General features: G+C 36.1%; 6 protein-coding genes, 2 long non-coding RNA genes and 1 pseudogene across 15 annotated transcripts in view; 4 read left to right on the top strand and 5 right to left on the bottom strand.

Annotated features, from left to right (window-relative positions):
* Positions 1 to 6,114, bottom strand: part of LOC105160081 (phosphate transporter PHO1 homolog 10) — a 6,797-nt gene extending 683 nt beyond the window's left edge. Inside the window, exons 1-13 of one of the 4 annotated variants that reach the window (XM_088879320.1) lie at positions 5,859 to 6,114; positions 4,506 to 5,143; positions 3,905 to 3,979; positions 3,487 to 3,799; positions 3,352 to 3,400; positions 3,147 to 3,218; positions 1,965 to 2,094; positions 1,758 to 1,878; positions 1,342 to 1,600; positions 1,156 to 1,260; positions 1,027 to 1,071; positions 796 to 945; positions 43 to 321 (exon numbers count right to left, since the gene is read on the bottom strand). In XM_088879320.1, the coding sequence (XP_088735446.1) occupies positions 43 to 321; positions 796 to 945; positions 1,027 to 1,071; positions 1,156 to 1,260; positions 1,342 to 1,600; positions 1,758 to 1,878; positions 1,965 to 2,094; positions 3,147 to 3,218; positions 3,352 to 3,400; positions 3,487 to 3,799; positions 3,905 to 3,979; positions 4,506 to 5,067 (2,160 nt within the window). In that variant the 5' untranslated portion in view covers positions 5,068 to 5,143; positions 5,859 to 6,114. The remainder of the gene's footprint in view (positions 1 to 42; positions 322 to 795; positions 946 to 1,026; positions 1,072 to 1,155; positions 1,261 to 1,341; positions 1,601 to 1,757; positions 1,879 to 1,964; positions 2,095 to 3,146; positions 3,219 to 3,351; positions 3,401 to 3,486; positions 3,800 to 3,904; positions 3,980 to 4,505; positions 5,144 to 5,858) is intronic. The other 3 variants (XM_088879321.1, XM_088879319.1, XM_088879322.1) reach the window with 3 other exon arrangements.
* Positions 6,115 to 6,824: 710 nt separating this feature from the next.
* LOC105159989 (uncharacterized) lies at positions 6,825 to 9,024 on the bottom strand. The gene is made up of 3 exons (XM_011077223.3): positions 8,599 to 9,024; positions 7,368 to 7,441; positions 6,825 to 7,182 (listed from the first exon to the last, which is right to left on the bottom strand). Exons 1-3 carry the CDS (start codon positions 8,848 to 8,850, stop codon positions 7,107 to 7,109), a joined length of 402 nt encoding a protein of 133 aa, XP_011075525.1. The 5' UTR covers positions 8,851 to 9,024; the 3' UTR covers positions 6,825 to 7,106.
* Positions 9,025 to 23,211: 14,187 nt separating this feature from the next.
* On the top strand, positions 23,212 to 35,418 carry LOC148788248 (uncharacterized). Of its 3 annotated transcripts, none has more exons than XM_088880169.1 (5): positions 23,212 to 23,572; positions 24,089 to 24,152; positions 25,468 to 26,906; positions 31,239 to 31,302; positions 32,180 to 32,464. In XM_088880169.1, exons 3-4 carry the CDS (start codon positions 25,469 to 25,471, stop codon positions 31,262 to 31,264), a joined length of 1,464 nt encoding a protein of 487 aa, XP_088736295.1. In that variant the 5' UTR covers positions 23,212 to 23,572; positions 24,089 to 24,152; position 25,468; the 3' UTR covers positions 31,265 to 31,302; positions 32,180 to 32,464. The 3 variants fall into 3 exon arrangements, 2 of the variants coding, with proteins under 2 accessions (XP_088736295.1, XP_088736296.1); XR_016065390.1 differs by lacking the exons at positions 23,212 to 23,572; positions 24,089 to 24,152; positions 25,468 to 26,906 and adding exons at positions 30,613 to 30,722; positions 34,360 to 34,586; positions 34,698 to 35,418 and having other exon boundaries at positions 32,180 to 34,243; XM_088880170.1 differs by lacking the exons at positions 23,212 to 23,572; positions 24,089 to 24,152 and adding an exon at positions 24,159 to 25,085.
* Positions 35,419 to 35,422: 4 nt separating this feature from the next.
* Positions 35,423 to 36,745, top strand: LOC148788247 (uncharacterized; annotated as a pseudogene). The gene is made up of 4 exons (XR_016065175.1): positions 35,423 to 35,455; positions 35,523 to 35,533; positions 35,644 to 35,938; positions 36,034 to 36,745. The product of XR_016065175.1 is annotated as an uncharacterized LOC148788247 (transcript).
* A 3,323-nt stretch (positions 36,746 to 40,068) lies between these two features.
* Positions 40,069 to 43,372, bottom strand: LOC148788246 (uncharacterized). Its single transcript, XR_016065217.1, has 2 exons — positions 43,221 to 43,372; positions 40,069 to 43,124 (listed from the first exon to the last, which is right to left on the bottom strand). It is a non-coding gene; the product is annotated as an uncharacterized LOC148788246 (long non-coding RNA).
* A 1,547-nt stretch (positions 43,373 to 44,919) lies between these two features.
* LOC105160080 (F-box protein At5g49610) lies at positions 44,920 to 46,642 on the top strand. The gene is made up of 2 exons (XM_020693143.2): positions 44,920 to 45,453; positions 45,541 to 46,642. Exons 1-2 carry the CDS (start codon positions 45,243 to 45,245, stop codon positions 46,467 to 46,469), a joined length of 1,140 nt encoding a protein of 379 aa, XP_020548802.1. The 5' UTR covers positions 44,920 to 45,242; the 3' UTR covers positions 46,470 to 46,642.
* Positions 46,643 to 46,789: 147 nt separating this feature from the next.
* Positions 46,790 to 48,764, top strand: LOC105159987 (Arabinanase/levansucrase/invertase). Its single transcript, XM_011077222.3, has one exon. It carries the CDS (start codon positions 46,992 to 46,994, stop codon positions 48,378 to 48,380), a length of 1,389 nt encoding a protein of 462 aa, XP_011075524.1. The 5' UTR covers positions 46,790 to 46,991; the 3' UTR covers positions 48,381 to 48,764.
* A 227-nt stretch (positions 48,765 to 48,991) lies between these two features.
* Positions 48,992 to 53,584, bottom strand: LOC105160079 (transcription factor MYB16-like). 2 transcript variants are annotated; one of them, XM_011077343.3, is made up of 3 exons: positions 53,396 to 53,584; positions 53,202 to 53,331; positions 48,992 to 50,186 (listed from the first exon to the last, which is right to left on the bottom strand). In XM_011077343.3, exons 1-3 carry the CDS (start codon positions 53,526 to 53,528, stop codon positions 49,388 to 49,390), a joined length of 1,062 nt encoding a protein of 353 aa, XP_011075645.1. In that variant the 5' UTR covers positions 53,529 to 53,584; the 3' UTR covers positions 48,992 to 49,387. The 2 variants fall into 2 exon arrangements, with proteins under 2 accessions (XP_011075645.1, XP_088735901.1); XM_088879775.1 differs by having other exon boundaries at positions 53,202 to 53,323; positions 53,396 to 53,574.
* Positions 53,585 to 61,760: 8,176 nt separating this feature from the next.
* On the bottom strand, positions 61,761 to 65,832 carry LOC105159985 (uncharacterized). Its single transcript, XR_847652.3, has 5 exons — positions 65,014 to 65,832; positions 63,596 to 63,669; positions 62,793 to 62,894; positions 62,280 to 62,693; positions 61,761 to 61,947 (listed from the first exon to the last, which is right to left on the bottom strand). It is a non-coding gene; the product is annotated as an uncharacterized LOC105159985 (long non-coding RNA).
* Positions 65,833 to 71,101: the final 5,269 nt, after the last annotated feature.

Genomic DNA, 71,101 nt, shown 5'->3' with positions numbered 1-71,101 from the left:
GTAGAATGACTAAGACCTCAAAATTAATAAATTAGTAATTACCATGGCTGTAAAGTACACACTTTTGTGAGTAATGAGAAGTTTATCTCTTAGAAACAGGTTTTCTGACTTTCTTTGAAGAAGCCCCCAGTCAACAACAATATCCCAGTATGTATTTGCTATAGCGGCAATGGCTGAGCTCACCAAAGCGAACAGTTTCCAGGCTACTTTCTTTCTCAGTTCAAAAGCCGTTCTAATGACCACAGCAATAATTGTCAAGAAATATCTCAAACCATTGTACCCGTGAGCAAAGTCTCTCTCTTCAAACAACCGACGGATGCACTACAACAATTGATGAATTATGTTTCAGTGTTACTCACATGTACATGTCAAATTAGAATTAATGTGCCCTGGAAGGATTTGGATAACATTAAATTTGTCGGAATAGAAAAAATTAACATAAAGAACATGAATTACCAGATTTAGCTTATGAAAGAAACGGGTCAATAGAGGACAGGGGATGGTGTTGAAAATTAGTAGTAAGACATCTCTGACATACAAAAAACATGAAGGATATATAAAACTACATAAATATGAAATGACCTAGCATAAATGAGGTCTTTAAACTAGAAGAGAGCTGCTAATGTTCAAGATTAATTATCAGCAATCTAGAGTGCAAAAGCTGAGCTTCATCAAAAGCGTCGAAGACGCAGATAACATCGTTCTATCCATTTCATGCAGTTACCTGCACTTAGAAGCAACGGAAACTAATCTTACGAAACAAAAATCTAGAAAAAGAAAGCAACAATGACGAACCTGTAGAAAGCGAAACCAGTATGGTATAACTCCAACAATAAAATAGAACACGTTATAAAGATCATGATTGCTGCATCTGTTCAATCTTTGAGATAATCTTCCCCAGCCATAGAAGCAAATGTAATATTCAAGGCTCCTTATAGCTTGTACCTGAAGTCAAACAAAACTACTTACAAACATAACTATGAAGTAGAAATAACACCCCCAACAAATGCCAGTATAACATGAAACCTGGCTGGTGAACTGGTCTGCCAAGAAAAAGTCGGGGAGTCTAACCTACAGAAAAGGGATTAGTTTATCAGGAACTAAGTCACCAATATAAATTTCTCCTATGCTATTAGATGGCAATGTTAAGTTTACCTTGTAAAGAGGAGCACAAAGACAACGAAAGACGCACTTAATAAAGAAGAAACGACTTGAACGATAGATGATATTGAAGGGGCAAAATGTAATAGCAATAACAACCTGCATGAAAGAAGATAATTAGGAAAGAAATGGAGTAGATGACACAGCAGACAGTTGATACTACTAGTTTTCATATCTCACAATGACTAAGCCCAAAGGGAGTAGTTCTATATAAGTTTCATAATGTTGACTTGTCGAGTCCATCTTTATGTGGAAGTGTATTAGGAAAGCAGCAAGAACAATCATTGCAAGACCACTGCCCAGGAGAAAGACTTCTCTGTGGCCCAACTCAGTTCCCTGCTTGAATCCAAATATGAACCGGTAGTTGATTTTGTAATGCCTCCAAAAGTATATGTTTGCAGCATACACAAGCATGTGAAGGACTACGTACGTAAATAAGCTGCAAAAAGTCCAAATTTGATATCAGTACAATATAAGGTAGAAAAAGATAAAGTGCAATTGGTAAACATTACATTTCAGCAGAACTTAGATTATAAAAATTCAATTAAGTCCTGATGTATGATTGGATGAAAAGGAGTTCAAATCAATATCTTTACCTATAGAGTGGAAATACCGTGCGCATGTACAAGGCTCCTCTGCTTTTGGGCATTAATTTTCTATCTTCAACAAGTAGAACAACAGCTACTAACAGAGCAACTGAGCAACCACAAAAGAAACCTAGAGATCGCACAAGAATTAGAAGAATTGAACATATTGAATAACTTGTAAGTTAAATGCATGATATAATTGGTGGTGTCACTCACCTGAGAAGAAAGTTACGCGATGCTTTTCTATTTTCTGTTTTGGCCTCAGTAGTTTCATGCCTTCCCGACGGTTAGAACGCAAAAAATTCTTGATGAAGACCACCTCTACCTTTTCCATGAGACTGTTCACCTGTTACAGGAAGAGAACTCTATACTATCACCAAAGGTTGTTTAATACAGCATGGGATAGTGGAGCAATTTTCTAAGGGATTTCTAGTTTCCAAGGCGTACAGCGTTAGGACTTCCAATTGAACTTGAAGAAAAACATCATGGTCTTGCACCTTGTACAAAAAACTGCAAGACTACCAGACCAGATGGTCCAGTGAGTTGCACCTAAGCTATGGCTGAGAAATAATATTTTTCAACATCAAAGTTCTCATTCATATGGAGGAATTAGAGAATGAACCTGATCAATAGCAAAATGCTAGAAGTAGTTACCCCAAATTTAGGCCTTGTAACATGCTTATGAATCCTTAGAATAATTATATGCTGAGGTCGCTCATGGTAGGCCCTCACTCCTTACTGGATTTACATATCAGTTGCTACCACTACTGTGTGCTCAAAATTACAAGTAATGTAGCATTTACCAGATCTCTAAAGCTGGCAAAATAATCCAAATCTCTAACTTGGACAAATTTAGTTCTTGTGATGTAATACAATGTCTAATTCTTCTTTGAAATGGAATGAACTATCTATATAATATTCCTCTAAAAAGTCTTCTTGTCATTCAAGGATAAAACCATTAATGAACAAAGGGCAATGGAAAGCTTTCAATTCAAAAAAACCTTTTCTGTTATGGTTCTAGCCAACAGAATTCTATTGGTCAAATTGTAGCCTTACAATAAGAATTTGACATACTATCAACACAGAGAAAGATTAAGCCAAGGGCACTTTGCACTTTCAGATATGCCAATATACACTTGTTCTTTTGGACTAAAGCCGGAAGTCTTGTAGGTACTGATATGAATTGCTTACATTTAAGTTGGCTAATGAGAATGTTTTCTTATATGTTAGATGAAAAGGATACAGCATATGTTTATGTTATTATTGCTTTACACCATATACGGGTCATAAGTATGCTTATCTAACGTGTTATTTGAGATCAGAACAACTAAAACCAAAAAGTTCTCTAATCAGCGATTACCTCTGCCAAGGTTGAAGATTAACAGAAAGCAGACATACCATATCACAGCTTCCAATATAAGAGTTGTCCACAATTTTCATGTATGATCTTGCAACGCTCCTAGATGTTATCTGCACTCAAACTATGAGTAAATAGAACACTAGCAAATAATCAAGTCTAGACAGGCATGACAATTTTGTTTCTTTGTATTTTCTCACAAATACAAGAATTCTAGAGAATAATTTAGATCAAAGTTCATGATACCTTATCATATTTCTTCAGGATTTTTGAAAAGGCCAAGAGATTCATGAAGCTGTTGTTCATTCATAAAATGGTATCAGTAAGCAGACACAGAAAATTCAATGAGGAACAATAGTACGTTTGGGCATACTCGTTTACCTGTAATGTTTCAGATGGCAAAGCTTTTGATGTAACTGGATGAATGCAACCTTCAATCTTTCTTCAACTTCTTTCAGTTCTTCTTTGTTGCAACTCAACTCCTTCTCTTTGGAGTCTCCGAGAACTCCTTTAATAGTTGATATTGGATCATCAAATGTATTTGAAATCTTTACACGATCAAGGATTTCTAGATGAGATGATTTGCTCTCATTGGTAGTTTCTCCATCTATTGGAGCACCATTATAATTTTCGGTGCAAGGAATATTATTAGGATGACTATTAGAGTGCTGGTGTTGACAGCTCAAGTCTACTTCTGCACCAAATCAAACTATTACATGAATAAATATTCTTAAGTTATTGGACTGAGAAATGAACAAATTATACGGTGACAACTAGTTCAAGATCAGAACTGCATCACCACTAGAAGAGCCAGGTTCCTGCTGACTTTTGCTACTCATTTCAACACCAAGTTTCCTATCCATCACCCTGATCCCTGCACAATTAAGCTGGACTGTCTTACAACAGAATTATAAGACCATAAAGATCACTTTAGATAAATCACCTCAACAGGTCATGCTGGCTTAATTTGATTAAAAATCGTTGGGTTCTGTAATAGTTATTGGACTGCTTGTGGTTAACAAGTTCATGACATCCATGTATGAGATTCTTGTCAAATGGTTGCTGACACTTTCCAGAACAGAAACTGTGCTTGAGTACTCCTCCCAGATTTAGAAACCGTACTGCAATGAGTTATGTAGAAGGTCGAGAACTAGTGATACGCTTTTCATAAGGCAAACACTATCATGTATATATTGCCTATCTATGAATCTACGTGCTTGAGATTGTAAACAGATGTTGTACAAGTTATCCTAAATCACCCGAGTCCACTGTGCACGAATTCGCTTATATAGAAGCAAGTTGAATGTAAAAGTAAGTACTTTAACACTTTCAAGTACGCTACTAAGAATAGGAGGAAAATAACTCAAAATAATGAGTTCTTTGCTATTTGTATCACCCACCAACAGTCTTTGATCTGGCGGGAGGTATAATCTTTGAGGGTGCCAAATTGCTAATATCCATGGAAAGACATTTCAGAGAACTGGATCCATCAAAATTTGGATTATTCACCTTGATTCTTAATACAACCAAAACCTCCATTTGTTTTTTGAGCAAAGCGGCTTCCTCAATTGCTTCGTCCACCTTATCCTTATAGAAGTTATTTGTCTTGTTGAGCTCATCAACAAGTGTCTTGAAAAAAATACTCTCATTCTCTTCTCCATCTCCTGAGGACACAAGTAACTTGGTGTTGTAAAACTTTCTGGAGTTCCCTTCTTGGACTGTATCAACAGCTATTACTTGATTCTCAATATCCCCCTCTTTCTCAAGATTGCTAGCATGTCCACTTGAAGCACCAAAGTCCATGAACAGCGATAATCTCTTTTGAGAAGCCCTGGGTCGATTTGGCTTGTTTTCTTTGGAATTACGAATCTCTTGTAATATTCGTTTGAGTCCATTATAGTCAACATAAGCCTCTGTCCACTCAGGCACCTTTTGTTTCTCAAGTTCTTTCCCGAATTTCATATTTCCATCTCTTCAGAAACTACTTTCAATTAGCTTCTACACTTTCTTGATCCTTCCTCTGATTAAACTGCTTCTGCTAGAATCAAAGAGCAATAGCTAGTTAAGAAATGGATAGCCAGAACAGGCAAGAGCTTCAAGGAACTTGAAACTCTAGAAATCTATGAAGTGAATTATAAAATATAGATTCCTCTGTATGATGCATGTGTGTATTACCACAGTAAGTTTAGAAAAATCTACAAGAAAAAGGTACTTGGACTAACAGGCAAGTTGTTTGGAGACACGTAAATATCGAACAAATGCATGTATTTGGCTGACTACTTTGTGCAATGAGTTGGACCAGTGAGATTTATTAAGGGAAAGACCCGAAACAAGAAAAGACATGTATTTCCCAATTGTTCAAGAAACAAAAATCCTCAAACAAATCTTCCTCCTGCAGTGTTACATCTCTGGGCTGAGGCCTAAATCGCACTATTAACTTAAAAGCGTCTCCAGTAATTCGTGGGAAATAAGCTGCTAAAGAACCATTTCTCTCCGCTGGACGCTATTGTAATTAGTTTCCAGATTCAAGGAACCTCATTAAATCCCCGAGCTACTGGAATTAATAAAAACACAACGCAAAACCGATGAACAATTCAATTAAACAAAGTTTTATGCTGCACATAGAACACCAGAATCCACTACACAATCAATCAACATTGCTAGAAAAAAGAAAAAATCCGATTAAATCACATTTCTCTTCCACAAAATGGTACAGGAATTCAATATCACAAAAGACGATAATTTTGAAGTACCTTGGAATTATCAAGAAATAGGATAAAGTTCAGTCAGACTTCAGAGGTGGAAAGTGTTTGACAAAATATGAAATAGTATGAAAAATAGAGACGTTCTTCTTCTTCGCCGGAAATACATACACTGCATGACGGCACTTCAGTTGCTACTGAGAAAGGGAAGGGTTGCCTGCGGAAAGGATCACCCAAAGTATCCTACATTATACGGTTCTCGAGATTCATGAAACAGCTTGATTGGTTGCATGGATTGCTTACAGTGGATGAGAGAGCAGGAAATAAGTGCCTACTGATAATTCAGATTTCAGAGTTCGTTGGCACTTTGTGTCCCACCATTTGTTTACACGTGTCACGACCTCAGCTCACTAACGCTCATTTCGGTGCCACGTAAGAAACGGTCTTGAAGAGTTGGAGATTGATGAGAATTTTACTTAAACCTTTTCCATTGGGTTTAAGTTCAGTTCTGTTTGAGTTTATAAAAAGAAAAACTAAATAATTTTTGTATTCTTTATAGTCATCCAAAATTTATTCATTTAATTAATTGTGATCAATTATTTTATTTATGTATTTATTTAAATAAATATAATAAAGATCTAATTATACATAGTATTTATTTTCTCATCCAAACATTGGAATCTAGGCAAACTTGAAAAAAGTTTACACCATTATTTTCAGGAAATAATAATGATAATTTGATCATTTGAGAAAGAAATATTCCAAAAAAATCAAATATTATTTTTATGAGATTCAAGGAAAATAAAGTAGGAATCATATATTTAGCACTTATGTCTGTTATGTTCCCAAAGAACATATATTCAAAATTTGACCGAATATAATCAATTACATCCGTCTTTAGACTACTTCAATCCAACCAGACCTGATTTGGGCTCAAATTTCCCGCAAAAATATTGTCATCCCAAATTGAAGCATCAGCTTAAAAGTTCAAGAAAAGTTTCAGTACCACAGAAAATATAACTTCAAAAAATCAGTAATCAATGGCGAAAAAGATTACCAGAACCATTATTCCACAGGCAACCTGAACCTAAATAACATCTTAAAAAGAACGCCTTTTAAACGCCTACTGTAGAAGTAGAATGCCCAGGTGAGGCATTAGGCATCGATCCATAAAAAAGACGAAAAATTCGGAAGAAAATATGCTCAATAAGTTCACTTTTCTGCATTACTCAACACCCTCTTGTTGAATTCCACTTGGATCATACAGTAACCAGCTGATAAGGAGCAGAACAATAGGTTTTAACCATTTCCTTCAGGATTTTGCTTGATCCCACTACAACAGAAGAAATGTGGTAGCTTGACTCGACCACAGACCCTGCCAAGATACAAAAGATTGTGAAGGTATGTCGTACTGATTGCAAAATGTGATATAGCCAGGGTGAGTATATAGTGGATTCAAATAGGGCTTGTAGTTTCTAAAATATACTAAAATAGTATTCAATAACCAAAAACTTCTTAGATATCCATATAACAACTCTGTAATGAAATGAAACACCTTACTTGCAACGAATGATTACTGGGACAGGTTTCAAAGCCTTTGGTCCATTTCTAATACCTCTCTTGTGTGGAGTAACCTGCAAGAAGCATTTCACTTTCAAATGAGATTTATAATATGTTAATAAAAACTTCTCGTGATGAACTCTTAGAATAGAATCAGACTATCTCAGAAAAGGCATATTAAAAACTTCACATATGCTCAACTGGATAAAAGAACTTGAACTCATTCCCTAATATGCCTCAGAATAGGTAGATTAGATACAGGCTGATACAAAGGTATCTTTTACAAGAAGGTGCCATATATTGAAGGGAAAGATCACATTGTACTATATTATGTCACCTATCACAATCTCCAGATACTGAATCAGAAGTGGGTAAGAACGGGGGTAGAGAGGAAAAGAAGCAAGAAAACTGACATTTCAATAAGACAACATGAACTGGTAATGAAGCACAGTGTTGTGCTTGGCAAGTTTCAGCTATTTCTGATCTAGAATCATACAACTGAACATTCCACTTCAGCAGTGACGGTGCTGCTCTGTTATCTCAAATGCTAAGCCAAAGGAAAGAATGTGAAGCAAAAAATCTACAGGACTAGTTCCAACAGCTTATAGCTACATACTCTCAATCAACACTATCAGGTAAAACAAATCTACATAGGAATCTTACCAAAACAAAATAAGTACAAATCCCCCATTAAAGCCATCAGGTCATGTAACACTGGAAAAACCTTGTACTTGCAAAATTTCTCGTATACATGTATGGCGGACATAATTTCCATGGAAGGGCATACCCAGAACTTAAGTTAGTTGTCTCTCTTCCATATCCATATTCCAGAGTAAGTAAGAGAAGGGAAATAAAAGAAAGCTAGGGAGCCACAACCACTGCAATATGCTATAGGAAAACATTTATTAAAGAATGATAAAAAAATCAACAATTGGAGGTACTATACCAAATGCAAATATCAACAACTTCATTTTCCTTAAATCCAAGGAAAGAGACAGAATGCTATAGAAAATCCGTTCAATCAAGCAACCAACGAATGCGATGCATCAATAAACAAATATTCCCCTAAACCCTTAACCCTAAAACCCTCACGAAGCGAAATACAGGAAAGCGGGATCAAAACACCGAAAAATATCAAGACAGTGATCCACGAAAGAACTAAAATCTCAACATGTATCTAATGATTAAAATGTCCAGCAAAAACTAACAAAATCGTATTAAAGAAACTCACCTTCTTTTTGGGAACAGCCATGAGCTCCATAGCTCCACCTAAGAATGGTAAATTCGGAAAATTAGCTCCCGTGTCTTTGTAGTCATGATTCTCCGGCAAAACCAACGGCGGTAATGCGGTGTTGATCTGATGGTTGATGGCGGTTTCCAGCGGCGCCGGTTGAGCCAATGCGTGAGCCAGCCGCCGGATCCCGCCTAAAGTGCACTCCGCTTTGCCAGCACCGCTTTTCAGCATCGAAACCCGTAACGCCATGTCGGCTTCCGCACAGTGTAGTGCTCAATGTGTGAAAAAACAGCCGGCGATTTTACAGAAAGAGAGAGCAGTATACGCGAGCCAGGCAGTAGTCGTTCGACGACGCCGTTTCCACTTCTTCCTAGTTCCTACAGTTAATTGTAGAAAACAAAGGAAAAACGGATAAGAAAGAGAATTGGGAAAACCCGCTCTGAGTCACTTATTGACAATTTTTCATCTTATTTTAAATAAATTAAAGAATTAAGATTCTTTTACCTCATTATGTCGATTCAATTTAGTTAATTATTGGAATAAAAAATTTAATTGAATAATGAAAAATAAAAAAATTATAAGCATTTAGATGGAGCCGTTCAGTTAGATGTGGAGTCCATTTATATATATGAAAATCAAAATCCACAAAAGTTCCTATAAATATTTTTTGAGAAATAAAAACCTAAAAATAAAAATTAGAAGAGTCATTATAATTATATTCAGAAAAATTCCAACTCAAATTGAATCGTTTGCGTTATGGCGTTGGTTTCTTCGAATGCTTTCCAAATATTTGTTGCCGTGTGAGGATGACAAAGTATGTTAGATTTCAGACAGGCATGCTGGTTTGATCAATGTTATAAATTGTGTTCCCGCGTTCAAATTTCCTCGCGGAGTACATCGATTTTGTTTACGGCATGTTTGTTCAAATTTTAACACCAAATTCAAGACCATCCAGTTGAAGGATGTGTGCTAGAGAGCAGGGGCAGAAGTCAGTCCTCGAAAGTTTGATAGAATAATGGAAGAAATCAAATCATTGAACGAGGAAGCATACAACTGGCAGGAGAGAATTGACAAGACTCAATGGACGTTGTCGCATGATGGTGGTTGGAGAACGGGTATCCTAACTACAAACATGTCAGAGTACATAAATGGAGTGATAAAAGGTGCGAGACGCTTACCAATAATGGCTATTGTGCAATAACATTTTCCCGCTCAGTGCAGTATTTCATGCAGCGCTCTACATGGTGTAATCGTATGATCAATGCAAATCAACAATGGGCTGATTTTGCTTTCAAGTTGTTTGAGGGCCGACAAGTTGTGGCAGTACGTCACATTGTTCAGAAATTTGACTACAATCAACAATCTGCCTCAGTGCTAACACTGAGCTTGACCGGGCAGGGCTCCCATACTTATGTCGTCAAATTGAAGCATCATATGTGTTCTTGTGGCAAGTGGGGTACACATGGAATTCCATGTTCACATGCCATTCAGGCATGTCGACATTTTGGGGTTAATGCGTCAAATTTTATTCCTCAATATTACAGTGTACAATCATACAAGAAAACATATCAGGGGAGGTTTGAGTCTGTATACGGTGAAGAATATTGGGATCCGGTGGATTTTGAACTTATGCACAATCCCACAGTGCGAGCTCGTCGAGGCCCGGGTAGACAAGTATATACTCGAATACCGAACGAAATGGATAGACCACAAGTACGTGCTCGCCAACAATATCATGCTCGTCAAGCTCGGGAATGATTCTATCTTGATATATACATGGATTTATGAAGTTGTGTAACAAAATGAAGTAACTCTACTTTTGTGAAAAATGAGAAAATATGTACGGATAAATCAAAGTTTTTACAACCGTATAATGCAATATTTTTACAACCATATGCATTATTCTTATCTTTTCCGTATGTAATACATAACTCTAATAATGCCCTCCAGTCCCACAATGTGGACGTCTTCTGTTTTTTCGAGGAGGATTATCATCTCTTTGGTCACTGGGTGTGTTCACATCGGTGCCTTCGAATGGAACCTGTGATGCAACATATTGTCTTCAAATTTGCGGGTTAACATTATGTGTAAACATATCATCAAATGATGGCATGTATGGAGCATAAGGAGTGTAAATAGTCGATGGACATGTTTTCGGGTAAAAACTCGATGGTCCAGCCTCAGCATGTACATTTGAACGGCCAACCTCTGTGAATGCGTTGCCACGAGCTGTGTCAACCAGTCCAACTTGAACACTTAGATACCGTGAACTGGAAAAGTTCATAATTTCACGTCCGATCATACGGGCTCGCGTTGGAGTTTCTCTTAATGACTATTGATTATCTCCGGAATTTTCACAGTCTATCACTAGCTACTCCATTCTATTATACTGGTAAACAAAATCAAATTAGCAGCGTAATCATCATGCTAAAATAAATGAACATTAAAAAAAATAAGGTGTTACCACATATTCCCAATCGCGGGTGTCAGTTGGTCGATAGCCCGACGTGTTTGTAGAAAATGTGTTATGTGAAATCTGGATCCCGAGTAATTTGGTGATACCAGTTCATATAGTCAGGAACGGTATCACGACCACCTTCAATAACGGGTCCTTCCACCACCAATGATTGCACATCGTTCCATTTCGCAACATAGTCTGAGTGAAACGTTGCTCAGTCCATGTCATGACGTCCCCGCCTGTCTATTGTGCGTAAATGCCGTTCACTAATCAATAGGTTTGGGGGGATGTCTTGCACATAGCCAAATTGGCGGAGAACCCTCTCCGGGTGATGCATCTCCACCAGCGAATAATTGATCAATGGGCAGCGTATATTCCATGGTGTGCGCATTGCATAAAACGGCAATGCCCCAAGCTCGAGTCCATTATCATCATATGGATTCCAAATAAACTACAATACCATATAATGCCAATCAATATATACTTGGAACAAATGCCTCAAAAATACACTAAACGTAAAAAATCAATCGCAACGGTATACCTCATTTAATTGCATACGATCCAACACGTTCCTTATTATACGTAGAGCATTGTGCGCTGTATGAGTACGAGATATATGATACGACCACCTAAAATCAAGAATGCACATGGCACATATACGTACCTCCTGTAATACAGCCTCAAATGAGCTATCTTCATCACATGTATTTTGTAGTAAATATTCATATAACACTGTTAGTTTTATTCTTGACCATCTAAAAGCATCTTCATTGGCATAAAACCCAATCATTAATGACAATAATTTTGACATCGCTGAGTACTATACCTTGTATCTACCTTGGTAATAAGATTACCTTCCACTGGGAGTGCCCAGATGATGGCGATATCCTGCAGTATTACAGTTGCTTCGCCAACCGATAAATGAAAAGTATGCGTCTCGGGGCGCCATCTCTCTACCAATGCAGTAATTAAGTGGGTGTCAATTTCAATATGCCCACATTGTAAAGCATCAAAAAACCCCATATTCTGGAGTACTTGCAACATACGAGTGTGACATGGAACTAGTTGAAGGACACGAAAAAAAGCTATGTCACCGCGTCGTACGGATAAAGTTGTATTCAGATTTCCAGACACATCTTCTGACCGATGATTTAACTGCCCATACAAAATACTTGTATCAATAGGGCCAAAATTAGCCATACTCACTTCAAATGTTTTTAAACAAAAAGGTGTAAATGTTGTGCAAGAACAAAAACAAGAAAAATTGGCTGAGAAGAAGAACAGAATGAGAATGCGGAGGGAAAATGTTTAAGTTGTGCTGTGAGCACTTCCATTGCAGCTCACACTTAAATAGTGTGAGCTGCAATGTCATGGGCCACACTTGTTAAAGTGTGGCCAAAATAAATGCTGAGCCACCGCACTGTCTAAGCGCGGTGGCTCAGCACCTGATCACTGCAGCCTGCATTTTTGCAGGCTGCAGCTTTGACCACTTTTTTTTTTGTTTTCTGTGAATCAGATAGCGGTTCATCAACTGTTTTATTTTTTTAATTAAAATACATTATTTTTTTTCTAAAAAAAATCTATGTCGCCGCGGTTAATGACTGCGGTGACATAGAAAAAAAAAATTAATATAAATTGTGGAACCGCGGTGCCACTTACTTTTTTAAAAGTGTCCAAATCACTTCAAATCTTTAATTTTCTTTTTTTTTCCTGCATTTTTAAAAAATTTCTCCTCCAAAATATCCTCCTTGAGTTAACCAAGGTTTAACCAAGGCTTTGGGCTTGCGTTCAACGGATCGGGCTCAATTAATTAAAATTAAGTCAAGACCATGTCTAATGAACTTTTAATTAATCTAATTTAATTACAAGCCCAACATTATACTCCTCATCTTTTAATCTAATTAAAGATCCAAGGCCATGCTCTCTCTTTCAATTTATAAATCCAATTTATAAATTGACCAAGCCTAATAAAGTTAATCTAATTAATTTTAATGGCTAACTTAAAATTATAATTAATCTAATTAATTAAATTTCAAGTCATCTATCCAATAATTGGTCCAAATAAATGATCCAATCATTTATCCTCTCCAAGAATTAATTTAATTCAATTAAATTAATCCAACTCTTCTAGAATTAATTTTATCTAGTTATAGTGGTAAAGTGTGACTCTTTAGGTTTACCCTCACCTAGACTTGGGTGTGTGTCACTAACATAATTAATTAATTCTTTTTAATTATCTCATAATCAGAAATAGTCTGTTACCATTAGCATCTAGCAACAGTCCATGACACTAGAGACTACGTGAATAACGACGTTAATATTGAGGCTCTAAATCCATACAAGTACGGTCCAACTGTCCACTGTCTCCTGGCCTTAGTCTAAGGCATAGAATTAGACGCTAATTCCCATCCTTGACTAGGCAACTATGCTTGATACTCCAGATGTGTTTACTCTTCTGATCCGATCTTGGAGATCTATCCCTAATCGATCAATCCCTTTGACCAAAAACTTTTAGAGTCTAAATCATCTCAGAGCGCATGCTGTCAGGGACAGATTCTGTCTTGAAATTCACCATCCTAGCAACGTACTCTGACTGCACTAGATAATGCTTATGATGACCATGCCTCACAACACAGTCACCACTCGGCATATCCAAGACACATTCTTTGTATGCACGTGACTGCCATATTCCTCATTGAGGACTATTCTCGTACTATCGGAATCGAGAATCTCAATCATGCCAGCCAAGCCTTAAAAGGCTTTCATATGACGATTCCCCCGAGTCAGTTCAGTTAGTCAACTACTCTGTCAACTAACCCACTAAAACTACTCAGATGACCTACGTCTCCTGCCGACGAAACACTGCTGCAATACTTAGTACAAGTCTCTACAGAACCCTCAATAAGTTATCCAGAGTGCCTCGACTTAGAACATTTCATAACGACCCTCAGAAGTTGGTTTCATACCTGTCAAACCTACACACAGTCCAACTCCATGGGTTTAACCTTTCGGTTTGTGGGCATTTTGTTGTGACATTGAAACCCCGTAATATCAGTGGTAAGCACAACGAAACATACTACCAACTTGATGAATTCTTACCGTATTCATCAATTTAATATTATTTAATAAAGATTGACGAATGGCAAATAATCACTCCAATTGACTTTTTGGTCACCCATTCCAACACTTTCTCTCTCAAGTAGAATCGCTCGACCCGACCCGCTCTGATGACCCTAGACCGTAGATCATCTAACAACTTATGATTTGAGATGACACCACGTGGACCGGAAGGTGGGGCACATTTAGCCCTATAAATATCCTCATTTCATGGTATTTATGGTAAAAGAAATTTATTACTCGCTACTTCATTTACTGCTTGAGATCACCATTACCATCTCGAATTTAAACTGACTTAAACATCAGAGGGTCATAATCGGGGACCATCCCGGCTAGCCTAACGTGCTTTCCTTTTTTCAAGGAACACCAAGCATCCGGGATAGTCACCACGGGTTGCGGATCATCACCTCATGGGAGATCGTGTATCCGACACGAATCATATGTCTATTTTCTTTACTTATTTACTCTCTTCATTAGAAATTTTTACATTTTACTCATATTTTATTATTGATTTAAGTTTAGTTATATATTTTTCTACATTTATGTTGAATAAAGGAAGCTCTCTCTTTTTCATCTCGTGTTAAAGGCAACAAAGACCGGAACTTTTTCCCTTCTTGCCAACCATGGGATTGTCAAGCCAATACGATACCAATGCTTTTTTTCTAATAAAAATCATCAACCAAGGAATGAGCAAGACTGCTTTGCATCTCCTAAATGAGCTTTGCGACCAGGCGGTAGGGGTGGGCGAAGGGGTCGGGTTTTTCGGGTCTCGACCCGACCCGATCGAGTAAAGACTAATCGGATCGGGTATCTCGGGTTTTTTTACGATTTCGGGTAACCCGAAACACGACTATTCCCAATCGGGTTCGGGTTCGGATATTAAAAATCTCCACCCGAACAACCCGATCGGGTATCCGATTAAGAAAAGGGCAAATAAGGGTACAGGAGGACGGGTATTTGGTATTCAACTTCCAAGTAAAAAATTCCTTCTTCTAGTTGTTGCTGCCCGTTGCTGCGCCGTTGTTGCTGCTGTTGCTGCGCCGTTTTTGCCGCTGTTGCTGCGCAGTTGTTGCTGCGCTGTTGTTGCTGCACCGACCAGACGAACTCTCCTTCTTCGCTGCAGCCGCGCCACCCACCAGACGCCGACGACGTCTTTGTCTCCCTCTTCGCCGACAACATTCGTATTTTTGCCAATTTTTAGCATTTTTCTGGGTAATTATTCAACTATTGGAGTTGTTTTGTTGATGTAATCATGTAATAGTTATGTATTTTTGTTGAAATTAGATTTTTGGTTAGTTTTGATTTGTTTTACATTTTGATTTTGAAGATAAATTTGTATGCATACTTAGTGTTTGTTGAAATGTCACATTGACTCATTTGTTTGAAATATGTTGTCTATTTTTAATATGTTACAATCTCATACCTATCGGTTCCCTCATCATGGAGCTTCACCAATCTAAAAGAACATTTGATTGGTGTAGAAATAATATATCTCGAAGCATATCATCTAAACTGAACATGTCCAAAGAATACAATCCATTACCGAAAATACTTTATCCTACATAAGTCAAAGACATCTTGGCCCAGTTCTTCGACAATTACTCCACCAGCATAAAGCATCTTCTGTTTAATAGATTATTATACAAGTGGGTAATTTCTTTCATGAGGGACCTCTTTTAGCTTTCTATTTTCTTTTAGTTTCTCTTTTCTTATTTGAAGTGGCTGCTTATTTGGGTGAATGTAGCATATTAGCTTTCACCTTGGAGATTCGTAACCAAAAGAGAGGACTGTGATGATCCAGACCTTTGTAAACATAAGAAGAATGAAAGGTTTCATTTGTTGTGTGTTGCTAGTGCTGTCTTCTAGACACATATAGCATATCATATCTTAAATTCATCATTTGATCCTTCACTTCTTTCTGTACTTTTCAACATTTCCTTAGATGTTATCCTTTCAAGAGCAAAATGCTCCAGGACGAATACAGCCCAATAAAATGTGATGATCAGGATAGTACTTAGTCCAATAAAATTGAGAATGCAGAAATCCTATTCTATAACCTGAAATGTATACGTCGATTGTTGTATGCCATGTAAAGTATAAGTTATTTAATCTTTGGAAACTCAAGAAAGCAATATGTGTACATACTTATAGGAATTTGATACTATATAACTAAGACAATAAAGGGATCATTAATTGTGACTAAGATAATAAATTATGACAAGATCATTAATAGCATATTAACTAGTTATGAGAGAAGCAACTAGTTGACTTTTAGCATAATTTTAGCATATATTTCTATATTTGTTCATTGCAAGGTTATGAGAGAAGCAACTCTTAATGTACTTTTCTTGTTCTTATGCTTTGCAAATTGGAAACATTGGCTTCTCAATACATCTTTCATTAATATGGATGGAATTGGAAGTCAACCACAGTCTCAGTCTAACTCGTCACTAAATGCCTAAACCATAAATATGGATGGATTGGAAAATCAGGTTAGTGGTGATCATCTTGAGAGTGTTGAGCATTTTTTTTATGATAATATTGATAAGGAGTTGGAGGGAGAGGACGAGCAGGAAGATGTTTTAGGTGATTCTAAAAAAAGGAAAAAGAGAGTAGTGGCTTCTAGATCACCGTATTGGGATCATTTCATTAAATTTCATTGTGAAAAGGATAATATCCAAAAAGCTATGTGCAAATATTGTAGTAGAGAGATCAAAGCCGATCCAAAAGCACATGAAACTAGACCTTTGAAGAACCATTATGAATCTTGCAAGAAAAAACCCCAAGAAATCATCAGAAATCAAAATAGATTATCTTTCCAACCAACTCGCATTGGTGATAGAGATGCCCCTCTTGTTAATTGGAGATTTGATCAAGATAAAACTAGAGAAGCTTTTGTGGATGAACTTCCATTTAAGTTAGTCGAACATCCTGGATTTAGGCATTTTTTGTCTGTTGTATGCCCGATGTTTGCCATTCCATCAAGAAGAACAATAACAAAAGATATTTTCAATATATATTTGAGTGAAAGAGCAAGATTGAAGTCGTTTATTAAAGATCATGCTCAACGGGTTTGCATCACTACAGACACTTGGACATCTATTCAAAAAGTCAATTATATGTGTCTGACTGCTCACTTTATTGATGATGATTGGAACTTGCACAAAAGAATTTTGAACTTTTGTCCAATTATCGGGCATAAAAGTAAAGAAATAGGTAAAGGTGTTGAAAAATGCTTGCTTGATTGGGGTATTGACAGGGTTTTCTCTATCACTGTTGATAATGCGTCTTCCAATGATGGGGCTATCATTTACTTGAGAAAGAAGTTTGAAAATTGGGGGCAAAACATCTTAGGTGGTAGATATGTGCATATGAGGTGTATGGCACATATAGTTAATCTTGTTGTGCAGGATGGTTTAAGGGGTGAGCATGAAACTATCTCCCGTATTAGAGGGGCCATCAGGTATATTAGAAATTCTCCAGCTAGGTACAAGAAATTTCAAGAGTGTGTTGAATTTAAAAAATTGAAAACGAAAAAAATGTTATCTCTTGATGTACCTATTAGATGGAACTCCACCTACTTGATACTAGAGACGGCTATAAGCCTTAAGATCGCATTTGATGCTTATGAAGATGTGGATCTTGCCTATAAGACTGATCTTTCAAGACAACCGTTTGATGGGATACTGACTGATTATGATTGGGAGAGAGCAAAGGTATTGGTGAAATTTTTAAGATATTTTTACAGTCTCACTTTGCGCATTTCTGGTGCCTTGTATGTCACATCTAATCTTGTATTTCGTGAAATATGTGAAGTTGACTTGCTTCTCAGACATTGGTTAAGTAGTAATGATGTTGAATTAAATGAAATAGCAAGAAAGATGAAGGAAAAGTAATATTGGGGATCAATTGAAAAGATGAATATGATTTTATATTATGTCGTGATCCTTGATCCCCATCATAAGTTGGAGTTCATTGAATTTAGCTTTGATAAATTATATGGTGGTACCAAAAAAAGCAATGTGATGAAAGAACAAGTGAGAGATAGACTTAATGAGCTCTTTAATGATTATAAGTTGAGATACGGTCATACTCTTCAAGGAACGCCAGGAAGCCCGGGATCATCATTTAGTTGTGTTTTTTCATCATCTTCCTCTTCAATAGGGACATCTATGCAATATACTGATTATGAGGCGACTCGTACATTCACCATAGAACAAGAGTTCAGTATGTACAAATCAGGTGGAAAAGGGGATCGCGTGAAATCAGAATTAGAGAGATATCTTGATGAGGATGTTGAAATGCATAGAGACAAATTTGTCATACTTAATTGGTGGAGAGCAAACACCCAAAGGTTTCCAATTCTTTCGAAAATGGTTCAGGATGTATTGGCAGTTCCAGTCTCAACTATTGCCTCAGAATCCGCATTTAGTACCGGTGGTCGTGTTCTTGACACTTTTAGGAGCTCTTTGTCTCCTAAAATAGTGCAAGCACTTATTTGTACTCAAGATTGGATACGAAAAGACTTCAAACCAATTACCATTGAGGAGGATTTGAGTGAACTTGAAGTAGTTGAGAAAGGTACTATTTATTTTTTTCCTTGTATTTTGATTATTGTTCAATTCTATGTATTCTACTTATATATTTTACTTGTCTAACTATTTTCTATTTTATTGTAGAGTTGACTAAGTTGGGGGTTGATTCAACAATTATTGACATTTAATGGTGCTAACTGCTACTTGTAAATTTTTGACAAGGTAATAGAATGGTAGAACCTCATTGTGCAATGTTACATTTTTAATTTGTTTGACTTTCTCTAATAGTTCTTCCACTTTGTATGTTTAATGCTTGACAGGTCGAGGACTCGAGGATGAAAATGTGATATGAGCTGATTGCTTTTTCAGTCTGTAGGCATTACGATTTAGGATGCTTAGCTTTATTGTTGTTACTGAAATGATTTTAAAAAATATCTGATAATTTATGGATGTGAATGAACTCTTTTTTTTGGGTATTTATGTAAAGCTTTAAGTATTTATGTCCATAAATTACATTTTAGACTTACATGGATTTACTTTAGTGAATGAAGTTTATTTTGAAAAATTTATTTTTTGAAGCTGACAAAACCCGAACCCGAGGGTACCCAAACCCGACGGGTACCCGATTAGTTGGGTATCCGACTTAGTCGGGTTCGGGTTCGGGTTTATTTTTTCCCAACCCGACATGTCGGGTACTTGACCCGAATTACCCGAACCCGAAAAACCCGACCCGACGCCCACCCCTACCAGGTGGTTTTTATAATAAAAGAGACATTTAGCGATAAACTTAGGCTTGTTTGGAGAGATCATCATAAATGATTCGAGTGTGTTGTTTACTGCACATAAAATACTACTTGTAAAGCTTAATTGCATTTATTGCCCCGTATATTAGGGGGTAGCACATCAAGGACTCTAGTTAAAGCAAGTAGCAAATAATATTCCAGAATTAATTTTCTTTTGGCAATTGAAGGACTCATGCAACCAGATTTTTCAAAATGGTCAGAATCTGCCTACTTGGACCCAAATTAGGGTTTCATTTTGGGGGTTTTGCTGACGTGGCTATGGTGTAAAAAGTAATTGTTGACGTGGAAAGTTAAGCAAAAAAATACAAAATAGAAAAAAAAAACCAAAATAAAAGAAAAAAAACCCAAATTAAAGAAAATGTATTATCACTTTCTCAAATCGACAGACCAAAAACCCTAATCCCCAATAGTCCCCATCCCTAATCTTTAATCACCGCACTTGAAGAAGACGATCAAGCCATTGAACGGGCGAATAGAGAGAACCAAAGGCGAGAAAGTTGAAGATGGTGGTTATAAGGAGTAAACGGCACCTGAACCTCCCAGCTCCGTATGTTTTACACTCATGATCTATGGTCCCTCTTTGTTTCTTTCCCCCATGGTAAATGTTATACGTTTTTTGTTGCTCCTCTTGGTTCCCTACCACATATGCATTTTAATGTTTCGAGGGAGGACATGTGGAGTATACATATATATTCTAATCTATAGTGTTTCAGTATGTGGCGTATGCATATATATATTTTAATCTACACTGTTTCAGTATGTGGAGCTGAGAGATTATTATTTTTTTATTTTTATTTTTTTCTATTTTGAGTATGTGGAGTTGGGAAAATATTCTAATCCGTAGTTATTTTTTTTTGCTTAGTCTATTTTTGACTTATTATGTGGAGTTGTTTATGTTTTCTGATTTAGTATTATTTTTTTCGTTAGTTTGTTATTTACAGATCCTGACAGTAGTTCAAGTACTGTCACATATTACTATGAGGGAAAATTTATCCCAACTAATTGTACTGCACCTTACTATACTGGTGGGAGATTGCTAAGTTTAACTATGTAGAGTGAATTCAACTATGTCTTGCAAACCTGAATTTGTTATGTGATAAATTAGGTTTCGTTGGTGATAAGAGAAATTACAAAAAAGTAAAAAATAGTTTTCAGCTCCTAACTACAGATTTACAATATTTAGATTTGGGGAGGGAGTACAGGCATGCCAGGGATGTTCCAGTATATATTGAAATGTTAGGTGAATTGGAGGAGGCTGTTAATGTAGATGAGGAGAGTGAGAGGGGTAGAAGGGAGGAGACTGTTAATCTAGATAAGGATGCAGACCTATTTGATTCTAACTATGATCTATCAACAGAGCTAGATGATGAAGATAGATTATTTGATGATTATATGGATGATAAAACCACTTCAGATATACTAATTTATGATAACAGAGAGCTAACTTATGGTCTAAGCGGGTCTAATGATGAGGGTGAAAGAAATATTATGGGTAGTGAATGTGACCTTGATGAAAACAAAGTAAGTGATGATGAGCATACTGAATCTAGCTACCTTATTTTTAATCATATTGAGATATTTGATCCAACATTCGTATTGAGGATGATGTTTAGCACAAAGGGTTAGCATAGAAAGGCTATTCAGTCTCATGCAATTAAGATAAGAAGACATATAATTTGCAAAAATGTGACCCAAACAGATACTATACTAAATGTGGTGATACGAAATATGATTGGAGGTTACATGCTCATAAAGTAAAAGATGAATGCACATTTCAAATTAGAGATTACAACCTTAAACACAAATGTTCCAAGACTTTCAATCTTAAAAATGTGAAGTCTAGTTGGTTGTGTGATACGTATCTTGACATATTCAAATCATATCCCAAGAGACGTGAAGGGTTTTAGGGTGGATTCTATAAATGAGATTAGGTGTCATATTTCCAAAGATCAAGCTTATAAGGCCAAAAGGAGAGCATTGAAAAAGCTTGAGGAAAGTCCTTAATACCAATACACAAGACTCTTGGGATTATGCAAATGAGATTAAAATAACCAATCCAGGTAGCACTATCATTATGGGGACTGAAGATGTGGGAGGAAAAAATAGGTTCAGTAGATTTTATGTATGTTTTGCAACCATCAAACTGGTTTCAAGGAGGGGTGTAGGAAGATAATTGGTGTAGATGGGTGCCACCTAAAGGAGCCTCATGGGGGAATTCTTTTAACTGCAGTAGCAGTGGACCCAAACAACAATCTTTACCCAATTTCATATGTTGTTGTAAACAGAAAATCAGAAAGGAAAACTTGAGAGTGGTTTCTCATATTGTTGAAAACTGATTTGGGTATTGAAGAACAGAGTGAATTTGTGTTTATATTTGACAAACAGAAAGGATTAATTAAAGCTTTCTAAGAAGTGTTGTCTACTGCTCCTCATACATTTTGTGTAAGGCATATTCACAGTAACTTCAAATCTATAGGTTTTAGAGGGTTGTCATTCAAGCATGCCTTATGGAGGGCTACAAAGGCATGTACCAAATGGGAGTTTAAGGCTAGAATGAGGGATATCCAAGCTCTTGATCAATCTGGATTTGATTGGTTTTCTGATAAACCTCCTGAACAGTGGAGTAGGTCACATTGTTAATCCTAATGAAAGTGTGATATGTTGTTGAACAACTGCTGTGACACCTTCAATATGATAATACTAGATGCTAAGGACAAGCCAATACTGACTATGCTAGAATGGATCAGGGAATTTATGGTGAGGAGGTTGTAGGAAAATAGAGACATGGCTGGAGCAAAGTGGAAAGGAAGAATCTGTTCAAGAATCAAAAAAATAATTGACAAACATATAGAGAAAGTTGGTGATTGTATTCCCATCAAAGCTGATAATTTCCGTTATCAGATATCATGCTTTGGGTAGTCAGTATGAAATAGACTTGTCAAATCATACTTGCACTTGTAGGAAGTGGGAACTTAGTTGAATCCCCTATAAGCATGCTATCTCAGCAATTTTCAATCAGAAAAGATGATCCTAAAGATTACATAGATGACTGTTATTTTGTAATTGCTTATAAGACGGTATATGCAAGTGCAATAAGGCCAATAGGTGGTGAGAACCAGTGGAATGAGACCTGTTTCATACCTCCATTGCCACCAAACTTTGGCAGAAGAAGTGGGAGACCTTCCAAGGCAAGAAGAAGAGATCCAGATGAGCCTATGATGAAGACTAAAAAAGGGAAAAGAGGCAATGCAATGAAGCTGAAAAGACAACAGACAATAGTTAAATACTCAAAATGTGGTAAAGAAAAGCACAATGCAAGGACATGTCCCACTAAAGATCAAACACAAGCAACTGAAGAAATTGAAAACTTGACCATTGAAGAACCAACTATAGATGTCTTTGGAGAGAATTATGGAGCTGATGAAGATTTACCAACAAAATCAAAGGTCAATGTAAGGAAGAGGGGGAGGATTTCAACACAACAATCCCAAAATAATGTGGTGAAGAAAGAACATAAAGTGGCCCGTCCCCATTTTTTTGGTATTTTTTGTTTACTGGTTAAGATTTTGTATTTTTTCTAGTTGTTTTTTCATAATTTGTTCTGATGTTTCTTAGGGGAAAGACAAAGGAAAAAAAGTGGTCACAAATGAGGCAAAATATGTGACGTCCGTAGAATTTTTCATGTAATCGGGAGACTAATTGGTAATTATTAAAAATTTAAATTTAATTAGTAAATAAAATTATAGATTGAATTTGGAATGTACTAACACTTGAACGGATTAAATTGAAGTTTATTATAATATTTGGTAGTAAATTATACTAATTAGGAAATTAGGAAGGACACAATGGTAATTATCAAAAGTATAATATATATATATAAAAAAAAAAAGGAAAAAAGAGGTGGGCAGTGGCATGTGCTGCCACCGCCTCACCAATTATTAAACATATATATATATATATATATATATATATAAGTATGTGAATTGAAAGGGAAATTACATATTAACACACACACCCACATTTACACACACCGACGCACACACATTCGGAAAACAGAGGTACGGATTTTAGAGTTTAATCTTTAATAATTTATATAACTATATTATTTAATTAGTCCGTTTATTAAATGTTGATTATATTGAGCGGTGAACTATTTAATCGGAGTATTTTATGATTTTGGCTATTTAAATTAGTGTCGTATTAAATATCACAATTGCTATAAAAATGATATAGTTGGGTAATTAAATATTAGATTTGTTAGATTTAATTATCCTTATAGTTAATTTATACAATTCCATCGGAATGATTAATCAAATATGTAATTCTATGTATTGTTGCTTAATTAAATTGTATAGCAACGGTAAATTGACAGAAAATTCATAGAAATACTTTGAAAGTTATATTTTAGAAATATTATGTTATTAATTAGGGAAAGGAGGTTTCAGTGGTAATATAATTTACGAATGTTATTAAAAATGATAGTTATAAATACATAAGGGGTTTAATTAAGTGAATTCTTATGAATTATTTGGTAAATTAAATATATTGATTATACGTATTATAATTTATTATAGGGCGTGACGACAAGATAGAGGGTTGAGCAGTCCCTCGTAAAACAGAAGCATTTTGGGATATAAGGTAAGTATAGCTAATTGGATTTATATATATATATATATATTTATATGTGTAGTATTGTATAATATATATATATTGGTTTCTTGGATGCGAACGTGGATTTGGCTTTATATTATTACACGTGGCTTTCGTATATTGATTGTTTACATAATTAGTTGTGGATTATTTGAATATCGGTGAAATTGTTACTATGTGGTATGTGATGGTAATGTAGAGGTATGCGTGATATGATTATGTGATAATCATATAATTGATTGTTGATGAAATCTAATTGGGAGTTGTTATTGAGAAAGTGATTATTTTAAAGAATAGAATGACGATTGTGAATGGAAATAAAAGATGATGCTTACCTAGTTGGAAACACAGTCAATGGTTTATGAAAATGTGATTGATATTGAGATATGAAAAATATGTGAATTAAGCTAGGTACCATGGCGCGTAGGGTACCGGGGTATTCCGGGGCAGCAGGGAATATCCTGTGCTTGTTAGCTACACACTGGGGTGGTGTGGGGGTACCATGTTTGTTGTGATGTCCTGTGCTATATTGCTACACAGCTGAAGTAAAAGAGTGTGGGGATATCACACAACGGGTATCCTGTGCTGTATATGAGATGATGATGGCCGGCGAAACCATTGACTGATGTATACCAATTAGAGTAAGTGGGGCCCTTAGCTAATAAACGATAATGTTGAATACTGTGTCATAGCTTGATTTATATTTGTGAATAGGTATTACTGCTTATATTTGTTGTTGCTATTGATAATGACTGTTAGTCGATGTGACTGCATGTACGTGAAATTGTTGACTGTATGTATATATAAATTGATCAGCTATACTTATTGAGTAGGCAGCTCATTCCTTGCCACGTACTTTTCATGAGATAGGTCACACTGACTAGCCACATTGACTTTGAGCGGTGCCGTTGTCTTTATTAGGTGGGTCAGCCGTGACTTCTGAAGCCAAAGTTTTTGATTGTTGGGTTGTAAATATTCTGGTCTTTTATCGGGATTTATGTTTAAAGTTGTGGTATGATTTTTCTTGAGGTTATGTACACGAGAACATGTAGTGAGGGTAGATATTACTTTTGGCGGTATATATTATCTTTTGTGACATATAATATTATATTGATAAATTAGAATTTATTTTACTGATTGAAATAGAATTACTTATAGAATGAATTTTGATTAAAGAAAGGATAAAATAGTAATAATTAGGTGTAGCGAGTAGGGGGTGCTACATTGGGTGGTATCAGAGCAGGTCTACGTTTCTAGGGTAATGATTGTGAGATGTCTTTAATGATTGAATTCTTTAATGTAGGATGGCTTCTCAAGGTACACGTGCTGACCTAGTAGCTAATAGAGAAGAGTCAGCGGAGTCCGTAGAGGGCTCAGTGGCACCTGCAAGTGCAGGTGAGGTGGAAGTAGGTCGAGAGGGTGTTGGTGCTGAGGCTCCTATTCCTCCCGGTGGTGCTCCAGCGACAGGATTACCACCAGAGTATGCACAAATATTTCAAATGGCTTTTCAGGCCCAAGCACAAGCACAAGCGCAGTTACTTGCACAGGCGCGCGCATCCACTCCAGTGCCAGCACCAGTAGTTCCTACCATTGATCGTAACTATGAAAGAATCAGAAAGATGGGGGCTACAGAATTTGAGGGTACACTAGACCCAGAGGTTGCTGAGAGATGGTGGGAAAAAGTCGAAGATGTGATGAACTTAATAAATTGCACTCCAGAGGATCGACTTAAATATGTTGTTTCTTTGTTCGTGGGTAATGCCTTGATTTGGTGGAGGTCTGTAAAGAGGGGATATGAGCCAAGAGAAATAACTTGGGCTGAGTTTCAGAAAGAATTTGATGATAAATACAGACCCAAGATGTACCGAGACAAGAAGAGGATGGAGTTTCTGAATTTAGTGCAAGGGGATGATCAGACAGTGGCAGAATATGAACTCCGTTTTGCAGCACTAGCCAAATATGCACCAGAAGCAATTGCAACGCAGGAGGATCGTTGTTATCGTTTTGAACAGGGGCTACGACCGGAGATCAGAAGAGGCCTTGCAGTCAGAATTACAAATTTTAAAATTCTTGTTGAATCGGTGGTTCGGATGGAAGAAGCAGTAATGGAGGACAAGAAGAAGGGGGAAGAGAAGAGGAAATCAACATATGCAATAGGGGAATCGAGTAGGTTGACCAAAAGGGGAACCGGACGCTCATTCTCAGCGGGAAGTGGGAGTTTTACACGTGGTGGTCCCATTTTTCGAGGAAGCAGTGGACAGAGGTTTGGGGGATCCACGGGCTATAACAGAGGTTCATCCGAACGCAGCTCATTTGCTACGCCTTCTACTGGATTAGGAAGGGGAGCTGGACCGAGTTATGGTCGAGGACCAGTTTTTCCTCCGAGTTGTTCTACTTGTGGAAGACAACATCAAGGGCCATGTTGGAGACGGGATAATATACCGAAGACTTGCTATCGCTGTGGAGGTAGAGGACACATAGCCAGAAATTGTTCCAGTCAGACTATAGGCGTGACTGAAAGTGTTGCTAGCGGGACCCAGAGCCAAAGCAGTATTGGGAGTAGTGACAGGGGAACTGGGAGAGGCAGAGGCAGAGGTAGAGGCGCGGGTAGCAGAGATAGTGGCCACGCCATTAGTAGCGGTATGAGGGGGGTTGGAGCACAAGTTACTCAGGGACAGACCCAGGCAAGGATATATAACATTACTAGAGAGGAAGCCCCAGCATCGAATGACGTGATATCAGGTACGATATTGTTATATGACATTGCGGCTTATGTTTTGATTGATCCTGGATCTACACATTCATATATTTCATCCGAATTTGCATCTAAAATACCGGGAGAGAATAGTCCGTTGGGATGTAATTTGATGGTTTACTTGCCCGTGGGAGGGGGTGTAGTAGTGAACAGTGTTAGAAAAGGGAGTTTAGTGAGAATCGGAGATGTAAATTTACCTGTAGACCTTATAGTGCTGGATCTGAAGGAGTTTGATGTGATTCTGGGGATGGATTGGTTAGCGCAACATAAAGCAATAGTTGACTGTTATAAAAAGGAAGTAATGATCGAATGTTCTGGCGAATCAAAAGTAATATTGGTGGGGGATCGTCAGGTAGTACCAGTTTGTGTAATATCAGCTATGGAGGCAAGACGATTGATGTTAGAGGGTTGTGAAGCATATCTAGCCCATGTGGTAGATACCGAAAAGGTTAATCCCACATTAGAGGAAATCCCGGTAGTGAGAGACTTCCCTGAAGTATTTCCTGATGACTTACCAGGATTGCCACCGCATAGGGAAGTGGATTTTGCTATAGAAACTCTTCCAGGAGTTGCCCCAATTTCTATTGCGCCGTACAGAATGGCTCCAGTGGAATTACACGAGCTCAAAAAGCAAATTGAAGAATTATTGGGGAAAGGATTTATCAGGCCGAGTACTTCGCCGTGGGGAGCACCAGTGCTGTTTGTGAAGAAGAAAGATGGGAGCATGAGGTTATGCATCGACTACCGGCAATTAAACAGAGTAACAGTGAAGAATAAATATCCATTGCCGAGGATTGATGACCTGCTAGACCAGCTAAAGGGAGCTACAATATTTTCAAAGATCGATTTGAGGTCTGGGTATTGGCAGTTGAGGATTGCAGAGAATGACATACCGAAGACAGCTTTCCGTACTCGTTATGGTCATTATGAGTTTCTGGTAATGCCTTTTGGGTTAACAAATGCACCAGCGGCATTCATGGCATTAATGAACCGTACATTTCAGGAATATCTGGATCACTTCGTTATTGTGTTTATAGATGACATTTTGGTATACTCGAAGGATAGAGATGAGCATGAGCAACATTTGAGGATAGTCTTACAGATTTTGAAAGAGAAGGAATTATATGCTAAGTTAAGCAAATGTGAATTTTGGGTAAATCAGGTGGTTTTCCTTGGGCATGTAGTATCTGGTGATGGGGTTATGCCTGATCCTTCAAAAGTAAAAGCTATTATGGAGTGGAGAGTGCCAAAGAATGCTACTGAAGTCCGAAGCTTCTTAGGGTTGGCTGGATATTACAGGAGATTTGTTGAGGGTTTTTCTATAATTGCCGGTCCTCTAACCAAGTTGCTAAGAAAGGGGGTAGAATTTCAGTGGACGGAACAGTGTCAACAAAGTTTTGATGAGTTGAAGAAGAGACTGACCTCCAATCCAATTTTGGTGTTGCCATCTGGTAGCGGTGGATATATAGTGTATACAGATGCTTCTAAACGGGGTTTGGGATGTGTGTTGATGCAAAACGGAAAGGTAATTGCTTATGCGTCCCGTCAATTAAAGAACCATGAATTAAATTATCCTACACATGACTTAGAGTTAGCCGCGATTGTGCATGCCCTGAAGATCTGGAGACATTACTTGTACGGAGAAAAATTTCAGATCCTTACTGACCATAAAAGTTTGAAATATATCTTGACACAAAAGGAATTGAATTTGAGACAGAGAAGGTGGATAGAATTGCTGAAGGATTATGATTGCACTATTGACTTCCATCCAGGGAAAGCGAACGTGGTAGCAGATGCCTTGAGTAGAAAGAGTTCAAGTACATTAGCCAATCTGGGGAGTCACAATCAGACATTGCTACTGGAGATGAGGTCTATGAATACGAAACTAGAGGTTGATTAGGTAGCGGGTTTATTGGCAGCCTTGCAAATTAAACCAGACTTTGTGGATCAGATCAAAGAAGCACAGACTCGAGACGCTTTCTTATTACGAATGTTGGAAAGAATAAGACTTGGTAAGAAAACAAATTTTTCAATAAGAGGTGATGGAGTACTAGTGAATGGGGGACGAGTTTGTGTGCCTGATACAGATGGGTTACGCGAAGCAATTTTGCAGGAAGCTCACAATTCACCATATGCGATGCACCCTGGTACTACAAAAATGTATCGAAATTTAAGACCTTACTACTGGTGGCAGACAATGAAGTGTGGCTGAATTTGTGGCTAAATGTATGACATGTCAGCAAGTAAAGGCAGAACATCAGGCACCAGCAGGTAAACTGCGACCTCTATCAATACCAGAATGGAAGTGGGAGAAGATCACTATGGATTTTGTCGTGGGGTTGCCACGAACATTCAGAAAGCACGACGCTATTTGGGTAATTGTGGATAGATTGACAAAATCTGCTCATTTCTTGCCGGTACGAATAACTGATTCTCTGGATAAGTTAGCTGGATTATACATTTCTGAGATAGTGAGATTACATGGAGTCCCTGTATCGATTGTGTCCGACAGAGATCCCCGATTTACCTCACGCTTTTGGGAAAGTTTACAAAGGGCATTGGGCACAAAGTTACATTTCAGTACCGCATTCTATCCTCAAACAGATGGCCAATCAGAAAGAACGATACAAACCCTAGAAGATATGATGAGAGCTTGTACAATGGAGTTTAAGGGCAACTGGGATGATCATCTACCTCTAATGGAGTTTGCATATAATAACAGTTTCCACTCTAGTATCGGTATGGCTCCATATGAAGCTTTATATGGAAGAAGATGTCGCAGTCCGATTTGTTGGGATATAGAAGGACTAAGACAGCTAGAAGGTCCTGAACTGGTGCAGGAAACAGTGGAAAAGGTACAGGTAGTTAAGAAGTGTTTGAAGGCAGCACAAGATCGACAAAAAATTATGTTGATCAACACCGAAGAGAGATGGAGTACGAAGTAGGTGATAAGGTTTTCCTGAAAATATCGCCTTGGAGGGGAATTCTGAGGTTTGGCAAGCAAGGAAAGCTGAGTCCGAGATACATTGGGCCGTATGAAATTATTGAAAGAATTGGACCACTGGCGTATCGACTGGCATTACCGGCAGAGTTGTCACAAATACATGATGTTTTCCATGTTTCGATGCTGCAACGATATCGGTCTGATCCTAGCCACATTATTCATGAGCCGGAGATAGAGATTTCTAAGGAGTTAACATATGTGGAGGAGCCTGCAGAGATTTTGGATAGAAATGTAAGGAAATTAAGAAATAAAGATATACCGATGGTAAAAGTAAGATGGACTCATCATTCCCCGAGGGAGGCAACTTGGGAGGTTGAGGAGCATATGAAAGAGAAATACCCCTATTTATTCCATTAAGCGGGTAAGTTACTTAAATTTCGGGGACGAAATTTTTATTAGGAGGGGAGAATTGTGACGTCCGTAGAATTTTTCATGTAATCGGGAGACTAATTGGTAATTATTAAAAATTTAAATTTAATTAGTAAATAAAATTATAGATTGAATTTGGAATGTACTAACACTTGAACGGATTAAATTGAAGTTTATTATAATATTTGGTAGTAAATTATACTAATTAGGAAATTAGGAAGGACACAATGGTAATTATCAAAAGTATAATATATATATAAAAAAAAAAAAAGGAAAAAAGAGGTGGGCAGTGGCATGTGCTGCCACCGCCTCACCAATTATTAAACATATATATATATATATATAAGTATGTGAATTGAAAGGGAAATTACATATTAACACACACACCCACATTTACACACACCGACGCACACACATTCGGAAAACAGAGGTACGGATTTTAGAGTTTAATCTTTAATAATTTATATAACTATATTATTTAATTAGTCCGTTTATTAAATGTTGATTATATTGAGCGGTGAACTATTTAATCGGAGTATTTTATGATTTTGGCTATTTAAATTAGTGTCGTATTAAATATCACAATTGCTATAAAAATGATATAGTTGGGTAATTAAATATTAGATTTGTTAGATTTAATTATCCTTATAGTTAATTTATACAATTCCATCGGAATGATTAATCAAATATGTAATTCTATGTATTGTTGCTTAATTAAATTGTATAGCAACGGTAAATTGACAGAAAATTCATAGAAATACTTTGAAAGTTATATTTTAGAAATATTATGTTATTAATTAGGGAAAGGAGGTTTCAGTGGTAATATAATTTACGAATGTTATTAAAAATGATAGTTATAAATACATAAGGGGTTTAATTAAGTGAATTCTTATGAATTATTTGGTAAATTAAATATATTGATTATACGTATTATAATTTATTATAGGGCGTGACGACAAGATAGAGGGTTGAGCAGTCCCTCGTAAAACAGAAGCATTTTGGGATATAAGGTAAGTATAGCTAATTGGATTTATATATATATATATATATATTTATATGTGTAGTATTGTATAATATATATATATTGGTTTCTTGGATGCGAACGTGGATTTGGCTTTATATTATTACACGTGGCTTTCGTATATTGATTGTTTACATAATTAGTTGTGGATTATTTGAATATCGGTGAAATTGTTACTATGTGGTATGTGATGGTAATGTAGAGGTATGCGTGATATGATTATGTGATAATCATATAATTGATTGTTGATGAAATCTAATTGGGAGTTGTTATTGAGAAAGTGATTATTTTAAAGAATAGAATGACGATTGTGAATGAAAATAAAAGATGATGCTTACCTAGTTGGAAACACAGTCAATGGTTTATGAAAATGTGATTGATATTGAGATATGAAAAATATGTGAATTAAGCTAGGTACCATGGCGCGTAGGGTACCGGGGTATTCCGGGGCAGCAGGGAATATCCTGTGCTTGTTAGCTACACACTGGGGTGGTGTGGGGGTACCATGTTTGTTGTGATGTCCTGTGCTATATTGCTACACAGCTGAAGTAAAAGAGTGTGGGGATATCACACAACGGGTATCCTGTGCTGTATATGAGATGATGATGGCCGGCGAAACCATTGACTGATGTATACCAATTAGAGTAAGTGGGGCCCTTAGCTAATAAACGATAATGTTGAATACTGTGTCATAGCTTGATTTATATTTGTGAATAGGTATTACTGCTTATATTTGTTGTTGCTATTGATAATGACTGTTAGTCGATGTGACTGCATGTACGTGAAATTGTTGACTGTATGTATATATAAATTGATCAGCTATACTTATTGAGTAGGCAGCTCATTCCTTGCCACGTACTTTTCAGGAGATAGGTCACACTGACTAGCCACATTGACTTTGAGCGGTGCCGTTGTCTTTATTAGGTGGGTCAGCCGTGACTTCTGAAGCCAAAGTTTTTGATTGTTGGGTTGTAAATATTCTGGTCTTTTATCGGGATTTATGTTTAAAGTTGTGGTATGATTTTTCTTGAGGTTATGTACACGAGAACATGTAGTGAGGGTAGATATTACTTTTGGCGGTATATATTATCTTTTGTGACATATAATATTATATTGATAAATTAGAATTTATTTTACTGATTGAAATAGAATTACTTATAGAATGAATTTTGATTAAAGAAAGGATAAAATAGTAATAATTAGGTGTAGCGAGTAGGGGGTGCTACAAAATATGTGCAAGTGGATAATGAGGCAGAAATTATTTTACCCCCAACTTTCACAATGAGTAAAGCTTTATTTGAAATTTGGTCCCTATTTATGCAGAGCTTTGTCACCTCACAATCTACAAAAAATGAGCTCTTGACCACCCTCCAAGAGCACAATCCAGTTTCCAACCCTCCCCAGTACACTAAGGTCGTGTTTACTACATGAGATTAAGCAGGACATCCGGCTGAATCCCTCACATTAGTCTGTTTACCTGTGAATTGTGTGGCCTAGTAATTAAAGTCGAAGCCCGGTATAGTGTTGGATGAAATGAGGTATACGAATCTGGCCAAAAGGGGTGGGATATGGTTCCTAACCAGCTATCCCATCTTTTAGGCTCAGCTGCTTTGCCTTTAATACCCTTAAATTAGCTATTCGAAATGACATAATTGTCCTCATACACACACCTACCAACTTAAATTTTTTGTCACCTTTTTCATTTTAAAGCATCATCTTCTCCAGAGCAAGCAGAAATGGAAGGGTTTTTACAGAGAAAGCGTCCTTATCATCCTAAAGTGAGTTCATCATGGCCGCTGACTTGGGTCTTGGTGATGTCGTTACTGTATAGCTACGTATTTTACCCTTTACTATTACGTTGTACATATTTCTTTCCAAGGAAAATTTTTTATTAATTTTTTTCCCCAAGATTCCTCGCCGGAGGTGCCATTTACGTTGTTGTCGCCAGTTTTGTTCGCATTCAGTTGTGCTGTTTCTGGTTAGCTCGGAAATCCCTCGAGATCTGTAGGTGAGTTTTGCTAAAACCCTCACTTTCTTTTTTCGCTCGCTTGGTGCCATTTGAGTAATGTTGCGCTGTATACACTTTATCGTTGTGAAATCTTGGCTGCTTGGGTTCAGCCCACTATTTTTTTTTTAAAACAGTGGCTGTGTAATTTTCATTGAATCATTACAAGGCTTTGTCGTTCTCACTGTATACCCCATTCACACAGTAAATAGTCCGCAAATGTTACATGCAATTTTGGGTTAAAAAATTTCCTTCGTTTCACTTTTTGTTCACAATAGAACAATGTTTTGTAATTTTCAAATTTTGTCACCTAGAAAATGTGGGGGAAGTTTGGATTATCTTTGGTATTGCCATCGTCATAATTATTTTTAGTATGAATAAATGTTTTTTTGCTCTTTAGGATGAGGTCAATTGAAAGATTACATTGGCTTTAATTATTTTACAACAAGTGATGGATGAGATTGCAGTCGCTCTGACTATATTCACTTATGTTACAAAATGCCTTACCTCCCCAAACCCTACTCGTGCTTGGTCTCGGCCTCCGAGATACTTAAGCAATACTAGGATACCGAACCAGGTTCATCACCTGCATAGGCTAGTTTCTATTTCAGTTGAGTCTTGCCTGCGTAACCTACGTATGGACCGTAACGCCTTCGAACGGCTGTACTATCTACTTGAGTATTCTAGAGGCATTTAACGAAGCAAACATCTTAGCATACCAGAGCAAGTTCCGATTTTCCTTAGTGTGGTAGCCCATCATAAAAAGAATTGTGTGATGAAGCATGATTTTCTACGTTCTGGCCGCACGATTAGCAAATATTTTGACCGTGTCCAAAAGCCAATAATTAAATTGTACAACGTCCTCCTAGCTTGGCCGACTCCGATTACCAAGGAATGCGCGGACCCCCGCTTGAGATGGTTTAAGGTACTAGTATTATTATTTGTTTGTTTCTCGATTAAGAATTCATTTTAATATGCTTATTCTACTTAGATGTTCTGATTATATTTACCTTTAATTTCTAATTGTAATCCATACCCTAGGGAAGTCTCGGGGCTTTAGATGGCACGTTCATTGATGTGTGAGTACCCGAACATGAAAAGGGACGATACTGAACATGCAAAGGTCAAGTGGTCGTGAACATACTTGGGGTGTGCAATCCCAACATGCAATTCATATACGTCCTTACCAGCTGGGAGGGGAGCGCAGTGGATAGCCGTGTTTTTACGTGATGCCGTCCACAGACCAGGTGGTCTAGGAGTTCCTACAGGTATCACTATGCTCCATACATGCTTGCTAAGATGTTTAAACTGTTGAATATGTGCGTTCATTAGTGCAAATAATAAAATTAGTGCGTAACGTTTGGTTATACCTTGTGTAGGCAATTACTACTTATGTGACAACGGCTATGCGAATGCCGAAGGTTTCTTGACTCCATACAGAGGTATTCGCTACCATCTAAGAGAACGAGACACTGGTACCGGCGGATCGCAGAACCATCAGCAATTTTCAACCTAAAGCACTCTTCTGCAAGTAACGTGATTGAGCGTACGTTTGGCTACTTAAAATGCGGTGGGGGTATTTTAAGGAGTCAATCATTCTATCCCATCAAGGTGCAAAACCGGATAATCTTGGCTTGTTGCCTATTGCACAATTTTTTAAGGACCGAAATGCCTGATGATCCGCTAAAAAATGACTTACCGAGTCTTGGAGATGATGCAACGGATGCTGAGGTTGACTGTGTGTGGAACATTGAGAGCAGCCCCTCATGATCCACTTGGAGGGATACAATGACGACATCCATATACAATGAGTGGACAAGTCGCCTGTGATGTCACATGCGACTGAAAAACCTATATCCTGCCCTCGTTGCTTAGGGTCATAACACTAATGATGTGCGTGAGATGTACGGTTAACTGTAATCATTATTCTGTTACCCTCTTATGTATAGCAGTATTTGTGTGAAGACTTGGTGTGATTCCTGAATTCTTGACATGTTTTACACTCGTTTCAATTGTTGCTATGTTGAAGTGCTATTATTGTAGACGACATTACGTTTATCCCATTTGTACAATGGCAATTTTTTTTTGTTTTTCGTTCGACGTCATGCTTTGCACAAAATTTACATTGGTGGTACAGGTTCTATCCTGGTCAATTATACATTTGCATTTAGCTATTTTACCAACACATATATTCTTTAGTGCAGGTTTCACCCCGGTAAGCTGATCGATCGTCCATTGAAAGATGGAGCTCGGATCTGATGAGGGTAGTAGCAGGCCGCGTCGTCGGGGAGGGAACAAAGATAGGCCTTCTAGTCGCTAAACCAGGACGGTTCTGGAAAAGGAATGTCTTATAGCAGGCCTGAAGAATTTGGTTGTAACTGGGTGGAAATGTGACAATGGCTTTAGGAATGGCTATCTCTCACAATTGGAGATGTATATGGCCAAGAATTTTCCACAATCGGAAATTAAGGCCGAACCACATATTACTTCTAAATTGCATGTTTGGAAGAAGCATTACTCAATGCTGACCACTATGCTGACGAAGTCGGGATTGGGTTGGGATGAGAGGAGAAATATGGTAACGGTGGAAGATGATGATGCCTGGGATGATTATGTGAAGGTATGAAATGAAAAATGTCATGCGTTTGCTACCTTCAACTGAAATAGCTCTTTTTCTTTAAAATTGATTTTAGCTTGTTGTCTTTGTTGTTTCAGATGGATCCTAACGCAAAGGAGATGCGTTTATAAGATATGGCCTTTTTTAAGCACATGGAGAGAAATATTTGGGAAGGATCGTGCGATTGGAGAGCGTAGTACGGACCCTTATAAGGATGCAAATGACATTAGAAATGAAGAGATGGCTGACACGCAGGATTTTTATGTGCCGAACGCTGAATAGAATCCAGACATAGGTTTTGTCGGGCTGGAGGAGGAGCCGATATCCTCATACAATGTCAACATCGACCCCACTATGAATTCATCTAGTTCAGCGAAACGGACGGGTAGCACTTCAAGGAAACGCAAGATAAGCGATACCCGTGAAGGTATCCCAAAGTTGGTTGAAATGGTGTCTACCTTTTGTGAGTCAGCTAACACACGCTTGGGAACATTGACTAGGGTGCTTGAAAGTGAACTGAGCGACCCCGAACACCGCGCGATGATCCTGCAGCAGGTTAGAGATTTGGAAGCATTTGATGAAAACACTTGATGGTTACAAATAGGCTGGTTAAGGACCCCAAAGAAATTGAGCTTTTTCTCGGTTTGACAAAGGATTTTAGGGTGAAGATGGTGCAGCTAATGCTTGCCGGTAAGATTTAACGATCGATCGTCCTCGCTCGGACCCTTACCTTAAATTATTAATAGTTTTTGCTAAATATCATCGGAATGCTATGCACAAATATTGCACCCACCTAACCATGATTTGGTATGAGGAATTTTATTTTGTGTAATTTTGTATACTGAACAAGGTGTGCGAATTGGTGCTCTTCATACTGATCAGTTATGTATTCTTTAGCTTTATTGTTGCTCTGTTAATGCCTTGTTTATAAGCTTGTTTCGTTTTTATTTTAATTAAAACGACTCATCCACAACCATAAACTGCACTTTGAATTACAATGTGTAATATTTGACAATATAATTTTTTTGTATTACTCATCCTTTCGAGAGTTCCAGTGTCATAAACTAAAGCAAAATATTATAAATTTTGTTTAATATGCTAAAAATTGTGAAACATAGGATACCTAAATACAAAGAATATAACATGGTAATTACATTAATTTTTGGGTCAGTGATTCATAATTTGGAGTCATTTCGCTTTGGATTATGTCATATCAAATATTATTACTGCATGCACAAATAAATACTATTAACTTAATTACGCCATGATAGTAAAAAGTAAGAATCAGTGGATTTATTTCAAATGTAAATGGTAGTTTCCACAAAACAAGTGTTTACGTTCAGTTTAGTTCAAATACCATATAAACAACATACCAATATAAACAAAAACAAAAAAAAATTCAAAACATGAAATATGCACATCGCCCTTAATAAATTTTTTCAAAGTTGAATAGGGGCTAACAAAATCATCAATTCGACTAAACAAAAACAAAATTCTATTCAAGCATCCATCTCCCCAAGACAACCTTACCCTTCTTTCCACACGTTTTTTTTTACCAACCACATCGCACAGACTTTAGTCTTCATCTTCACTTGTGACTAAATTCACTACCTCAAGCTCTTCCTCATCTCTGACTCCCAAGAAAATGACGTCCGATCCATCCTGGCATCGTAAATTTCCATACTGTTTCCACCGGATGGAGAAAGCACACCTCCAGCGAAGGTCTCCTTCATCTATTCCCACTTCCGTTCGCCAAAATAGTAATACACCTTAGCAAAGGGATTCTCCTGCATTGTACATGTTGTAACGTGAAACACCCTTTTCAAGAAAAACATGACTGTTCTGGGTATCCCAAAATTTACAAAGCAAAAGTAGAGACTCATACCCAGATTACCCTCTTCCATTCCTCCCGCCTGCCGACAATCCTGTTGGTATTCTCATTTCATGCGATGGACGGATCTGCCAGCAAGAAGGTGTCATAGCGCAACCTAAGTAGGCGCAATTTAGTTTTAAAAAAAGACAACGGCCAGTCTCTTTCGGTATTGGTTATTCAGAGATAGGAGATTCGGGCGGCGTGGGTCGGACTGGTTTATGCCTCGGAAGGCCTGGTAGGAGAGGGCGTTAACAAATACATCGTCAATCTTCTTCGTCCAAGTCTTACTGTAGAAGTACTGGCTCTAGCCTATGGGTATTTTACGGCTCAGCATTATCATAGACTGGCTGCTTGGAAAAAGGAGAAAAGAGGGTAAAGTTTAGGAAGAAAAAAGACGGGTAGGGTTTCGGGTGAGAGGACAACAGACAGGAGGGTAAATGGAAATGAAGTTGGAAGGGTGAAATTCCTAAAAAAGCGCGCAAATTATAGCGTCTGTTCGTTTGGGTGGACACTGCAAAATCCGAAAGGGTGCGTTGGAAAACAGCCGCGAATCATCTCCCTTTTTACTCTTGCAGTTCGGTTAATTAATGATGCTTTAAATCTCTATTAAATTCCTAAACTTCTGTACAGTGAAATATAACTACATGCATAAAATTAATGGCAGTACGCCGTGTTATTGTTTTGCAACATTTGAAAGTAGAATCCCTAGAAAAGGGTTTCTTAGATGTGCATGCCAACAAAAGTTGCTTAAAATTGCTGGTTTGAATATTGGCAAGGTTAGAGGAACTGTGACTATGTTTTATATCTGTTGTAATGAGCATGATTATAAAAATTCTAGTAAGTTCATCATTATATTTATTCTGTTCTACTTAATATAAAATACTTGTGAAAAGCACTTAGCAATATAAACAGAACAGAAGAATAAGCAAAAATTAATATGCATAAACAAAGGCGTCTACAACTTTTTTCCCCCTAGACACGACCACAGGGCCACCAAAAGCATTTAGAAAAAAAAAAAAGGAAATTAACAGCCTTCCGCAACCACTGCACACATTTTTTTTTCTGGCACCACCACGGCTTCAAGAGCAATTTTTTCCGTTACCAACAATAGCACACACACCTCAACTTTCATCTTCACTTGTTACCAGATTGACCACCTCAGGCTCTTCGTCTGCTTTCACTCCTAGGAAGATGACGCCAGATCCAATCGTCGCTGCCTCTATCAATATCTATACTTGATCCACGGAACGATGATAGCACAGCTCCATCGAATATCTCCCACATCTGATCCCACTTTAGCTCGCCGAGATAGTAATACGCCTTGGCAAATGGGTTCTCCTACGAAACATCGTTTTTTTTAAGAAAAATGTGTTATTTTTTAACAAAGCACAGTTTTGTAAAACCAACGTAGAAAGGCATACCCGTATTATTTTCTTCCAGTCATCTCTCCGACCGACCATTCTGTTGGTTTCCTCATTCCATTTGAAAGACAGATCTTCCAACACCTTTCCGAAGGTCTCGTATCGCAAACAAAGCAGACTGAGTTTATTTCTATAGAAATCATATGGCTAGGACCGGCCGGCATACCTGTTCACCGTATCTGCCGCTTTCTTCAACAACTCGTGGTCCGGGGCGGAGTGGGTCAAACTGGTTTCGCCCCATCAAGGCATGGTAGTAGAGGTAGTTGACAAAGACATCATCGATCTTCTTCGTCCAGCTTGGCATATAGAAATAGCAACTCTGGCCCATGGGAAGTTTACGGCTCGGTATTGTATTCGGTGGGTGATTGGACTGCGGTAGGGATTGGTATAGAAAGGAAGAAGAATGGGGACTATGGTTTGTGAAGCAGAAGAATGGACGGTTTCACTGATGAAGGAGAATGGCAGGGTTGAGGGGCTTAAAAAGGCACGCAATTGTGACCTTTTGCATCCCATTAACTATGGCCCTATGGTCATGATTGGACGCTGCGAAAAAAGACAAAGTAGTGTCCCGACACAACGGTAATTATGGCCTATTTTACATGGCACTTCAGTTAATGATGGTTGCTTTATGTCTCTGTTAATTACATTAACTTATATACAATAGAATATAACTACATAGATACATTAATTTGAGGACATGTATAACGCTTGTAATTAAGAATTTGCTGTAATAAATTACTATATTATTACACCTAAACTGATTTTATGATACACTTTACTGTAATAAAATGTATACAGTAGAATATAGCAATACATTAATAAATCAAAACTGACCAAAATACAGACAATACATAAAAAAAATTACAATTTAACATAAATACAGAAAACATGCATTACTTTAATAAATTCATAATTTCTACCATATGGCAACAACACTGTTCAACACGTGCAATTAGCGACCTAAACCTCACATCTTTACTCACCAACCTTATCCTGAACCTTCAACTTCTCTCACTCAACCTTTTTCAACAGCGTTCGATTCGATGCAGAAGAGCTGGCCTGTCTGTCGGACTTTGTAGCTAGAGGGCTTTCACATTTGGGCAACTTTGGCTTCTTTTCGGTGCTGGGCACGCCAGGTAGCGGCTACAATAAGTCAGCATCATCGTCACATCCATAGAAGTCGTCAATGAAGTTCCACAATGACAAGGTTGATGTCGAGCTGTCTGATACATATGGGCAAGGATCCCTTTCAGCATCTCCCGCTGCTTTGGTTGTTTCAACCAAAGGTGGAGCATCAGACACCTTCTCCAATTTACCTTCTTTCAGTTCGGGCTCAGTATCCTCCACGGTTCCAGAATCTAAATCAACTAGATGCGCAAACAATTGACATAACTCCTCCCAAATATCCTCGTATGCGTTAACGTAGCACTTCCTGATACGATATTACTAGAGTAACATATTGAAACAGGCGAAAAATATGGGAACATGTTGTCAAAGTTTTATGCAGTATACGAAAATATCACAATATGTAGATCGATTGCTTTAAATTGAGAATTCACCTTACAGAAATCCTTTCACGTTCCATCAAGCGCCATGTCAAATCTAAGATGCTTATTCCACATGACATCCCACTGGATGACTAGCTTACCGAAGATGTCATGCCATTCCCGAAGGAACTTCACCACTTATTTTCCCTAGGCCAAATCGATTTTTTCTCCATGACACTTAAGAACTTCAGCTAACGAGTCAGAAATGGCAAAGTTGTTTTCACGATCTGGGTGAAAACGGCCCTTTTTGGCGTGATCAAGTAATTTTAGAACAAATATTTTTTCCATATCTTTCGTCCATTTTGAACAGTAAAACATATATCTTTGGTAATAATATCCATCAGGCCAAATCATCAACTATTTTTAGAAAGAAAAGTGTGGGGTGGACTGCAAAAGGCAACAATGTTGTGGCAAGTGCAAATATTGCAAATGCGCTCAAATTTATAGGGCAATGGAAGTAAATGAGATTGGATGCGTTGGTCAATCAATGGCCAAAACTATTCACTTGTAATGTTGAATAAAACTGTTGCATAGGCATTAATTCAGGTTTCGATTCTACTAAATCCGATAGGTGGAAATAATTAATCCGTATTTGATAAATATGTTAGGATTGGATGCTTGTAGGCATTAATTTAGGTGTTTCCTATACTAAATCCAGTAGGTGGGATTATTTAATCCCTTTTTGTGGCACTTGGTTGGGATTGGATGTTTGTAATTGGTAAATGCATAGGTTGAAAATGGAAACAGTCGGATGGTGCCGCCATTTTCTACAGATTCAGCCAATTTATTACCGCTTAGAGCTTTATCATTAATGTTGAGTGTTTTGTCAACATTAATGAAGTAGTTGTGGGTTGGGTAGTTCAATCAATTGAAATGAGACACAATATTTTCTTTGGGGGGTGAGGGTAAACACAGCCTGAATGAAAATACTACAGCCGTAATCATATTCTTATATATGAATTGGTGTATGAGGGTGGATAATAAAATGAGAAGAATATTACAGTTATTTCAAATGTTCAATGTATGCAAAGCACAACATAACATTGGTGACAAATAGGTGAAAGATGTAGATATACATTGAAGCATTTCGAGGTAGTGGGATTCAAACACAATTGAATTTGTACACGACGTGCGTTATCAATTTTAACGCACGTCAAAATGACAAGTACATAAACTACGATAGAGAGCAAACATCTGAGCAATAAACAAAATATATTAACAATGACGGCTTCAACAAAGTTAACCCTTGAGAGTAATCCAAAGGGTCAATAGCCAAACAACTAGTGAGACGATACAATACTTCTGTAAAGTACGCCGATGCATCTCCTCAGCTTCGAGACGTTCATTGACACATTTCATGCGACTTTCATATTTCGAAATTCTGTTAAGCAATCTGGGAATAATCTCTTTGGACCTACGGCACATGGGGGGTCAACCCATTCGAATGTGCCACAGTAACGGCTCTGGATATGAAACACTATTATGTGATTTATGTACCTATCGTGAATTATACAAGCGCAACGAATGTAAAGATCATTCCTATACGCCGAGGCTAAGCAATGACAATTATCGACCTAATATTCTTTGGAGATGTATTAAATTTTTGTACAACGAACCTAAGTACCAGGGCAATCTCGAAATCTTCGACCTGGTTTAAGAGTAGTCCATGAAGTTCGTAGAACGATATCCTTACCACAACTGCAAAACCACAGTACAGCTTTGGTTAACCCATATGAACGTTGCCTACTAGTGGATTCATCCCCAGAATCGGTACTACTGAAATTGTGTGTGAACTGGTTATTGTCCATGTAGTTTGCCCTATAGATTAAGTGCGGGGATACAAGAGTTACAAGCATCAAATGTCCGATATTAGATCGCCCTCAGTGATTTCTACTCTATATTAATGTCGACCATATGAATGTAAATGGATTCAAGGGGAAACTACAGGTATGCGGAGTAGGAATTTTCCACAGTTGGACACTATGCAATCTGCTATTGGACAGTTTACAATCCCATTATACCTAACTTATAGTGTAGTACAACACAATCGAAAGCATGAAGGCTTGTGAATTAGAAACAATTACAAATAAGATGGGTGCCAAGTTATTGTATATGCTGACAGTGCATAACGATGTATAACAATATGAAGGGAGAATGTAAGGTATAACATCCCGCATAAAACAGACTACTGTAAAATAATTTGCGCCATAAATTAGATTGTACCTGGCAACCAATTGTAGCAATTAAGAGTGACAAACAGTGATAAGCTGACTTACAGTGATTGGAAAATTGTTGGAATGCTACAGAATTTCCTTGGTGCACCGCGGAAAGAGTACAGTCGATTAACCCTAGAACTCGGAAAGAGGGTTTCGGAAAAAAATGAGAGTCAGTATTTCTCGTTAATAAATGGTTGCAGAGAACGTGAAGTTGTTGCGGAAACTTACCCAAAAGATTGTGGTCGACGTCGTGCTTCTAATCAAAATCGAAAGATTGTCCGTCTTCGCCTGAAAATATCGAACGGGAGAAAACAGAATTGGGAAAAAGTTTGAGCTTAAAAGGGCCTCCAGGAAGAAGTAGCAAGAAATAGGAAAAATAGACTTCTTTGACTTAGTTGTACTATTTATTGCCACCAAAACTTTGGCATTTTGGTATCTGTATCTAAGCTTGGTAGTTTTTTTAGCCCCTTTGATTGGCAGTATTTGGCAATGATGTTTGATACACTTTTGAACAGTTTTGATTGGCAGTGTTTGGCAATTTTTTTCAAACTTATTCAAACATATTTCAAGGTGATCATATTTATATAATCTACTATTTACTGTTTTTTTATGTCTTTATAGATCGCATATAACATGTTTGTAGCTTATTATATTCGCAAACTACTTGATCCAATACAAATTGTTTATTATATTCACAATACAGTATACATACTGTTTGATCAAATGTATACGTAATAAATGCATTACTAGTCTTATACTAAAGGAACATAAACATAAAAATCCACTAATCTCAGCCTTACATAGCAATACACCATCAATTACATAAACATAGAAATTTACTTCCTTACACAATTTACTCCGTCTTTGCACCACTTACTAGCATCCAAATTAAAATAAAAAAAGAACCATGAAAAAGCAAGCAACTTGATGTAAAATTTCATCTTCTTTTTCATCTCTGTCTTCTCCTTTTTCTAGCTGATTCATCTTCCTCACCAAGCCAAGAATTGTAGGCCTTGCTCTTGAGCACATTGGAGGACCTTCCCACTGGAAGAATCTTCAACCAATTATTCTACATTTTTCAGCCAAAAAAACAATTAGAGAGTATGAAAAACTCAAAAAAAAAAAAAAAAAAAGGAAAAACGAATTGTTGTCTCCATGCCTTGTAGTCAGGACATGAACGGAAGCGTCTACCTGCGTTTTGGTCAGTCCAAGATGTGCGAATGTAAGTTGGCTTACCACAATAACAATGTATCCAACTAGGCATGGAAGACATATTCCAGTTTCTGCTTCAATCTTCACACAGCTGCAAGTTGTAAAGTCAGAGTCGGGCTCGGAGCAAAGATCGTCTTCTTCAGGGATGGGGACTATTGGGGATTAAGGATTTTAGTCTAGAAGGGTTCAACCAATTTAAGAGGTGAGAGTATTTCTTCTTCTTTTATTATGGGTTTTTTCTTTTCTTTTGGATTTTTTATTTTATTTTGTGTTTTTTTTTTTGCTTAATTTTTCCACGTCAACGCCTTAAGTAGCAATTACTTTTCACACTACAGCCACGTCAGCAAAACCCCGAAAACAAAACCCTAATTTGGCTCCAAGTAGGCAGATTCAGACTATTTTGAAAAATTTAATTGTCGGAGTCCTTCATTTGCCCCAAAAAAATAAATTTTGGGATATTATTTGCTACCCCTTTAACTAGAGTTTTTAATTTGCTACTTCCTAAGATACGGAGCAGTAAATGTAATTAAGCTCTATTTGTAATTACCTAATATAACTACAAATACATTATTACGATACATAAAATATTGAGTGCGTCTTGTCCATTAGTAATCATTAAATTTGACGGTTGGATAGGTGAAGATGGATCCGCCCCTTAATTATACTAATGAATGGATCAGTGCGTCATAGTTTGTTTCTGGATCTCATTCAGAAAGGAAAGAAAAAAACTGATGAATATAAATGCTAGTCAAATATAACTGCCCTGTTTTTCTCTATAACCTATCTGTATCCTAAATCAAGAATAATTTTCTGCAGAGCGTTTACTGTCCATAACCAGAATCAGGGCGGCAGAGAACCAAATACCATGGACAAAACAAAAAACAACACACGTCTCCGTGATACCACACACGAATCCCTGTTAACGTACTCCATCACGGAACGTGCGAACAACACCACCCATGGCAGTTTCCTCCAGGCAGGATGCGATGTCCTGAAGGTTGTCGAATGAGAAACCGTTGGTGATTCAAACTGCCGAAAATGGAGAAGGAAGAGGATGTTACAGGACGAAGTGTCCATTTCCCCGAGGAAATACTGCTTGAGATTCTTGTCAGACTCCCTGCCGAATCAATCTTCAGATTCAGATGTGTTTCCAAGAACTGGCGCTGTTTGATCTCTGATCCTTCGTTTTTTTCCTGTTACGTTGAACGGTCTCAACAGTCGCCTCCGTTTGCATTCATTTTCCAGTGTGGTAACTACAAAGGAATGCACTGCTTTGTTTCCTCTTTGAATACATTACATAATTTCAGTTCTCCATTCTTCTCTGATCACTTTCCAGGCCTAAAGGTCGAAGCAACAAGCAACGACTTGATTCTGTATCAATCGAATTTTCAAGAGCCCGTTTATTTTTTGGCCAATTCCTTCACAAGAAAATGTGTCAAAATCCCAATGCATTGCTCAAGAAGAAGTTACGGTGCTACCGGCTTAATCTCGTGTGTTAGAAATGGGATCACGAGCTACAACGTTGTGCGCCTCGTTAAGTCTTGTGACAGCAGTGGATTCTGTTTGAATCTCGAGACATTTTCTTCTGAAAATGGAGCGTGGAGGAGCTTCAAGATGAAACATTGCACGTTTAATGTGGAACTCGATGCAAGGCCATGCGTTGTTTACAAAGGAGTTCTTCATTGGATTTGCAATAGAATGACGGCCCTTTTGGCCTATGATCCTGGCAGGAGTCCTGATGAATGCCGTTTCATCAGCATACCAAATGAGACCTACAATGGGAACGGCATCAACGCAATCTTGGGAGTGTCTGGTGAAAATTTGTACTATTTTGAGATGTTTGGGATCTCTATTCAAGAACGTGAGCTGCCCAGATGGAAACTGTGGGTGCTGAAAGACTATAAAAGTGGGGAATGGAGTTTGGATCAAGAGGGAAAAGAAAGGAAAATAGAGTCAATTTCTGCTGTTTCGAATGTGCTTTCTACGTATAGCCCTCTCTTTCCAGTGGCACTTCATCCGTGGAATAAAGACATAGTGTATTTCTGGTACGAGGGTTATATCTTAACTTTCAGTGTCAAGAAAGGATGGTTTGAAGATAAGCTATCATCGTTTCGTTCCGAGAGCATCGTAGCGATGTGGGAAATATTTCCTCTGTCGATGCCATTATGTCCAACCCAACTTCCTCAGCCACAATGGGACAGCAGCAAATTGGCAATGTTTGCTGATGTAAAACCTGATACAGAACAACGAAACAGCTGGGCATGAAAACCGACTAATTATGCATTGGAAAGTTTCTTGATTCCCATGAATTTCAGCAAATACAGTTAATCAACTGTTCAAGTTACAACCTGGACAATGCTACCTTTCTTCACAGACAAGAACGCTTCCCTTTTTCTTTTATTGACATTTATGTCCAATCGCATCTTTCTTTTACTGGACTTTTACTTGTGTAGACTCTTCTTTTGGTATCCTTACACTTTATTACATTGTGAAATCCCCAGAAATGATGCTGCTTCATCTCATAACCCTTTTTAAAGCAAACTGGTGATTATCAGTAAAAGATGAGATAATGCTGCAGATTTTTGTGGCTAATAATCTAATTTTATTGCCCATTTCAGCTTTAACTTGCCATACTTGAACATCCACTTTGTCTTTCTTTTGTAAGATATATTACAAGATACACGTACAAGTGTCAAGATTCCATTGGCTTTAAGCTACAAACTATGGACTGATATTTCATTCCATTTCCATTCCACCTATCTTTTCATACTGCAAATCTCTCCAGCCATGGAAGCCAAAGCAGCACCCAATGCTCAGCAGCTAACCTCAAAATGGCCTCAAATGGTACCTAAATTTCTCAAATTTACTTCCTCTAGTACCCTCCTCAATCCAAGATGTAAAAGTATTTCTTTGTTTGTCACGCACTGCTCTACAAAACCAAACACCAACAAAAGGGCAACAGATGAGAATCAGTCGAACACTGAGCCACTTCCAAGTTCTAGAATTCAACCCACATCGGGTCAACAAGTTGGTTCGAGTTTCTCATTGTCTAGGGGCTTAATTTTTGATGTGGGTTCCAAGAATTCTTGGGACAGTCTTGAGATTGGTTCACCTGTGGTGAAAAGGTACCTCAGCGATGAGGAAGAGAGGTGGTACATGTGGTACCATGGGAGGTCGAGTGAAAGTCCTGACTTTGATTCAATTGGATTGGCTGTTTCAAGCAATGGGATCCACTGGGAAAGAGGTGGAGGAGCTGTTCGATCAAATGCCGATGTGGGGTTGGTTATGAGCAGTAGTAAAGATTGGTGGGCATTTGATACTCATAGCATTAGGCCTTGTGAGGTTATGATAATGTCGAGCGCTAAGGTTAGAGCTAACAGTGCTGTTTACTGGCTTTATTACACTGGGTTTAGCTCTGAAAATATTAAGTGTTTGGATAATTCTTTGGAATTTAATTTCAAGAATCCTGAAAGGGTGCACTTAGATGTAGAGAATGGTGGCCTGAATGGTGATAGTAGCAAGATTCTCAAGTCATTACCTGGTTTAGCAATGAGTCAAGATGGGAGGCATTGGGCTAGAATTGAGGGGGAGCATCACAGCGGGGCATTGCTCGATGTGGGATCGGATGGCGAGTGGGATTCTTTGTTCATTGCCTCCCCACAAGTTGTTTTTCATGGCACTGGTGATCTTAGAATGTACTATCACTCATTTGATGTCGAAAACGGGCACTTTGCCATTGGCGTTGCACGGTCAAGGGACGGGATGCGGTGGGTGAAGCTGGGGAAGATACTAAGTGGTGGTACTCGTGGGGCTTTCGACGAGTGTGGGATAGTTAACGCTCGTATTTTGAGGAACAAGAAAGACGGTGAGTACTTGATGGTCTATGAAGGTGTCGATGGAGATGGGAAAAGGAGCATTGGTGTGGCAGTGTCTTCAGATGGATTGCAGCATTGGAAAAGAGTGCAAGATAGTCCTGTTTTCAAGCAATCCGAGGACGGGGGATGGGATTGTGACGGGGTGGGATCGCCATGCTTAGTTCAAATGGATGGAGACACAGAGGAATGGAGATTGTACTACAGAGGGATTGGGAAAGGAGGGAGAAGTGGAATTGGATTGGCAGTTTCCCAAGGAAGTGAAGTGAACAATTTCCAGAGGTGGACAGGATTTCATTTGTGAGGCATTCTGTTTAATGTTAGCATCACGACTCACATTTTCTTTGGGGGAAAAATGCAATTTATGCCCCGTTATGAAATGAGCAAAAAAATTTCTTATAACAAAAATAATAGTAAATTACTCCGTGTGTTTTAGAAAATGAAGTAAACCAGTGTAATTTACTTTAATTTTCAAAATACAAGAGTAATTTGCTAATTTCATTTTTTTATAGGGGATGTTTTGCTCATTTCACATATCACAGGGGGTTAAATTGCATTTAATCCTTTGCTTTGGGGTAATTTATGAGTTATTACTTCTGTAGGGGTAAAAGGGAAGCTCTTTTGGTTTCTTTTGAGTGCATAAACCACACATTCATTATGATATGAATCTCATGCTTGATTTTGGTAACTGTTGTATTTCTTTTCTTTTCCTTTCTTGGCTACATCACCTGAAATTCCAATTTGAACCAGATTTACTTAAATTCAAGTCAATCACATAATTTTACTTGTCATGATTGGTCTAAAATAGTGAGGGAATGCAGTTTGAATTCTATATTTTTCTATTTTCATAATATCCCAAATTCAAATTAATTTTTCCGTAATCAGTAACGGCAGCGCTATCCGATCAAATAGATGACGTGGCCATCTAATTGAACAAGCCCATGTTTCCCGATTGCATATGCGGGACTCAAGGCTCAAAATATAAGTTTCTAACATCTTATTTTAGAAGCTTTTAAGCACACAAAAGATAATTGTTGTATAACTTGATGAAATAAAGATACCCTATCTAAAATGCATTTTTGACATGTAACTTAGATCATATGATGTTTTCATCCTTTAATTTTTTAAAATAATGTTTTCTAGAAAGTTAAGAAAAAGAAATTGTTAAATAATTGAAGTTATGGGACGAAAAACACATTTAAATTATGTAATAATATAGAGACCTAAACTGACTTTGTTAGTCACTTGGGGCAATGATCAGACAAGCACACATCATGTTTATTATATTAAATTTGCCCAATAATAATTAGATCACGGGCGAATCCATTTGTGAGTCGACGGTAGTAGAATGTTATTCCAGTAGCTATTGGTGTTATCTTCAGACACAGCATTATCAGCAGGTCCAGTGACGACACTGCCAGATTGCAGATCCGTGAAGCCCTCCAAGAAGCTTGGAAACCTCAACCAATCAGCAACCATGTCATGAATCTGCAGAGAATTATCCATTATGCCCTTCACCTGATATCCATCTTGATTGTTCTCACTGGTAATCCTACCAATTGCACATGCACCAGGGCTTTCGACGTAATTTATGATGTCTGATGCAAATGAATGTTCATGGATAACTCCATCTATGGATGCGGAGAGCATGGTGTCTGAAAATTTTAACATTGATGACACGGATGTGAGGGCTGCGTTGGTGGTGGAAAAACCGTTAGAGTTCGTTATGGTAACGCCTTTTCTTGGAGTTCCCCATGCCCCTTGCGATACTTTTAGTACGTCTAAACATGATGGTCGTGGCGGTGGAGGTGGTGCAAGCAGTGGTGGTCGTGGTGGTGGAGGAGTTGCGGTAGAGTGATAGACATCGGATATCAGCTTGGACTCACTAATGATTCTAGCTTCGGCTTCAAGCCGAGCACTTTCCCATTGCGCCATGTGGTTAAGGTTGGCAATGTCCTTGGGTTGATTGCAATCGAGGGCGTGGTACTTAGGTTTATGAGTTATGGGATCGAGTCCTATTTTAATTAATTTTTTCTTTAAATGCGTGTTCCAATAGTTTTTTATTTCATTATCAGTTCTTTTTGATAAGCAACTTGCTATGGCGGACCATCTGCACAAAAAAAATAAAAAAATATCAAGACATTAATTTAGATATTCTACATAAAACCAAGGGGACATTGAGATGAACTTATAAGCTCTCCAAAAATATTTTATAAAATGTTCCAGAGTTCATAAAATATTAAAAGGATCTGGTAAATTTTTAGAGGGAATGAAAGTATATATAAGCTCGAAAAATATGGAACAAGAAAATAATGAAGAGTTCCTAAATTATTTTCAAAATTTTAACAAACTCCTGCAATCCTGATCATATTAATTACAAAATTGTTATTACTAATTACTAACATCTTATAAATTTATAGTATGTCTTATTTTATCTTCACATTTTAAGAACATATATATATATAATTATAAAATCGGTTATTGATAGAGTGAATAGATCTGCCATTTCTTGAACTCTCTCTTCTGATTATCTTATAGTTTAGGGGTTTTATCCGTCTTTGGTTTCATTGCTTGTTGTTTTGTCTGGTTCAATAATACCGCTTATCCTAGCGAGTTTTACGGATCTACTGGACCAGAAGCTTCTCAGGCCCAAGCATTTACTTTTCTAGTTAGAGACCAACGTCTTGGGGCTAATGTAGGATCCGCCCAAAGACCCACCGGTTTAGGTAAATATCTAATGCGTTCCCCGACCGGAGAAGTCATTTTTGGAGGTCTATCACTTTATAAACTTAAAAGATATTTAATAAAATACATAAGCTTATAAAATATTCACAAAAAAAAAATGACTATTGGCTACAATTGTAATAGCTATGGATTAAAAATAATAGTAAATAATTTTTATCGACCACGGTTAAATAAATATACCAAAACATATATTTTCCACCACAAAAAACTACTTGCAATGGCTAAGAGCAAAAGTCTTGGTAAATATTTTAGCCATCTTCACAGGTATCACGATCAATAATTGTTGCATGATGATGATTAATTACTAATTGCTATGACTATTTTGTTTTTAACCATGATAATAAACCATGATTAAATGTTGAACTTTTTATAATGATTATTAAAAAAATTCAGTCAAACTTCCTCAAAATTAGCAAATAATTGAAGAGGGCTTCCAAGATCTCTAAGACAGACCCTTTAATTTGAATAGACATCAAAATAAATGCTGCCTAGGATTGTCATCCATACGGTTCTAACACAATTTTTAACGTTGTCCCGCAATAAAATAGTTGCAGCTCGATCCCGGAAGAATTTACATATATGCGTCCAAAAGACATATTTATAATGTTTGGATTCGTTTTCTGAGTGTTTTGTTGTGTTTTGTGAAAATAGAGAGAGAAACAAAGATACATAAGTGTGTGTTAGAGATAGTATGTATGTTTGAATTTGTTTTTGGAAATAATTTAAAATAAGTATTATATATTTAATGTTGTGTTTTGGGAGACAAAAATTACTATTCATTGTCAAATCATGTCTTTGGAGATAATTTAAAATAAGTATTATATGTTTAATGTTGTATTTTGGGAGACAAAAATTACTATTCATTATCAAAATCATGCCTTTTTTATATATATTTATGTATATATGTGTGTATATATATGTATGTTTTTATGTTAAAACAGTTAAAAACACCTAAATAAGGTGTTTTTGAATGATGGCAAACATTGGGTATGTTTTAATTTGTCTCGGAAATAAGTTGGAAATGAAAACAAACACAGTGATTAAGTTTCTGTGATATTTAACTTACATGCATTGATTAAACAATAGAAGAACATAAAATTTTATCATATTAATTAATATCATGAAGGTTTTAGTTACAGTAAAACCTCTATAAATTAATACTCTATAAATTAATAAACTCTCTAAAATAATAAAATCTTCCGGTCCCGACTTGGGCCTTTGTAAAAAATCATCAAATTCGATAAGATAATAAAATAATAATTTTTTAGAAAATTTCTTTATAAATATTAGGTCCCATTAAAACTATAAATTAATAATTCATAAATATTAAGGTAATTTACTAAAATATGAAGTCTGTAATGCTTTACGCATTTGATCATTCATGAATGATTTTGCTATGCCTTTTAGATGATGAGACATGGTTGGGTGTTATAAATTATTTTATTATCCTATAGAGATTTATGTAATATATGTTTCATTCATCATGCATGAATATATTTAATTGGTTATAATAGTTATTTAAGTGCAACGAATTACTGTAAACATGTATATTTAAGTAATTTCAATGAATTGATACATGTGTCTATGAATATAATAGTTAATTGTATACAATAAATTGATATTATACATGAATATATTTAATTAGTTATAAAAAATTGATTGATGCATGAATATAATCAATGAAACATATATGAATTCATTTATTTTCAATACATATGTACTAAATTTGCTGAATTTAAAAGGTCTCTCTTTTAATTAATAAAATATTAATTTATCGATAAATTAATATCTCTCTAAATTAATAAAATTTCATGGTCCCAAGGTTATTAATTTATAGAGGTTTTACTGTAATTAATAATTTGTGATTTAATAAATTATTATCTAATATTTTCACACTGAACACATATATATAAATTAAAGTTAATAAACAAAGAATGAATGAGATTACGGTACTAGGTACTTAAACTTAAAAAAAGTAAAGGGTGAATTACATTTTGCTACTTGAACTATGCCAGTTTTTATTTTTTGTTATCGAAATTTTTTTTTATGTTAATTTGTCATCTCAACTTTTCGAAATGTGCACTTTGTCATATATGACCGTCGTTTTGTTGATTTTTCTACAGGAAAAACATCACATATTGTGTGTACGTTGAAAATATCACATTACATAACCTTTAAATATCACATGTGCACTGCATGTGATGTTTTTTTGAAAAAAAAAACTTAATTGTAAAATAGTTATAAATGAAAAAGTGCAAGATTTTGTAAAATTAAGATGATAAACTGATACAAAAAAATTAAATATCAAAGTTTAAAAATAATTATAGTTGGAATGGCTGTAATTAATCCAAAAGTTAATAATAATAAGGTAGGAAGGTACCTGTTACCAAGAAGGGCATGAAGCTGAATGATGGTCTGCTCTTCTTGTAAGCTGAACTTCCCTCTCTTAATGTCTGGCCTCAAATAGTTTGTCCACCTTAATCTGCAGCTTTTCCCACATCTCTGCAGCCCTATTTCATCATCATCATCAGATTATAACAAGTCAGTAGCTACGCATGCAACTTAATGAATTACCAGCTTTAGGAGGGAGAGCTCTCCAGCTTCCATGCCCATGTTGCTGTATATAAGCTAATAGCTTCTCATCTTCCTCACGAGTCCATGGCCCTTTCTTCAACCCCACCTTCTCACAGCATGCTGACCTCCCCATTTTTCTATATATACCTACCTCACTTCAGATCAAGAAAAGCTGGAGGGGTGGGGAGATGTGATGTATGGTTTTGTGTAGAAAGCAGCCTGTCGGATCGCATAATATATATAGCAACCATGAATTTAATGCACGCATGTTTCCTCAATGGGGTTTGTACGTATTACAACACAAAATAATATTAGTATAATCAAATATCCATCATTGTTTTTCAATTGTCAATAGAGATGTATATAAATAATAATTTTTATCTTATATAATTATTATAATATAAATCTTCCTGACACCAACAATTTATACATAAAATTATCATTGTAAACAATTAATAATACATTTGTATTGACGACAACACAGTTATACTGCGAATAAATTATTGCCGACATCTCAAGTTGTCGTTAAGTATTTTTAGTGACAACTTTATGTACATTTCTTTCATTAATTCTTACGGATGGTTTATGTGGAAGACCGTGGGGCTAGAATATATATATCACCCAATAACTTAATGGGAAAAATCTCATTTTGATTTCATATATCAGGTCCTATTCAATTTTGATCCCATTTATTATAAAAATTTCAATTTTGGGACAGTATCTTTTGTTTGTCTCAATTCTAATCCCACTGTCAAATAATTGACAATACCTTAATTACAGTTAAAAAGGCACATGCCTCTAACATGGAGAGTATTTAGAGAAAAATATATATCAGGCTTGACATAAAAGAAGGAGAAAAATTAGAAATTAGGGTTCCTCCTCTTCGAATCCAAGTCCAGCTTCACTTTTTGAAAAAATGGCGTCATTCGACTTCTTTAAATCGAAAGACCTACTAATGTGCACAAGAGTGAAGAAAATAATACATGGGCTCCTTCACAAGTTGAACAAAATGGAGGAAGAAATCTCCGAAATGGGGAAAAAGGTGAATTTCTTGCACAAAATTGAAGATGAGGTGGTTGAAACGAAGAAGAAGAAGGGAAATCATTCAACTTTGGATCATGACGATTCATTTTTCTAGTAATAATCTCTTCTTCTTCGCTTCTATGATGATGGGAGATCTGGAAAAAAAAAATGCCTAGGATGGGTTTTTGGCAGGAGTAATTCCGCAGAAGAAAAGATTTGGAGAAAAAATTAGGGCTGAAAAAGTATGATTTTTTCTCCAAATACGCATTAAGTGATACCATGTGAGACACACATGTTTTTTTAACGGCAATTAACGCATTCCGTCTATTATTTGATGATTGGATCAAAATTAAGACAAATCAAAAGATATTGTTCTTAAATTGAAATTTTTGTAATGAATAGGATTAACATGAACCGAACCTAATATATGGGACCAAAAATAAAATTTTTCATAATTTAATACAGCGACATGTTGTGTGCTTATAGGATTTGTACTGCAACGAAAGATAATATTAATGATAATATGCTGAATGAAAATCTTGAAAGTATCGTTAGAAAGATACATTAAGTCACAAGAACTTTCATTTAATTTGTCATAAAATAATTATCAGTGACAAGAAACCTAATATAATAAATGTGTATATATAGTGATGACAACACATACAGTGAGGACTGAAGATCAATAATTGTTGTCATCGGCTCTTTATTATATATATGTATGTCATTAATTATTTTTAATCCATAAACTCTTATAAAATTCAGCATTCAAATTATAAAACTCAATATTATTATGATAAAACGAAAATCTTGTCGCTTAGTACGTATAGTTAGCCTGTGACAATATTAAATTGTCCCTTAATTTTTTTTGTTAGTAATATTTTCTCTTTCTTGTGGTATTAGTGCAAAGAATGTAGTAATTATTACAATCAGTTTTAATAGCCTAAAAAATGGAAAAATTGTAATTTATCCCTTTAGATCATTGACAAGGGAGGATTATTTACTTCATTTTCCAAAACACGGGGCTGGAGAGGGGGGTTTTAAATTTGCTAATTATTTTTGTTTTACAGGCTTCTTTCACATATCATATGGGATAAATTGTATTTTGATATCTTACTCACCGAGAATTTCCAATCCATTCGCGAGTTCCTAACCCGCACGCCCCATCTTCTATTGCTTTTTTCTCCACTCTCCGACCATCTCTCGGCGCGAGTCTACCACTATTAGAAAGCACATTCGACGCCGAGCATTTTGACACCTCACCCACCGCCAATCTCCCGTCCGTTGGCGAGTTATCTATATTTTTCTATTTTATATTTTTTTAGGTGGTATATATATATATATACATATAACTTGAATTATATTTTTTTCATACTATATCGAAATATATATAATTTAAAGACATTAGTAGTTTGGCCGTTTAGGAAAAAAAATACTTACTCCATCTCATCTTTAGTACGTGAGATACAATTCTAGATAAGAGAGGGTAATGTGCACCTTTTTAAATTTTACCAGGAGTTATATGATCTTTTATTTTTTTTTATCACAGGTACATATTTAAACATTTTAGACATCACATACGGTAATATGGATTTTACCCTTATATATATATATGTCATATGATTCTGAATAGGTTTTAGAAGATGTTTATTTATTAAATATAAAATACATTGTTAATTATGATAAATAATTAACATCAACACAAATACATTTGGATGAAACAAAAATAAACATATACATATATATGGAACGAGTATAGGTACAAGTGCCACACGCAGTTAATTAATTGCTAATCACCATAAATTTTCACTTTTATTAATCATGATTACGACAAAAGATCGAAATTCTTGTAATGAATAATATGTCAGCATTTTACAACGCACGTACAATGCCTTAATGATCTTATGACATACCTTAAATTTTGGGACCATATTTAGATTTGGACATGACCTTGAATTTTAAGGACCACGCTTTGGGAGTGAATTGAAGGACCTGTAGCTAACTTGTCCTCAATTGACTTCCTTTTGGGGTAGTATAATATACTACTGACAGATCAAGCACGTACACAGTAATTCTCTATATGTAGAAAGAAAGACATGCATGCATGGCAACTCCTTTTTCTTTTCCTTTCTTTTTTTCTTTTTTATTTTTTTAAATTTGCTTGCATGTATGAAGATCTATACAGATATATATATATATATATGTGTGGAGATGAATATGATATATGATAAAGGGTTAATTGCATTTATTGCCGCGTACATTAGGAGGTAGCAAAATAAGAATTCTATGTAAATGGATGACAAATAGTACTTCAAAAATGTTGGTGTTTTTCTACAACTACAGAACTGGGGCCACTGAATTTGTAAAAAAGTCGTTGGAATTTGCTGATGTATACAAATTTTGAGGGTTTTTTGAATTAAAAGAAAGGCTAAATTATCTTTTTGATTTATAAAAACGGTACATTTCCTTATTAGTCACACGCTTTATGGAATTTCTAATTTGATCCCGTTTTGTTGAAAAACGTTTTCAAGTTAGTCCTCTGCCGTCAATTTTAAAAGGCAGAAGTGGTCAAATGTTAGTCGAATTATGTTGTCTTTACATATTTAAATATTATAATCTTTTTTTGGCTTTTCTGTTTGTTCAATCTTGAACAATACAATTTATATTTATATGTATGCTTTTTTTTTTTTCTAGATGAACGTGAATATGCTATTACTTTGAACTTTCATCATGGAGGCGCCTCCAATAGTATAAAACTAATGTTTGACTACTTCTGCTGTTAAAAATTGATGATAAAAGTTGCAGATGACTAAATTGAAATTCTTTTCAACAAAATGGGACCAAAATAGAAATTTCATAAAGCATGGGACTAATAAAAAAATGTGCCTTATTTATGGGACGAAAAAACTAATTTAGCCTAAAAAAAACAAGAAAAACTGACTAGGCATATTTCAAGAACTTGCCACATAACCGCTTCATAAGCGCTACTCAAAAAAAAAAAATTGTATGAAATAAATTTTGAATTCATATTACATATATTTTATCAAAATAAAATTATTATATAATATAATTTTTTTAAAAAGATCCCCTCCGTCATCGGCTCCCACCTCCAAACCACCGTCCCTCCCATAGAGGAGGAGACGCCCGCCCCCAGCGGAGGGGGGTGAACAATGTCGCCCAATTGAGTTCACCCCCTCAGCTGGCTAGCCTCGTCGTAGCGCCTTACTGCGGTGGCGGCGAGGGGGGGATGGATTGGGGATTGAGTGGGGGATTGTTATATAAAATAATAATTTTATTTTATTTTCTTATGTAAGTAAGATTATTTATTATGTGCACGTAGAAATACTGTGCAATGATAGCTAGTATAAAATATAAATTCAAAGTTTATTTTTGTTACAGAGAAGAGATGAAAAAAATATTCAGTCAGTAAAAAACAACACCAATAAAAAGTACTTTTTCTTTTTCCTTTTGTATCCATGTCATTGCTTTGTGGCAGGAAATTTTTTCATGTAAGTTCTTATGTGGCAGGAAAATAAAAAATTTATTCTGCAGTTGATTTTTTATTATAATTCCACATCAGCAAAAAAAGGCCCAGTTTTTGTCCACGTAATCAATCTTCGGCCACTTTTAAAAATTCGATGACTGAAATCCTGTAATTATAAAATGGTCCATTTGTAAGTGTCTTTATTATAACTATATAGTACCGATGAGAGTTTATTAGTTTTGGTGGTAGAATACTAGTAAATTTGGTTAGGTGATAATTTGTTTATGAGAGAAGCATGCAGCATGGCCCAACACTTCTGTCGCACTCAATCACAAAATGTACCACACATACCCTATTCTTGACCCACGCCAAACTAGTTATGCTATTCTTGCTTTTCATTCTAATATTTTTAATCGTAAATTACAGCAGGCTCTTCTGAATTTTGATATAATTATAAGTATTTGTTTATTATTTAAAAAATTATTAATATTTTTTTATTTTTAATGATTGTTAACCAATTGGCCCAAACCGTTAGTCTCTGTTTAATTTTCATTCATTTTTTCTGGTGAACTGATCAAAATATCCTTGTAAACTATGAATTATAATTTTACTTAATTTTCAGAATTTTTTGAATTTTTCTATGGACTGAGTGGATGATTTTTTTTATTTCTTAAGTTTTCTCATCCATCTCGTCCAATTTTTTTGTAGTGTTTAATTTTTTTATAAAAAATAAAACAATAAAAAAGATGATAATTCCACCTCCATCCAAGAATTATATAATTTTTTTGAAATATCAGGCAGTTATTTATTATTTTTTAAACAACGAGAAGATATTTGTAATTATGCCAAATATTAAGGGGACCTCGTTGTAATTTACCCTACTTTTAATAAATAGGGTGAACTACTTTTACAATTCCTGAGGTTAGGTCTAAATACTCAAGTATCTTCTACTTTTCATAAAATTTCAATTATCAATTTCTTGATATTGTAATTGTAATTACAAGAGGTGATAAAAGTTTGCACAAACACTCCCTAAGATTTATCATTTTACAATAAACAGGAGATTTTTGTGTATTTGAACATAACCTCAAGGGTTGCCAATGTAATTTATCCTAATAAATATCTTCTATTTTTCAATTATGATTATAAGGTAATTTTTCAGTATTTTATTAGGTTTTGAATTTTTATATACCTTAACTGATGTTATTTGTATAGAAATGATTAATTAATTATAAATTATTATTGAATATTAATAATTGATACGTCAAGGACTACTGTTGCTTTCGAATTAAATTTAAATAACACATATTATTACAGTACACAACCTCTACCATGCAGTAGAACAACATCCCACAAAAACGGTGAATTCGAACTCATGACCTCTAAAATTATAGGCTTGAGTTTCGCCAACTAAGTTAGGCCTCATTGACAGAAACTATTGTTGTTAATAACTGAAATTCAGTATAATAATGTAAATTGATTTACTCAGAAAACTATTTAAGAATATATACAATACTTTTTTCAGTTCTATTTTCATATTACAAAAGGAAGACCTTTTGTCATATTATTTTTCATTTATTTTTTTTTATTTTTTTTTCCAAAATGATAATTTAATATTTTTTAATAATCGAACAATTATATTTTTTCCCTTTTTCATATTTTTTTTTCTCACAAACTTTTATATTTTTAATAAACATACAATTATAATTTATTTTTCACTCACATGATTGTTTCTTTTCACAATTTTTTTTTCATTATCACATACCATAGTTCTTTTTTATACATTAACGAAAACCACCCGCAGCAATAACTAGTGGTAGAAACATATACGAACTCCATTTTCATAAAACTTTGTATGTTCTTTTTTGGACTCACATGTTCCGCAACAAATAAATTAATTGATCAGAAATAAGTTGAAGACAAGCAATCTGAACATATTCTAAACACGTTTCATGATTATTAATACCTCCCTAAATTTAACGACCATCCAACACTGGACCAATTTCATTAGCTTCTATTAAGGTAAAATCGAATTTTGTATTAAACTACCCAAAATGCCTTTCCAAATCCTAGTTTTACATATTTTTAAAAATGCATTATAGACCAAAATACCATTTTTAACAGTAAAAAAGGCATAAACACAGAAGGATAAATGGGACATTTCACAACATCAGAATTTTTTACATTTTTCCGAAGATTAAAAATAAATAAAAAATCTGTGAAAAACAAAGTCGATATTTTCACGTTACTTTCTAATGATTACATAATTATGACAAAAATCAAAGGGACATCAATAATTTCTCAACGACGAGGGAGCATTCATAATTTGGAGATAAATCAAAGAGACAATAAACATAGATAAGTTATTAGGTCGAAACATACATAGGATTATAAATTTGGAGAGATATGATTTAAATTGGAGTGATTATAATTTTACCAGAAATTCATGTTATAATAAATACAACATTTATTATATATTGGTACTATATGTGATGCATATAATTCCTCTCTACTGTTTTTATTACAATACTTTACGCGTATTTAAGCGATTTAAGAACTTGAATAACAATAAATGTATAGAGTTGGGCAGTTGTGGAATGAATAGTTTCCAGCTCAGTGTAGTACTAAAACTCGGAGCCTTATTTATTGGGTTTAATAAAATCGACATTTGAGTGATTTTGTAAATGAATAAATTATTTTTCTTATAAAAAATAATAATAATCGGTCCTTCTAAGTTTTTTAATATAAAGTAATTTATCTCTCTAAATTGCTTCAATATAAAAAACACAGGGGATAAACTGTTGTAGTTTTTAAAATACAAGGAGGTAAATTGCTATTTTTTTCATAAGGGTAATTTGCTCATTTGTGATATCACAAGGGGGTTTCTTATACTTTTTTCTTATTTATTAGTATAGTTTACATAAAATTTACAACGAGCTCTATTTGATATAATGGTGTTTGAAAAATTTTGAATACTCTTAATTATGCTTTATTTATTTTGAGGGACATGATTAAATTAGGATAGATTAATGAAGGATAAAATATAGAATGAGGTTAAATTATCACGCTATATACCCTATTTATTTGTATTTATAAATTCGAATATAACTAAATTAAGAAAACAGGTTAAAGAAAAAAAAATCAAGTAATCTTGTAAATATCTGAAAATTTGAGGTTATTTTGGACCAAATATTTTTGTTCTCAAAAGAAATTTGCAAAATTACATGCAATTTCCCTCAAGTGGACTTGATGGAATCACAACAAGAAAATAGGCTTAAAACTACAGCGCAAAATTCATAACAGAAGCTCAATATTCATAGCAAAAAACTTTTTGCTATGGATTCGCTATTAATTTCGATGGTAAAAAATACTAACTTAGGAAAACTTTCGCTACAGATAAAATTTGTAGCGAAAATTATTTGCTATAAAAAAAATGACTTTTGTTGCAACATATATTCGAAGGCAAAGAAGAGCAAAAACACCACCTACAATTGTCTATTTGTAACCATCACATGAATATTGCTACGAAAATTCAGCTTTTGTTTACAATAACAAATTCATAGCAAAAGCAACGGCAAAAAATATCACCTTCTACTACAGAACTCTACTTGTTCCAATAAATTAACTTTTACTACGCCCGTTTTGCTGTAGCAATAAAAGTAAAATTTGATCTTATATTTTTTACGTAATTGGCCCAATATTTTTTTCAGTATTTATTATTTTTAATATTTACAATCTTATTTAATTGAAAGTATTCTTATATACAATTAATATTTGTACAAACACAATTAGTTAATCAACATATATCTAACATATACTATAAACTAATAGTTTAACGTGACAAAAAGTGCAATAGTCTAATTCCAACATAAACAAACACACCACCAACTAAATAATTGGAGTAAGCATCAATCAATGCTATAGCCATTACACAATTCTTAACCATGTCAATATCAATCCAAAAGATGAAAATTGCATACAAACGTCCAATATATACACGCGGGAGACAAAAGTAGCTTCTCGATCACCTTCTTTCACATCTGCATGACTGGAAATATAGTCATAAAATCCAAATAAATAAAATTAAAACAACAAAATACACAATATTGAATGTTAAAATGAAAGATACAGTTTCATAATTATGTCTAATCAAATAAATTAAAAGAGGATCAAGAAATGAAGTACCAAAACAAAACAATAGAGAAATATAAAAAATAAAATGGTAAATAAATAGAATATTTCGTGTTCTTTTGACGAAACACCTCTCAATCCACTTAAAGTGGGTTGTTGCGAGCTTGATGCACCTGGAACCTATGTATTAATCATGATATATATATATATATATGTGTATATATTAATAAAATACATTTAATTACTTACTTGAGTTGCCATTGTCAAATTATGAGTGTAGGTAGACGACTTATGAGCCCTTCCAACTTCCGACTTAGAGAAGTTACCTTCTCCTTTTTCAACCTTAGTTGCTCTTTCTCGTGATTGAATTCCTCCTCCATTTGTTTCATTTTTTTCTCTTTCCTCTATCAATCCACTCTTGAGCTTTTTTATTTCTTCTTTTTCCTGTACAAAGAAGATGTCTGCAATTATATTTTCAACTCTCTGCTTCCCTGTTCGTGTGTCATCCGTCCATATTTCCTCTCCCATTGCATTCTTAAAAACTTAGTCCTTAAATTCCTTGCTTCTTTCTACCTATGGCTTCTTAGACAAAGAGACCATTCATTTAAATCCAACAACAACATCCACACCCAACAAGCATCCGGAAAAGCCATCCAACAGCATCTATTCAAATTCAACAACAAAAAGACCATCCACTCAAATCCAACAACAATCATTTAAATCCAAACATACAAAGACGGTCCAACATTAACATAAACTTACATGTAAGTCCATTGTATCATCATCATCCTCAATGCCTTTTCCACAGGTGCGAGATTCCAACCAAATATTGAGGATGCTAGGATCCGTGCCTTTCATCATCATCTGACAAACCACGGTGACATGAATAAATAAGCATAAATTTGAATTTAAACACTTATAAAATAATTAGTCAACAGGACTGAAAACCACACCTCATATATGCTGCAGAAAAATAGAATATATCATCCAAGAATATAGTAAAAATAAGAATACAAGAAGGAATTACCTAAATTTTCTATTATAATATACAATGTGGTCATTTTTTTGGTAAGTCAATTGTAATATGAAGAATGTGCATTTCTTACTTTTCGGAACAATATAGAAAAACAAAATCTAAAGAAAAATGTATATATAATATGTGTTTTATCATATACCAAAAGATTCAAAATGGGCTTTGTTACGACAATAAAGTAAGGCGAAGGAATTGAACAAGGGCAATTTCCACACTGAATTGTGTGTTTCCCAAGATATGTTCCAAGGAATTGTACAGGAGTAATACATCAGAAAAATGAAAATGGAATCAAAGAGACGCTTCCAGCAGCAATCTTTGGCATCATATCAGATAATGGTCAAGATTACTTCTTCGAACAATTCTACACTGAAATTTCACTTCTACATATCAGGGTGGCAATAATTTGAGAATGTCAAATTGACTAATTAAATTCAGTGTCAAAATTAAAGTAGTCTGGAAATGATTGAACGGGTTTGACAAACTCCAATCAAATAGAGTAACTTCAGTGTCAAAATTAAAGAAGGAACCGTACCCAGAAACTACAGTAACTGGGTGTTTATCCACCTCCGTAGCATTAGTATAATGGCTTTCAATCTCCTTTGGCACCTGCAAATATTGTACGAATGAAAAGTTATCAAACCTTACAGTTCTAGTAATCCTAGAAACCCAGAAATGCAGAAGCAACAACAGGTGTGCTTTAGAGAAATTGCTATAATCCCCAGACAGATCTAATACGTTATCACACACAAGACACTATTTTAAAAGGTGAACATGCAGAAAAGGGCCTTTCCAACATCCCCAACTGTGGCACTAGCATTAAGCGTTGGACCTACACCAACAATATGATTTTTGAAGTTTCAAAAAATGTAAAATACTATACATCTAAAACAATGAAAAAAATAAACAGAAGATGCTTAAAAACTGTTTGAACAAAATTACGATGATAGTCGAAAGAAAAGCAAAAGAAAGGTCGAACATTAATGTCAATAGTAAAAGAAAAATAAAATATAAACTAATAACAGGATACATGATTTCTAAAGAGCAATGCGATGAGAAAGGATGACCAGTTTTGGAAATAGAAGGAAAAAAGAAATCCAAGAATAGAAATGATTGTTAGAAAGAAACTAACCAAATAATTCCGTGTGAAACTTTCAATGTTATAAAGAAAATCAGATTCCAATTTAAGCATCACTGTAACCACAAACTTACAAAATGTCCTCATATAGTTCTTATAGATGATGGGTTTCAAATGGAAAAGAAATGCCGAAAAGATTTCGTGCCATAGAACTTTGCAAACATGGGTGGGAGTGTTTCCAAATCCTATCATTTTGATTTTTGGATTTACGAAACTTACCTACTAATGTGCAAGTCCAAAAATGTTGCATTAAATGTAGACAAATCATGAAATATTACATACGATTATGAGAAGATGCAACCCAGAAATACACTGAAACACAGGAGGAAGAAAAAGTCCTATTTTCATTGTTCACTACTGAGACAGCATCAAGGACTCTAATAAAATGATGAGTAGTCAACATAATTGTTCAACATAAAGGCAACAACAGGAGAAAGAATACAAACTTATTACCACTGCAAATTGATAACAATAGTCAACAAAAAAATGAATCAGACACCTTCGTTTCTTGATCCCAACGAAACATAAAAGCCCACAAAAATCAAACAACACTTCAGACCACTTCAATTTCAAGAGGTTACTTGACTACCCACTTCCATTTTTTTCTTTTTGGAGATTCAAATAGTTAAATTGAAATTAACAGTAGGCATCACTATTAATGAAGTGATGACTGGACAAATGTCACATAACGAAAATAAAAGTAAGAGGTTTGATCTACAACCCAGACAAGGTGGCAACTCTTCCAGGTACAATAATACCAGAAATGAGGTAGCCAAAAGAGAATACTTAGCCAGCATATTCATTGGTGTCTTTACCATCATCAGCTCCTTCTTGTTTTCCACGTTTTTTGCACCTTCAGCCCCTATTGTTTCTCGAAATTCATCCCCTAAATCTCTTAGGTTGGCTGTGACATCCTCCAGCTGCTGTTGGAGACTGGTCCTCGGTTCTTGAAATTCTGTCCGGAGTTGTTCCACTTCAGGATTGAGTGATTTTCTTTACCTCTGAGAGCTCATCGCGGTAAACCTTGACTTCAGCGTCCAGCTTCATCCTCCAGTTTTGCAGGTCCTGCTTCAGATTCTGAATTCTACTGAGAAGCTCCTGCCGTGATTCAGCCAATTCCGCAAACTTAGGGTTAATCGGCGTCAGATTCTCCTTTTTCTCAGATATAGGAGCTGGAGGAGGAACCGAATGAGCGGAATCGGAATTTTCCATCGCCATAAAAACAGTACCAATGCCCACTTCAATTTCTTGAGACCCACTTCGATTTCAAAGTTCCCTCTAATGTAAAAAAGTAAAAAGTTTCAGAATAGAAGAGCCTACCAACGAGAAGAACAATCAATATTCCATAAAAATTAGGAAATCCTGGGTTCTCTTCGATTTTTAGCTCAACCTTCCCACGGCCGCGATTTCACTCGAAAAACAGAGCAGTCTTCTTCGAATGACTGAGCTTCTCCAGCAACAGAGGTGGGACGCTCAACTGAGACGATGCAAGATCAATTTCTTCTAACAATAGAGGGGTTTTCTCGAAGAAGATAAATGGAGATGGTGAGGGATTTTCCGAAGAACAGAAATGGAAGATGGAGGAGGGTTTCTATCGAAGTGGCTGTTCTCTAAAAATAGATTTTACATCATGTTTGGTTTTGTTTTTAACTTGTTTTTGTAGAGACAGACGGAGAAAAACAAAGATAAATAAAAATAAGTTAGAGATAGTGTGTATGTTGGATTTATTTTTGGAGATAATATAAAATATGTATGGTATATTTGATGTGGGTAGTGGGGAGACAAAAAGTACTGTTCATTGTCAAATCATGTTTCTTTTATATATATTTATATATATATGTATAAAAATGTATATAATTTATTTAGTTGGGAGTGGATTAAAATAAATATTATTTTTTAATTATATATGTATGGAAATGTAAAAAAAATAATTTATGTAGATACACTTTTATAAATAATTAAATGCACTCTAGTAATCGATTAACAGTATCTTTTGTTAGACGTTCTGTTCGAGGTGATAAATTTAAATATATTATTCAAATAATGTAATATATGAATTAACCGCATAGAATTGTTATATTATTTTGTATTTTTAAAAAAAAATTAATTATTCCAATGATGTAGAAAATATTACGTACAAATATTAAGTGGTTAAAATAAAATGCATTTGTATTTAAAAATCAAATACAAACCTCACCTAAGAAAATATTATACATCTAACATGTATATCAACCCTCTAATGCATCCTTCAATTTTTTATAATTTGAAGATCCACATTCCAGCAGATTGCAATGGTTTGAAAAATATATTTTGGATTAATACGGCGTATTGTCCAATTAAACTATGACAATGAAACCCTTAAGTCATTGAATGATAAATGACGCACACAATCATGTTCCCGTTAACTTTATAATTAACATATGACAACAAGTGATTGGCTCACATATTCTACAACAGCACCACTAACACTTAAGGACCGTCACGTCGACGTGGTGGAATTCCGGTTGGTCGCCGCGAGCGTGCTGTACTGTCTCCCTCACTACGCGAATGGCCTCCACGGTCGGATTGCACGCCAAAGCGACGAATGTAATCACATCCATGACCCGATCCCGCCAACTCCCGAACCCATGTCCAGACTTCTACGTGGCGCTAATGAAATATTGCGCGCCAATCGTGGGCTACCATCCCCACGAGCTACCTGTTCCTCAACATCCCAACTGGCAATATGTATGCGTTTGGTGAGTTGGTGCAGTGGATCCCGATATGATAATGGGGGCTTCTTCGTCACCTCTCACAAAACTACGTGGTGCGTTATCTCGGTTATGCCCCCCGTCACTGTGCAACTCAGCTGGACCAAGCGGTAGTCTAATTGGGCCCCATATCTCGAGCATGCTGGGGTAATGAGGCTCTGGGTACTGGTAGTATCGTCTAGCCAACGGGTAGATTTACAACAGGTTCATATTGACAATCAATCAATGAAAAGTAAATACTAATTCGGAATAACCAGTTACTAGGTTGCAATGATTTAATTAAAGCGATAACATGACATACTCGTGTCGTATGTGGTCGTAGCTCGTCAGGAAAATCCATACAAAATGTTTCAACATCATAATAAATTCCTGGTATCTGAGTGATTTCGTGGAACTGACGAAATTGCTCTTTCAATTCATAGAATTTCTGATGGACCTGATCTCGTGTGTAATGATACCCAAAATGCCGTCGTAATCCACGAACCCACTGATTCATGTGTGCTTCCGCACGTCGATCATCTCTCATGGGGACTCGGGTGTTGTCATCCACAATCATCCACATTAAGCGTTGCTCAACATTTAATGTCCAATGCTCCTCATGTGAAAAGTCAGCCCGTTCCAAGTATCCACGATATGCCATGCCTGCAAAAACTATTCTTTAAGTATAAAATATAAAACATGTATACACCGAGTTGATATCATAATTAAAATCTTATGAACATCTAAATTATATGTCGAACACATTTAAAGGTAGTATAATAGGCTGAATGTAACGGCCTTAACCAATTTTGGATCACAATCCTCATTTCGTACTTGTTACATGCTAGTCACAAGTTGCACATTAACATTACATTCGGATTGTCTACTTTACGTTTACCAATGCCTAGGTTGGATTATAAGATGCCCACATCTGCATTGCTATTTTCTCGCGGAATATGCGTTGTACTTCTAGTTCAGTCACGGTAGGATGTCCTCTATGGTAAAATGCATCCATATCGGGAGGAATTTCATCTTCTGGTTCGTTGAAAATGATGTCATCATGACTGAACCTTCGGATGAAGTTATGAAGTATACAACAAGAGATAACTAAATCCACTTGGTGTTGAAGAAGGTAGCTCGGATCCCCCACTGTAATATTGGAAACCGCTTCTTCAATACTCCAAAGTAACGCTCAATTACATTTCTTAAATGAGAATGGGCATGGTTAAATAGGTTCTGTGGGGTACGGTATCGACGACCATGGCCCCTATACTCGGCCAGGTGGTATCGAGTACCTCTGTAAGGCGCAAGAAAACATTGATAGTTTGTAAATCCAGCATCCACTAGATAATACTTGCCTGCAGTATTTCATAAATTATTATCAACATTGATAATATAAGGATTGCTTCTTTCTTAATAACTATGGAGTATAATGGAATTGTTTTAACTTGTTTACTCACCATCTGGAGGAAAAGGGAAATTTGGGTCCTGTGATATAGCATGGTTCAAGACACGTGCGTCAGCCGCACTCCCTTCCCACCCAGCATACACGTATGTAAAATTCATATCAAAGTCACAGATAGCCAAAACGTTTTGTGCTAGTCGTCCTTTACGAGATCGATATTGATTCTGATCTATCTGCGGAACCCATGCCGGCACCAAAGACCCATCCATCGCTCCGACACAATCCTATGGTTCGTTGAAGAAAATGTAAAAGTATGAATTGACCATAGTTATATGCCTATGAATTGCTTAGTAATTAGTTGACAATGCAAGGTGGCTTCTTGTAGATAATTAAGATACAACTTTTACCTTAAAGTAAGGGTAGAAATATGAATTGGTAGCCACACTAGGATGAGTGTCTGTAAAATTTGGGCGAGTAATTAGTTCGGGTGCCATAGCGCACAATGCGGATAGCACTCGGTGGAATCTACTGTGAATAGTCTCAAGTGAGTGTTGGAATCGCTCCATATTGTCGCATTGTCGTTTATGCATGCCGACCGTCTGCATGAAGAGTGCAACCTCCTCAATGGAGCTAACTCTCGAGGTCTGACCATGAGGCAGCAATCCCCTAGAAGTTAGCGCATCAACTAAAGAGTAGAAGCATGGTTTTGTCATACGAATATTGTCATAAAACCTACCCGTGTGTGGAGTTGTCATTATCTCGGCTACCCATCCTTCGCCTTGCAACGAACTAGTATTACGAGGGACATTTTCTCTAAATAGCTCCGGGCAGATCATCTCTAAAAGCACAAAACTCTTCAGGGACAGCAGATTCGTTCCTGCCTGGAGTCCCGGGTGTCCCCGGGCTGCCACTAGATGAATTTGTGTCTTCAACAGCTCTCTCGCTTGCACTCGCCATAGTTCTGCACGAGCATATGAAAAAGAAAAAAAAGAGACACAATATGGAATCTCGAGTTGAGACAATAAACATCAGCAATCATATTAAATAGACGAATACTTTAAACTAACAAAGTACAGATGTGCAACCCCATGGTGAGTGCGACAGCACACCGATTATAAAGTTGAACAAGAACACACATAGCTATTTAACCCATAGTCAATCCCCTATGACAAGCATGAATTTACTTTCCCAGTGAGAACAACCAGCGCAATTTGTTGTCATCATCTAAACAGAGGAATATTGTTCGCATGCTATGATTATGAAAACGCTCCAACGCTGTGGTGAAGATTACGTCAGGCATATCCTTAAATTTTGTTAATTCATCTACGCAACGCTCGATAAACTCTGTAGCTTTAACACCAGTTCTATCAATCTTTCCCTGTAGTGACTCTTGCAACTTGTCCATTGTCTCGAACTTCTTGCTTTGCAATTCGCTCATCCTGCGCCTTGTTGGGCGTTTGCTACTAGATGGTGAAGTAAAACTCTGTGCCGCAGGAGTAGGTAAGTACCCACCAGGTGTCGGTGTCGATTGTGACTCGGAGAATGCTGTATCCTCATAGTCCTCACGTGAACGGCGACTACCCGAATTCTCACCCGTCATATGTTCATCGTCACTGATGGATACAGTCTGACCTCCTCGGGTGGGTTGTCCGGAGGACCGTGCAATGCCTTCCATTGCGGCATTCCTTGCGAACATTTGGGTGCACAGGTCAAAGTGCGGTATTCCATGTTCAACAATTTTTTTGTACTCCGAATTTTCCTACATAGGCAGTTTTTTAGGCAATTTTTATTTGAGCAACGTGGAATGTTTCTTCACCAAATTAAAACAAGATGTTCAGTATAGTTCGCATTATATGTAAATTTAAGACAAAAGGTTAATACCCGACAGAGCTCCTCCAAACGTCCAAACTCATCTGTAACAGTGTTTCGCTCGTAGTCCCATCCCCACCCAGTTCCCCTGTTAACAAGGACATTCAAAAGGCGCCATGCACGACCGCATCCTGTTTAGCTTACCCTTGAGTTGTTCCGGGTTAAATACATAGCTTTGGCCGAATGTCGAATTCATCCTATCGGTTATACGAGCCCAGACAGAGGGTGAAAAAGTTGATGATTGCAGACGATGGCTTACAAACTCTTCGTGCATAAACTCGATGAAAATTCGTTCCATGTACTGGGTCCATACAATTTTTTCCACGCGAGACGTATGCGAAGAACCTATGCCGTCGGATCGATGCATCTATATGGTGAGGCGAAACAACTTTTAATAATTTTTTTCATCCACAATCATATTAATTACAGATTCTTATTTCTAATAATCAACTAACTGTTAGTATCTGCAGCTGACGTTGTTCTCATTATGATGAATTTAAGGCCCATAAATCATTCGTCCGACTAGCCCATATCTCACAAGTCCAGTAAACCTAAAAACTCTCTCAATCAAAAATTTAAAAAATAATAATAATAATAATATAAAACAAACAAATAAATAACAAATCCTAATATTTAATTTGGACAATTTTGGGTTTATGCACCGGTAACTATAGATTGAGTAGAAGACTTAGACTAAAAAATTTGGTATGTGCAATGTTTTATTGAATATTGAATTAAATCCATATTAGGTCAGTTTTGGTGATTATTAATGTTTGTTTATCTACTAGATTCTTTGTCAAGATATAAAAATTATTTTAAACTTACATTCTAAAAATAATAATTAAATTTATTTAGTTTTTAGATAATAAATAAAATGATAAAAATATTTAATATAAAAAA

Source organism: Sesamum indicum, linkage group LG4 (assembly GCF_026168435.1).
Source record: "Sesamum indicum cultivar Baizhima isolate 11 linkage group LG4, ASM2616843v1, whole genome shotgun sequence".
Classification (NCBI taxonomy): Eukaryota; Viridiplantae; Streptophyta; class Magnoliopsida; order Lamiales; family Pedaliaceae; genus Sesamum; species Sesamum indicum.
This window is presented reverse-complemented; position numbering and strand designations above follow the sequence as displayed.

What these genes read in the sequence shown, in the direction of transcription:
- LOC105159987 (XM_011077222.3), top strand. Translation starts at nt 46,992, where the DNA reads ATGGAAGCCAAAGCAGCACCCAATGCTCAGCAGCTAACCTCAAAATGG.
- LOC105160080 (XM_020693143.2), top strand. Translation starts at nt 45,243, where the DNA reads ATGGAGAAGGAAGAGGATGTTACAGGACGAAGTGTCCATTTCCCCGAG. An exon ending in TGCATTCATTTTCCAGTGTG is followed by an intron (nt 45,454 to 45,540) that starts GTAACTACAAAG and finishes ATCACTTTCCAG; the next exon opens with GCCTAAAGGTCGAAGCAACA.
- LOC105159989 (XM_011077223.3), bottom strand. Translation starts at nt 8,850, where the DNA reads ATGGCGTTACGGGTTTCGATGCTGAAAAGCGGTGCTGGCAAAGCGGAG. An exon ending in TGGCTGTTCCCAAAAAGAAG is followed by an intron (nt 7,442 to 8,598) that starts GTGAGTTTCTTT and finishes TGCTTCTTGCAG; the next exon opens with GTTACTCCACACAAGAGAGG. An exon ending in CCAGTAATCATTCGTTGCAA is followed by an intron (nt 7,183 to 7,367) that starts GTAAGGTGTTTC and finishes GTATCTTGGCAG; the next exon opens with GGTCTGTGGTCGAGTCAAGC.
- LOC148788248 (XM_088880169.1), top strand. Translation starts at nt 25,469, where the DNA reads ATGGCTTCTCAAGGTACACGTGCTGACCTAGTAGCTAATAGAGAAGAG. An exon ending in ATCGAATGACGTGATATCAG is followed by an intron (nt 26,907 to 31,238) that starts GTACGATATTGT and finishes AATTTATTATAG; the next exon opens with GGCGTGACGACAAGATAGAG.
- LOC105160079 (XM_011077343.3), bottom strand. Translation starts at nt 53,528, where the DNA reads ATGGGGAGGTCAGCATGCTGTGAGAAGGTGGGGTTGAAGAAAGGGCCA. An exon ending in AGCTCTCCCTCCTAAAGCTG is followed by an intron (nt 53,332 to 53,395) that starts GTAATTCATTAA and finishes ATGATGAAATAG; the next exon opens with GGCTGCAGAGATGTGGGAAA. An exon ending in CATGCCCTTCTTGGTAACAG is followed by an intron (nt 50,187 to 53,201) that starts GTACCTTCCTAC and finishes TTTTTTGTGCAG; the next exon opens with ATGGTCCGCCATAGCAAGTT.